Source organism: Diabrotica undecimpunctata, chromosome 6 (assembly GCF_040954645.1).
Source record: "Diabrotica undecimpunctata isolate CICGRU chromosome 6, icDiaUnde3, whole genome shotgun sequence".
NCBI classification, from domain to species: domain Eukaryota; kingdom Metazoa; phylum Arthropoda; class Insecta; order Coleoptera; family Chrysomelidae; genus Diabrotica; species Diabrotica undecimpunctata.
Window position 1 is genome coordinate 145,790,509 of NC_092808.1, and position 64,590 is coordinate 145,855,098.

Below are 64,590 nucleotides of genomic sequence, written 5' to 3' on the forward strand. Positions count from 1 at the left end.
GTTCGGGATACAAAATACTCACAAACATCATTAATCGAAGACTACAACCTCTCACGGAAAAAATCATCGGGGAATATCAAGCAGGGTTTAGGCAAAATAGATCTACCATTGACCAACTATTTACAGTTAAACAAATACTAGCCAAAGCATGGGAATATGACATGGACGTTTACAATCTCTTTGTAGATTTTAAACAAGCCTATGATTCAATAGATAGAACAATTCTACCTAATATACTGAAAGAATTTGGCATACCATCAAAATTAATACGACTAGTGCAAATGACAATGACAGAAACAGAAGCACAGGTATGTATTCAGGGACAGATCACTGATGCGTTTACGATAACGCAAGGACTGAAACAAGGCGACGGACTAGCTCCAACGCTCTTTAATCTTGTTCTGGAATATGTAATTAGACGGTTGACGGTGAGCGGAAATAACATACTTACAAACAAGTCTACCCAATTAGCAGCATACGCAGATGACATAAACATAATGAGCAGAACAATGAATGCAGCGGAAGAAACCTACGTTGAGTTGAAACAGAGTGCAGAAGCAGTAGGGCTAGCAATAAATACAAATAAAACAAAACTACTCATACAAACCAGATCAAATATAGTCTGTGTCAAGTTAAGAATTCATAAAGGAGCCTTATGGGAAGCGGTGATGCCAGAACTACCGATAGACTGAGATAGGCGAGAGTAGTGGAGTTGCAGCGAAAAAGCAGGGCCGAACTGCATGTTATATTGCACATTAGACGTTTTTTCACTTAGGTAACTTTAAATTTTTTTTGTTTTTTTGAAAAATAAAAATTAAAGACATGTCTTTTTCTCACAACAGTTATTTATTAAATTTCGGCTTAGGTCATCATCAGACTCTTAAAAATATTCTTAATTGTTTAATGAACAAATTGAGTGAGTATTGTGGTAGATATTATTAGTGTCAGTAAAAAACATAAAAAAACAATAAAAACTTCTGTATATTTTAAAAAAAATACAACAGAACCATAGAAATGTAACAAATTATTTGGTTTTTTAGTTTGACATTTATATATTTACAATATTACAATTATCAAAAACTATGTACATTCTTCGTCCATATCCAAATCGGAATTGTCACTACTATCATATAAATCTATAACTATGGGAGTTACGTCTTCCATTAGACCGTCCACTTCCCAAAATTTTTTCTCCAGAGTCATTACATGTTGAATATAGTTTTTCCAGTTATCAGACGTAACATTTGAAAACGCTTTTTTTATGAGGTCCTCCATATCCTTCGCTTTGAAGGTGCTGTTATTTACGGCCACATGCCTTTTTACTTGGCTCCATACCATTTCAATTGGATTTAATTCGCAATGGTATGGAGGCAAACGAAGCACTTTGACATTATTTTGTTGTTTACAAAGTTCTTCAATTTTGTAATTATCAAAATTTTGTTTAAATTGCGCGACTACCTCCAAAAGCTCGCACTTCAGATAATTTTCTTCAAAAAATATGTCTTTTTGTCTTAACCAGTCCATAATGTTATTCTTATTCCACGATTGGTTAGGCAACAACTCGGTTTTTACACTATGATATGGAGCATTGTCCATAACAATAACCGTTTTTCGAACTAAGTTGGGCAACAGTTTGTTTTCAAACCAGTTCTCAAAACACGGACCGTCCATTTCGTCGTGATAATCAGCGCTGTTTTTTTTTGCAAGGAAAAACATTTCAGCACCGTTTACAAAACCATTTTCACTTCCGGCATGGACAAGGATGAAACGTGGTCCACGCTGAGTGGGATGCTTTAGTCCAGTACTTAGCCCTTTTATGAACGCATCTCTTGCCGAGGTGACGGTTTTGTCTTTCCATTCTCTGGAAACCGAGTGCCCCACATTGACCCATGACTCATCCAAATACACAATGTCATAGCCCTCAGCCCGATATTGTTTAATGGCCCTTAAATATCCATGCCTCCATGCAATTATATCAGGACGTTCTATTAGCACGGCACTTTTATCACGTTTTGCATAAACAAAGTTCATGTCTTTTAACAACCTGTACATTGTACTGCGGGTAAAATTTGGCAAGTTTTCGTCTTGGTTCACTTTTGGCAGAAGACGATTCAAAGTAGGAGGAATGTTTTCAAAAAAAAAACTATGCACTGTTCGACGAACGCCGATACGAACACCTTCATCGTAAGTATAGTCTCTGGAGTTGTTTCGGCAACGGGTTCTTTTTCTGTTTGTTTTTACCTCAGAAAGCTCACCTTCTTTGTCTTCCTGTACGATTTTTTGAATCGTACGAACTGACACTCCTGTCATCGCGGATACTTTGTCGAATACAATACGTTGACTTTCATCTCGAAGCAAATTAATGTGGTATCTCACTACGTTTAAGATCACTTTTTTAGCACTCAGATGTAAAATTTGACCACTTTTAAACGGCAAAACTGGATCCATTTTAACAATATAATTTTTTACACTTGAGATTTGAGTGCGCGATGGTTATGCCTTAACCCTTGTCCGGGCAGAAGAATTTAAAAACGTAATCGGGCAGTTTGGGCTTATGTATACAGACAAACATATAATCTCCACTTCACCTAATTACACTATTTTGAAAAACATACCGCTCATTTATCTATAACTCATAAATCTGTCTGCTTTCCAAATGTGCTTTCCAAATGACACTATTGTTTGGAATGACTAAGTACATAAAGAGAATTAGAAAACTATTAATAGTCAATTATAAAGTAATCAATATTGTTTACTGTTAGGGCCTGTTAGCCCGGCTTGCCCGATAATGGAAGTTTAAGCACAATATCTTAATTATTATTGCTTTCTATTTATTAACTATTGTGAAAGTAATATTTTATAAATAATTTTGAGAGTTGACACCTAAGCTGTCAGAATTACCTGTGCCATAATAATTAACCAATTGCGTAAAACCTAATATTTTAACCACTAATAAAGACATTTTTCTAATAATCTTTAAAATCACTTCCCTGAAAATGTAACCATATTTATAAGTAATTGTAGTCGTTAAGCTTATTAAATAGATACGTACCTATCTTTTTAAAATAAATTTGATTAACATTGGAAAATATAAATAAAAATTTGAATATAAATAAAGAATGGGTTATTTCGGCCGGCCCTGCATAGTCCCGTGAACTATTGGCAACATACGCCCGTAAGAAATGCACTGGCCTATCTGTTCAGTTGTGAATTCTTAACTTGAAACAGTGTATAGACCGGTGCAACAACACTTTATTGACGATATAGAACATGTAAATAGATTCACATACCTAGGAATGGATCTGGTCGCAAGCAATGAAGAAGAACCGGAAATAAATAGAAGGCTTGTGCTGGCAAATAAAGCCTATTTCGCGATGGGCCACATATTCAAATCGCGAGACGTACACCGGAAAACAAAACTCCGGGTCTATAAAACAATAATCAGGCCCATAGTAAGTTATGGTTGCGAAACATGGGTGGTGACACAGAAATCTGCCAATGCATTAGATGTGTTTGAAAGAAAAATATTACGTAGGATCCTGGGCCCAATAAATGAAAACAACAACTGGCGAATTAGGTACAATAGAGAAATATACGAGCAATATAGCGAACCAACTCTAGCACAACATACTAAACTGCAGAGATTACGATGGGCAGGGCACGTGGTCCGCATGCATGAGAATAGAATCCCCAGAAAATTATTAAATGCAAGAATGCAGGGAAAAAGACCTGTTGGAAGACCTAAAAAGAGATGGGAAGATGAAGTCGATGAGGATGCCAGGAACTGCCTGGGAACGCGTTCATGGAAAAGAACAGCGGTAAATAGAGATGGTTGGAGAAGCCTGTTGAAGGAGGCCAAGGCCCGATTTGGGCTGTAGCGCCATTGGATGGATGGATGGATAATAGATTTATGCATTAAAAATACATATTTGTGTAAATTATTAATCTTATTCGTTTCCTTATGAAATTACCACACTTAGAGGAAAGTCACCTAATATGGGGATATGGCCTAACATGGGATAGGTCGCTTTCGCGCAAGTACTGATTCCGACATCTGTCATATGCATTGTTAACTACCACTACTTTATCAGAAGATAACCATTCACTCTTTTTGCACAAACTTGTTCTCTTATTTGATATTTGCAGTTTTTGTGTTCTAAGAAAAGTTTTTTGGTTGTGCTCCATTTTGGGTGTTTAAGGAGACTTAAGTCAGATTTGTAAAGTCACAAAGACTAAACTGGCTTGGTCACCTAGAAAGAATGCCAGATAATCGAGCTGTAAAAGTAGTCCAGAGATGGAAGCTCCAAGGAAAGAGAACAAGAGGAAGGCCCCATAAAAGATGGATAGACTACGTAGAGAGGGAGCTTAAAACCATGAACATCAGGCAGTGGCGAAGGAAAGTATCTGACAGGGCAGAATGGAAGAACATTGTTAAGCAGGCCAAGACTCACAAAGGGTTGTAGCGCCATTAGAAGAAGAAGAAGGAGACTTAAATATTGTAATATTATTCTATACAAATTTTTGCACAGTTTATGAAAATAGTTTAATTTTTTTAAAACAGAACCATATTTTTTGCAAAAAGTCACCCCTCAAATTTATTGTGTTTGTAATATGGGGTACTTGACAATTCCTAATTTGGGGAACCTCATATTAGGCGGGGCACCGCTAGGACTATTTACTTTTAGGTATTGTTGGGAAAGATTTAATGTAATTTCTTATAGGTTTCGGTCTATCTGTAATCTAGTAAAATAACGAAATGGAGATTTTATCTTAAGGAAATATCTAACTACTTTAATGGAAAAATATTTTTGCCTTCTTTCTAATACGGTCTCGATAAAACAAGACTGAACAAACACTTCCCTATAATTAACTCCAAACATGAAATTTCGGAGCTGTTTCCCTATGAAACTGAGGTATAGAAATATCTGTTAGGTTTGTTGGCTATAAACCAAATGGATATTAATTTAATAATAGAACATATTACATCTACAAAAAAGAATATTCCTGCAACAGTATGTCATATCTATATTTTCTTAATAACTGTTCCTTGGAAAAGAATTATGTTTAAAGCAGAGTTTGTCATACTATTCTAAGGCGGAAAATGTAGGATAAAAATTAATCTTGTTATGTTTTTGTGGTGTTTAAACATCAAGATGTTCTAAAAATCAAATGTTTAACGTTTATTTCCACAGTATCTTTGCTGGAGTAAACAGTTCTAAAATCTAAAAATAGTGAATTAAAGCTAAAGTTAACTTCTCACCTGAGTTTTCAGTTTCTGTTTCACTTTTAAAACTCTCAATTTGAATGTCAGTGGATAGCTGGTCTATATTACTCAGTTGCATATCATATTCTTGTTCTTCCTTAATCTTAACATCTGACATATCCTGTTTTATCTCTATTTGCTCAAAAGAACACACATTTTTACATCTTTGTGTACCTTCCTTCCATAGTTTTGAAAAAAAATGCATATTATGTGGCAACTGGCAAATGACAACTAAATTTTTCTTAAACTAATAACATTTTTCTTGGTGTTCTGTGCTTAAAACCAGATGTCGGAAAGCGAATTTGGTAAGTCTAGTGTTAACTTTTTTGAATGTTCAAAGATATTATATTATTTTTATTATTATATTTTATATTATGTACATGTTAATCATACAATGTTTAATACCTATTATTTGAATTAGACTTCTCTAAAGCACTTATTATAGGTATAATTATTATTTTCTAAAATTTGTTTGTTAAGTCGACTTTACACTACATGATTTTATCATATGAATATCATGAGATTTGTTATGACTCCTCGTTTCTATATTTTAAAAAATCGTGTTTACACTGAATGATAAGTTATGACTGTGGTTATGACTTATGTTATGAGTGACAATGGGGTTTTATTGATTTTTTTTTGTTTATATAGACACAGTATAGGAAACAACTATTAGATTTTTAAACTATTATAATGGAAAATAAATGTATTTTAATAATAAATATAAAAGTGTTGATATTATAGTTATACCAAATTAAAAATAATTAATAAAGAAACTAAACTAAAGTTATGACTAAGATGACTATAAAACACTAAACTAAGAATAAAATAAACTAAATAAATAATAAAAGAAAAATACGACACAATAGCACAGATTAGACAATAGGCTCAATATCAATCATCATCACGTAGCGCTACAACCCTGGGTGGGTCTTGGCTGACTTTTTTCCAATTTGTTCGGTCTTCCATCAACCTAGGGTCAAACGGAATGTTCATTTTCCGGAGATCTGCTTGGATGGTCTTTTGTCTGTGGGAATCTCTTCCCATACCAGTTTTAAAAGTCTATCGTTATGCAGTCTGTGCACGTGGCCTGCCCATCTTAGTCGCTGTGATTTAATTTCTTGGAAAATATCGGCGTCAGTGTAGAGTGTTTTTAATTCGATATTGGTTCTTTTTGCCGTTAGGTCTCCAATTTTTTCCTTCATGGCGTTGACACAACAATAATTGTTTTTTTTAGCTGTGGAGTTGAGCAAAATGTAGGCAACTTTTAGTCATCCTTGACAGTGTTGCCCAAATTTCAATTTTTCTTTAAACTACCGTATCAGTTTATCAAAAAATCAAAATCATTTTAAAATGACCCAAAAAGATTTTCGGAGCAAAAATGGAATTTAATTACTATTTAAATGGGAATAAGCCACAATTAAAGGTTAAAATACGTTTATTGACGTTTCAATTTCCACTTCGGAAATCGTTCTCAAAATACAAACATTAGTAAATTAGTTTAAATTAATTTACTAATGTTTGTATTTTGAGAACGATTTCCGAAGTGGAAATTGAAACGTCAATAAGCGTATTTTAACCTTTAATTGTGGCTTATTCCCATTTAAATAGTAATTAATTTAAAATGCCACAAGAAAATAGCTTCAGAACAATAAAATGGAATTTGTTTATATCTACCCAAACGTTTCGCCCAGCACCCTTCAGAATTGTTTAAAAGAAACATTTCCGAATCCTAACATTTTTTTCCTACGTGAGCAGCCTAACAATTGACTATATTGAATTGAGGTAGCTAGTACTACTGCCAGTACTTGTTGATTATATATGATAGAAGCAATGCCCGAAATTGGATAATTCTAGCATTGTACGGAAAATTTTGTCCACTTAAATTGAAAAAGAATTGCTGTATAATGTTCAATTTCAATAAATAGCGATGCATTCGAAGTTATGATTATAAATATAAGATATGATTATTCCTCATTCGTTTTTAAAAGCAAACAAAAATTATGAAGTTATAAATCCATAATTAATCAGGGTTTCAGACTTCTGGATTAGATTATTGGAAAAATCCACCAATAAGTTTAAAATAACCCAGGAAGAGATTTTTAATTTACACACAGCATTTAATCACATTGTAGATTCGAAAAAGAACAAACCTATATTATATAAATATAATATATTTACCATGTACCAGCGAGTTTTCAGAGGTACAATATTTTCTGTACAAAGCTAAAAATTGTCTAATTTAGGGCATTGCTCGTAATATATAGAAATAAAAGTGACTTACACCCGTACCTCAGTCCCTATTTCTCTTATTGCTTGTCGTTACTCAGTTTTTTCTCTGATTCTCATACCTACGCCGTCAATTTTTTTTATTTTCCATCCGTAATGGTCTTAACTTAGTCTCTCAATTATTTTTTAGCTCATCACTAGTGGAGTATATATATTCAAATCCTCTTTTAATTACATTTTGATTGGTTAAAAAAAATAATTTAAAAAATCTGGTGTTAGAACATTTATTGGATACTACTAACTGTAAGTCACAAATTTAAAAAAAAAATCTTAAAATTAAGTCATAATAAACACATGTTTTACAAAAAGAAGTAACGGATTGACTAAAGTATTTGAGTTAGTAATTTTTCTGTTCACAATGATGTAAACAATGACAGAAGACTGGACTTTCCAAATTTATCGCATACATTTCTTACTAATTTCCAATATGGATTATGTCAAAAAATATACATTTAGGGTAAAATCATTGACCAAATCCGCAACTAATGCCTTAAGGTATAAAACTAGATAATTTATATCTACGGTAAATTAAGCCATTACAATCTAGGAAAAAAATTAATCAAACTAAGTGCATCCAAGAAGATAGAATGTTTAATAGCGGCGAGGAGAATAACTTCTAGATCTAGAGTAACGTCTTCTTCGGCTACTACTATAGTAAGGCGATGGAGAACGCCTGTAGCGAGAACTACGGTAGTAATCATCTCTGTCCCCTCTGTCTCGGCCTCTGCCTCTATCGTAACGATCGGAATATTTGTACGTTGGTTTTCCCATATAAATTCCAGGAGTAGGTGTATGGGCTCTTTCAGTAATGGAATAATCAACACGAATACTCTTTCCATTAAGTTTCATACCGGTGCATTGTTCCTTCGCTACTTTTGCATCTTCAACATTCTCGAAGTAGACAAATGAAAAGCCTCTAGAACGTCCAGTTTTAGCATCGATAACAACTTGAACTCTTTCTACGGGACCATATTTGGACATTAAATGGTATAGTTCATCCTCGGTGGTGTAAACGCTCAATCCAAAGACTCCCAAACACCTGGATTGTTTGGGGTTGTCCCTGGTACCGGTATGACGCTTTCTGCTCGACATTGGACTGTGAGAAGACCCACGTCCGTAATCAGCTGAACGAGATCTGCTGCGAGAGTACCTTGAAGATCTGTGACGTTTTTCAGAATGAGAACGGCTTCTCGATCTTTTATCTTTGTCACCGTTTCTATAAACTTTTCTGTCGCGACTGTGACTTCTGGAGCGGCTTTTGTATTCCCTAGGTGAATCGTCGCGCCTGGGAGAATAATCGGCCATAACCTTCGGAGACAACCTCCAGAATTATCGCTCGAATGACGATGACGCCTGAAATTAGAATTAAAAATTACTGAACATAATAATTGTAATACCATAATTTACTAAATTACAAATGCCACCGAAATATTATATTGCCAGTAAAGTAATCAATTTCACGACTTTTCTAAGACTATTTACAATTTTAGTTACAAAGATATGCTCCCATAATAATAATCTAAGATCCCACTAAGATCACTACGTTCAGAACGTAGTTAATCAAACTCACATTTTTACATACATTTAAGAATAGGAAAATACATGGTTGCCATACTAACAGGTTGCTAGTCAAAAAGTGTGTTAATATTTTTAATGTAATTAATTTTCTAACAAAAATTTTATTTCGCTCATTTATTTTTTAAATAAGAGACGCTGCTCATGAAGTATATGGATGTTTTCTATTATTTATTTCAAATTAAAGCTATATTTTTTTAATATTAGGGTTGTTAGCTGTTAAAAACGCGAGATATCAAAGATAAAGTAAAATATAGTTAGCGCACAACGACGCATGCTTTAAAACACACACACTAGCCATGTGAAACCAGTGGCGTTTACGGGCTATACAGCGTTCCACGTTAAGAAAATAACATTGCGGAGATAGGGCCATGTATTTCTTATGGACGATAGAAGCGCAGCGATGCCACGATGAACACAAGCACGATTCAGGGTTGTATAATTTGTATTTTCGTTTTCAGACATGAATTAAATAATTGTTTTTTAACGTAATTGATCAAAAGTGTCCATTCGAAACAAGAGATGAAAGTAGGGAAAATGATTTTAACCCTCCTTCCCACGGGTGGGGTCTATCAGTACAACTATAAATGAAATTGCTTAATTTTTTAAATTTTTTTTTGTATTTTTTTCCTAGACTTGGTGTACCTTTTAATAGCACTGAATAGTACATTTTAGCATAATTTGGTGAAATTGTGTGAATCCCTTCAATCGCTACCTGCAAAAGTATCCTGACAGACCCCACCCGTGGGTGGGTGTTTCTTGTTTTGTACTATGGCTTGGTTAATATTGCAGCTATAAATGCATTTATTATATACTGAGATCCAATAATACGAATGCAGAATTTCGGTTTTCTCGTCGATTGTTTCTTTAGGAAGTCTTTAGGAATTGCGTTAGTCCAGAAAAATATGAAAATACGAGCCCTAAATATGCGTATATAGAGAACATCACAGTTACTTGCTGCACAATTTTCTGAAATTGAGCAAATGACGAGGGATGACCCAGCCCCACGAAAACGGGGATGTATAAGTATTATATAAAAAGAAAAACTAGGTATTTTTGCCAATTGTACAAAAACTGGTTATGTATGGAACATATAAAAGCATTTTGTGCTGATCATGTAGAAAGAAAATTTACATAATTTAACCCCCTCTATTTTCTGTTTCTAATTTTAATTTTGGATGTAACCTTTTTACTTGTATTACTGTAAGTATATAGAATAATAATGTATTCTTTTATATTTTTCTTTTGTATTTTGCCGTTCATGATTTTTTTAGTAAACTCTTGTAAAAAAATAATGGTGTTAGTTATTTCGCAGTAAACTATAAAAATATATATTGATAGACATATATGTACATTTAGGTAGTACAACATTACACGAGTAAGTTTCCTTAAAAATATTTAAAAAAAATATTTTTTTTAATAAGGAGAATATTGTTTTAAATTTGGTCCTGATAGACCCCACCCGTGTATTTGTGTCACAAGAAAGTCACCCGTGGAATGGAGGGTTAATTAAATAAATAGTATTTACAAAAGATAATTTTATTTTATCTTATTTTAATTATAGTAACGACAGTTTATTTGTTTTTCGGTAAGAATATCATATACCATGAATCATAAAAATCAGTAGAAAATATTGCTTAGTTAAATCATGCACTTTGCCGGCTATTAAAGATTTAAAAGCAAATATACGAATCGCTTGGAATGCGTAATCTAATATGCGACGATTTTTTATCAGACAACCATATATCATATTAAAAAAAAATAGCTTTAATTTGATATAAAAATATGCATATACGTCGTGATCAGCGTATTTTATTTAAAAAATAAATAAACGAAATTTTTGTTCAAAGATTATTTACTATTAATTGAATTAAAACTATTTGCCGCCACTTTTTGACTGGCAACCTATTATCAATGTATTCTATTAAATGTATGTAAGAAGAGTTTCATTAACTATGTTATGAACGTATTGGCATTGCAGTGGGATATCGTACTGTAACAATTGAATACCCCAAAATGATGAACTCAGTAAAAACCAAAAAGGTAATTAAAAAAAAAAACGATTTTAACGAAACCGGTTTTTATTTTACCTACACATTGTTATTTAAATGCTTTGTATTAAAATGCACTTTTTTGTCCAGGTCTCCGTAGCTAGACAGTGTAATTTCCAGGTATTTTATTTCCATTACTTGTTCAATCAATACTGATGCCATCAATAATTGATGATTATTGATAAAATACCTGGAAATTACACTATCTAGCTACGGAGACCTGGACAAAAAAGTGCATTTTAATAACAATGTGTAGGTAAAATTAACTTTTTGATTTTTAGGGAGTTATCATTTTGGGGTATTCAATTATTTTGCATATCAACGACACTAAAATGTAGAAATAATAAGCAATGCAAGTAGTTTAAAAATTAATTAAAACAATTGCAAATTATTTTGTCAAAATAAAAATTTGTTAATGAAAATGAGATTTGATTATAAAAAACATATTTGGTTTTAATGGCAATCATACTTTATTAGTTAGTTAAACTTTTTTAAATGAATCGGAAGATAATAGGATCAAATAAAATAATGTGTTAACACGCTTATTTATGTTTAAATATAAAAAGTTTTATATGAATAAATTTAATATAACTCCATAATTTTAATACTTATAGTATTGTACTAGCTTCATATTTACCAATAATTCTTAAGAATTGGCTTAATTACTTAATTTTACATTTTACTAAAAATAAAAAGGAATCCAATATATAAAATGTATTTCAATTTTTATGTTGCTTAACCCTCAATATTTATAATAAAAATGGGTTGAGTTTACCGAAAGTACAAGCTGATTATAGCCGCAAATGTCAAACATGGAACAAAAAATTTCGGTTTAGCAGTGTTGGCATGTTTTTTATAATGTATATGCTGTATGCTTCAAATATAAACAGATAAAAGTATATTTTGATTATATTATGTATTCTGTAATTTTTGATTTATATAAAACAAGAATGAGTAAATTTGTTTCTTTGGAGATTAATTGCAGTTAATTATTAGAAAAAATTTTTCGCAATTGGCCATTGATAGATCTGGGGATATATTTGGCAATTGTCAAATCAGCAGTTGCCAGACTGCAACATATGTTTGCCATTAATCTCGAAAGAGACAAATATTTACTCGTTATTGTTTCATTTAAATTAAAAATTGCAGAATTCATAAAATAGTATAATCAAAATATACTTTTTAAAAGCTTTCTCTCTTTATATTTGAATCATACAACATATGCATTATATAAAACGTCCCAACACTGCCAAACCGAAATATTTCATTTCATGGTTGACATTTGCAGCAATATTGCTTTTACTTTCGGCAAACTCAACCCAAAAATGAGACTGTATAACGCGTAAAAGATAATACATATATGTTCAAATCAATAAAAAATCTTTCTGCGAACATAAGGAATGTCCCTCTTATGTAATAGGACACTTTAAGCTAATGGCCAGATAGATAACCAGGAAAACATACCAAAATGATGAAAGTTAAAGGGATGACACAAAGCAGAAACAAAAAAATAACTAAGAATATACTAGAAATGTATGTATGTGTACCAAAAGAAACAAAGTAGAGAAACGCAAGATAATGAAGAAAAATTAGACCCATAACATTAATATTTATCCTGTAAGGATAAATAAGGAAATACCCGACGATGGCATTTTATACAAGTGAAAAGAATATTTCCATGAGCTAATAAATCATGAGAATGTAAAAGAGGTAGAAAATGCACCTGTTGTCCTATCATCTGAGAAATTCATAGACCTTTCAAAGATGAAATTATAAGTTCTTATGGAGGACCAGCTTTACGAAAACACATACATGGTTTAATCACCCAAATATGGTATGATAAAACAATCCCCGAAAAATGAAAATGTGGCCTTACCCAATTCAAAAGAAAGAAAATAAGTAAGAATGATCGCAAGATCATCAGTGACTACCAGTGCGGATTTCAGCCAAACTGATCTACTAGTGGTCAACATACTTTTGCTGAGGCACGTGATATAAGGCAAGGTCAACATAAACAGTCTATTTTATGTTTTTCTCTGCTTAACAGCAACTTATAGTATAATGTAAATAAAATATATACTGTTCTACTAACCATAAATCAAACATTGATATAGGTTCATGTTTCCACTGACAAAAAATTGATGAAATCTATATAATATGAGCAGATTTGGCCTAGCATTAACATAATAAAAATATTAACATGATTGCCAAAAGGTTCAGAACGTTCGTAGATAAAAAAAGTATCTACTAAATTTTTTAACTCTATACTGAAATATAAAAGTATATCAATATAACTGAAGAAAAGAAATATCAATATAAATAAAACAATTAAAATTTAATGATTATTATTTATAATAAATAATAAACAAGACATTGCTCAAAAAAATACAGTATTTTTACTTACGTCAGTGAACGTCTTGCATAGCTGATGATTTTCGTATGCTTCATACTTTTTTGAGCTATCTTGTATTTTCTTGTTAATTCATATATTTATGTTTCATCTGAGAGATGTGAATGACAAAAAATTTTCATACAAAAGAGGAAAATAGCAGTGTTCCGGAATATTTCTTTATGCAACATATGAAAGCAATATTTTGAACATTCTTCTAATATAGGATACTTCAAGACATCAGATTATTTTTCTATAATAAACATTTCTATTCAGATTTGATTTTTCGGGATTACATATCGCATTACCAGGTTTCATTTTCTCATATCCTTACAAGCAAACGTAATATTTATATCTTTAGATTTTATGTTAACACAAAAAACAAAATATTGCGCTTCCAAATGTTTCTTAATTGATTTTCAAAGAGTTTTCTTTACGTCGTTAATTTTTCGTAACTTCAAATTATTATTTGTGACATTCCTGATTATTCTGATATAGTAAGATATTTTCGACAGTCATGTGAAGATATCTTCAATATAATTCATTAGACAAGGTAATCATAATTTAACCAACTTGAATTTCATTCTGTCTTCTTGACAGAAGTGGAACAAACATTATTTTTTCTACTCCATAAATAATATTTGCTTTTACATACTTGTTACTGAGAATAAAAGATGTTAATGATAATAAACTTGATAGTTCTTCCTAAAAAATATCAAACTTGTCAATATGTACTGACAGACAACCTCTATGCAAGTATCCATGGGCAGGATTTAGGATAATGGGGGGTACTTTCAACATATATGCAAGAACACATACAAATCAGCTAATCATACACACATACCAGCTGGGGACCTTTAATTGTAACATTTATATTTAGGAAAATCAGAGACTTACCATTAAAGCTTAGTCTCCGTTTTCAAGCTCTTCTAATTTTTTTTTCAAAAATTCTACAACCGTAATAGGTGTTTTCTTCTATTCTTCCCTCTTATGAACCTCTTGCCCAAATCTTGTTTCTAAACTTGATAAAACTGCCCCTATTTTGGCCAAAAGCAGTTTATTAGTTTTTTTTGTATGTTTACATAAATAAAATAAAATAACCCAGCTTTTTCTGTATTACATTTGATAAAAGAAACAAAAAACGAATACAAGCAATGAAAGTTTCAACAAAGTTTTCTAAGAGCCACAGAAAATTTTTAATGACAAAAAAATTTTAGTTTTCAAAACTACTATATATGTATTTGTAAGTATGCCCTAAAATAGAACAACAGTTACTAAGACATAATGAATGAAAATAAGATAATTAGATTAACCAGATGATAAATGATTCAGACTTAATAAATTCCAGGGACTATTAATATGAGAGGCATGTGTGCCGCAATAGCTAAGAACTTATTTCCATAGAAAACTTATGGAGAAGTGATAATGTCATTGCAATACCACTGGATGAAATATGAAAGCATACATTCTCGTTTTCATCAAATCACTAACATACAATTATAAATCCAAATATTTTGAGTATCAGATAGGGTTTGAGAGTTCCTACCAGAAGTTTTAATTTGAAAATCTTCTAGCATATAGTAACTGGTGTTTTATATAAATAAAATTATAGCCAAAAACTACAACTTAAGAAGAAATGGTTTGTAACAAAATGAAAATTGTAGAATTCAGCAGTATTTTTTGAAGATTATTATTTGTTCAATGTATTTCATGGATGTACCATTAAAATTTCACATTTATTCATGTTTCAATTACTAAACTCTTCTTGATTGGTGAGACGTTTCCATTACTACTTGCAAAACAGTGTCATACGAGATCCGTCCCAAAAATATTCAAAGTGTATGCTAAAAAGTTACAAAACACTCCCCAGCGAGATCAGTAACTCAACATACTTGCATACACCATAGTTGGAAAATTATCTAAAAAAAGTAACCAGTTCTTAATCTTTTTTGCGATCGCTGCATTTTGTTATGCTACCAACAATTAGTCAAGCTCTCAAAATGTTGTAAACAAACTTTTCAGTTTGCTTTTAATTCAAAAAAAGTTTTACAGAAACTATTGAAAAGCAAAAGTCTTTTAGAGATGAATGTATGAGAACATCAAATAATGATTTAAATCACTTTAAAAATAGATCTTTCGCCACAACAATACCAGAATGTGAAACTTATGATTGAATATCATTCTTTGTAGTGCGTTGAAAGAAAGTGATTATGGAATTCTGAAAACTTTTGTTTGGAGAATTTTAACTCAGAAATTTGGAAATAACTCTGTGATCTAATTCCAGTTGCTCATCCATAGCAGAAAAGGATTCATTAGATGTCGATATTGACAACTTGTGTTAGCAAATAATGAAAATAAGCTTAAAAAGATCATTAACGGTAACAAAACGTGAGTTTGCAGTTACGATCCAGAAACAAAACAGTCTTCACAATTAAATACCCACAAGATCAGACAAATTAACCAGTAGTTTTGTTCATATTCTAAAACAATTGTGTGAGGCAATGAGAAAACGGCCCATTTTGGGGAACAGAGAGTGAATTCTTCATCACAATATAGCACAAACACTATTATTGTATTGGTGCAACAGTTTTTGGGAAAACATCCAGTGATCTCCTTGAAGTCATGGCAGACTGTAACATCTCGACTTTTTTAATATTAAAATATTGCTTAGGCAACGCTTCATTGACATGACACCATATAAAATAATGTGACAAGGGCACTGAAGGCCATTATAGAAACTGAAGTTTACAACTCCTTCAAACTGAATTGCTAAAGGATTGATGGAAGCTTGTTGGTCAAGTTGAATGTGGATTACTTCAATAGTTGCAAGGGGCTGTATGATGAAGAATAAAACATTATAAAGTTATGAAGAGACAGTATATTTTTGGGATAGACCTCAAATGTTTAACTGATCATCATTACCAAGGTATGCTGAGTGATATATTATGTTACAATATTTTAAATTGAGTAGTAATGGTAAAATTTATTATTTAGTTCACCTATCTGTTATTTTCTATACTCACCACCATTTAGAATCGAAACTAACAAAAAAAATGTACTTATTACTACAAACAAACTTCTTGACTACGTTAAGATGAGTACTTGTCTTGAATTGATTGTCTAGAGTGCTTGTCTTTTTGTACAGTCTTGAGTGGGTATAAAAGGACATGATGAGATCCATTATCCTCGCTCTTCTAAACTTGATACAATTGAGACAAACACTCTGACTTTATTTTTCGTAATTTCTTTAGTGCTGTGGAGATAACTTGCCTAAATTCTTAAAACTTGCTTAAATTCTTAATCTTAATTGGAGGTACTTTTCTTAATGCATGCCTGAAACAACCGAAGCCCAACAATATAAACAATGTTTGATACTTTCAATTGGTTAGTACAAAAAGAGCTATTTTATGAGTTAAGTTCAAAAAAGAATAATGTATTAGAGATTCTTAGAATTTAGCTATCTTGAAACATTTATGTTCTGGTTTTACACAATTGAAGATGAAACAGAACATTTTTGAAATATAGTACAGTATATAAAGGACAACTATTCTGAATCTGACAAGTTGTATTATGTGTAACATTCGATATTATTTATCTTCTGCATCCATATAGAATGTAGGATATTATTATAAAAGACATGAATGATAAATTGTTTGAAAATGTAAAGACATTTTTTGCCTTATACTGAATCTCATCAAATAGTGCTAGATCAAAAACAAGAAACAAACATCAACGAAATTTTCCACTATAAGCATGGTACACAGATGATTTCATCAATCTTGGATGGCAGAAAAAGTCAATATAAAAGAAAACATGGTTATAGGGTGGCCGATTAACAAACTTAGAATAAGTCATTCATGCCTTCTAGTGCCAATATGTCATCCTCTATAATTGTGTTTGGTCAAGACTATTAGTAATACAGGGTGGTGATAAAAGGCAGAAAATAAGTGAATAATGAAATTGCTTGAAGAGATACTGATGGTAATGGCTGGAAACAAGTTGAAATTTAAATAGGATATAATTTACAAATTCTAAGAATTACGAATATAGATCAGGTGTAGAAAGTATATGAAATTTGTCCGTTTTGGTAAAAATATCAGGTATTTGATTCAGTTATCACAATTGTTTAAAAACTTAAGGCACATTTTCAGAGAGGCTAACGAAATTTAAGAATGCTTGATTAAATATGATGGATTCCACACATTTGAGCAACAGACAGGTTTCACGGCACACAAAGGCTATAAAAAAATGCAGATATAAATACAAATCATAAAACACATTGGAACATACTGTTTATAATTTTTTGTAATTACACATACTTTCTAAAAGCCTGGATGTTTAACATTTTTAAATTACTATGAAATAGCTCTTTCTGGTATTCTTATTACAAAAATAACTTTTATAGCATTTAAGCCAGCTTTTTGAACAATATATGCTTGATTGGCAATATCAAATATCTCTCAATAAAACTTAGTATGGTTATCTGTACAAAATTCACATATTAGAGGCAAATTTGTAAGAGGAATTATAAAAGGTTCACTACAAAACATGAATTTTGGACAGAACTCACATCCACCTCAATAGTTCCATGTATGAAAAATTAAATCAATTCCTTGGGTTTGAAGATCCTTACAAAAATAATCTCACCATAGTCGTAACCACTTTTTTAGTTTTGCTAGCTGGCTTTGGTTGAGGACAAAAACAAGCATTTAGTTGTCAAATAGATGTTAGATAAGATTCAACATTCTCAAAAAACTGCAAAAGATTTTGACAAATGTACTATTTAATTGTAAGAATACATTTCTTATATTCCGTACTGTTTTTTGTGAATATCAGCTTGCAGATATTAGTACCAGGATAAATAAAATAGATGTGTTGTGAGATTGTGTGAATAGAAATGGGAGACAAGTTGAATACATTTGTGTAATCCACAAAATAACCCATGAAAACTGCCAAACTAAAATTGAAGTATACTTCCACTTCCATGTCAAGTAATGAGTTACAAATCAAACATCATTTTGTTAAAAATAATCAAGAGCTTAGTGGGTACCACTTCTAACTGTCTCAGGAAAATGTAATTAGATAGACCAATACAGAAGAAACCAAGGCAAAGTTATGATAGTTATGAAGTTACTCTTTTTAACAACTTGAATATTTACAAACTTACACAAAACATTTTAAAATATTAAAATTATTAAATTTTTGTTTCAGCTGGCATATTCTATTATTTATGGTAGTTTTGGAATATATTAATCAAGATGATAATATTCCACCCAATTAAAACATAAAATTGTATTCCAAATATCACATTCAATATTTTTGTTTAAGCGATAAAGTACATATCTCCATTGAGATAAGGATACCAACAAACAAGCTGTTGGTAATTTAATTTTATTATTTAAAAATAGAAAACGAATAGTTCGAGAAGATCAATAGATTGCTGGGTTCAATGCCATGGAGATAACAAACAAAGAAATGAATCTGGATTTATTAAAATAAAAACTATGCCTAATATATTATTTCCATGTAAAAACTTTTCTGTGGAAGCTATTTCCGTACACGTTTTTCAAAACCGGCACCGAAGCGAAGCAATTGAACTGGGCAAGGTCATTAAAGTTATGAAATTTCTTTTACACTTACATCTTAAAAAATATTTCATATTTGGCAAAACTTTTGAACTTAAGTTTAAAAATACAAATGAAAATTCGACTGATTCACAATGGCAGCCAAACGCTTTTAGTAGTTTGGTAAGAGCACGCCACCTTCATTTGCCGGCCATTGGAATTATCACTTACTTTTATTCATCTTATAATGCAACTAAATTAACAGAAATACACTACTAATATGTATAATATAATACTACTTACTTGAAATAAGCTTCTATAGCGTTGAATGATAAATTAAACACAAACCCCGCACATCGAGGTTCAGGAAGGAACGCTTGGTTGTGGTATGGCGGGACGAAATGACGTTTGATCGTTACAGGAAATGGACAACGGACATAGCGGAAATACTAATGTCACGTGATTAGAGATGGAAACTATAATATAAATCCACGATTATAATAATACATATAAATCAAAATTGATAGTTAACTTCCAAGCTTACGAACACAATTAAATTCTCCTTGTGCAACTTTCTTTAGATTAACAATTATATTATATTATGACTTTATCTTTTATTTACCTTAACTTGAAAATATAGGTTCTCAAACTGTCTTCTTGTGAAATGTCGATTATGTAAGTAATTAAACTTCATTGTAATTAAATTGATTATAATTAAATTTTTAACTGCAGAAAAGTAAATTCAATACCACGGTTCCTAGACTTACAGTTTTTCTGCCCAATGCTTTCAATACAGCCGACTGGCCTTTGGCTCATCGAGCAAAAAGACAAAAAAGACAAATGTCTTTTTGCTCAATGCTTTGGCAAATTTATAAACCTCAAATTATAAAAGACTATTGCCATCTCTATACGTAAAAAGTCTGTGGTTTATCTGTACATAGTTGTCAATTTGCCAAAAATGATGTTTACGCAACTTTAGGAAGATTTATTTTAAATATATTTGATCAAACTGTTAATTTGGTCATACTATAACGATACTATACAATTATTGGTAGAATTCTATATTTATTTAATCATACTGTCATGAGAAAATCATTGTATATATTATAATCATCGAGTTTATAATGTACCCTTAATATAATTACAATACATGTGTAATATTTTTTTATAGCCATTGATATATTATTATTGTTTAATTTTTAAAGAATGATATTATTTTGTTTATAGTAATGTTTAGGTACAAAATTTTAGTGTTTGGTCACAGAATAAATAAAATTTTGTTTATTATTCTGTGGCTTGGTACACATGACGTGGCTACACCGCTGTCACCGCTTTATAGTTCCAAGTCTTACCGCATGAAAAAAAATGGTTCTGTTTTTTTGACAAACACATTTTTTAGAGTATATACCACAAATTTTCACATTTTTCAAACTAATTTTTACTTAAAGGAAAGTGTTTAGGAATTTTTATTTATAATTCATAAAATACAATACGAATCCATAATGTGCGGTGAACGAAACATGGAATAATAACATTCTAGTCAAGAAATCATCCTATACCAGCAAAACTTTTTGATAAGCCTTTGCTTATACTGAACGACATAAAGTTGTCTAAAATTGTTAAAATAAATTCAATTCGTCACTGCTTGACCTCGTTCCTATTATAAAATATGTAATATGCTAGGGTACGAAGTTAGTTTAAAATGGACGATATCTTGTTGTTAACATCAATTATATCTTATTTTACAGTCTAGTAGTATTAAGTGTAGTATCTAGTACCTAAATATTTTATTACAAGTTTTCTATGGAATTTGAAGCATACGGCGATAGAACCGGCGATACGGCATATTAGCAATAATAACTTTGTTTACGGCAACTCGTAACAGATTATCTGATGTCTCTTGATACCACTCTCGGAGATTTCGGAGCAAGGATGTTCTTCTCCGGCCTGGGCCTCTTCTTCTGGCGGTCTTGCTCGGTATTATGCGGTGTAGAAGGTAGAAGGTGCTATTCGATCAACGCAACTTATCCGCAATATTCGTCGGTATAATATATCCACATCTCAAAGGCATCCAGTTTTTTATTAGTGTTGCTGTAAGAGTCCAGCTCCTTCATGCCATATAGCAACGTGTAGAATATGTAGCAGCGTATTAATCTGATTTTAAGCTTTAATGTAATATCTCTGTTAATGGAATTTTCTTTAGTTTATAGAAGGCGGCTCTGGGCTTTTCAATGCGTATTCTTAAATTGTTGCTTATATCCCAGTTATCGTTAACATTGGCGCCCAAATAGGTGATATTGTGGACTCTTTCTAACTCTATTCCATACACTCTGATGTTCATTGGTTGTACTCTGTTTTGCTGACAACCATAAGTTTTGTCTTAGAATTATTAAACTTTCACCTATATTTAACATATGTTTCGGTCATGCTGTTTATAATGCGGACTTTACATTTACGAGTACTCGTATCCGAGTAGCTCGGATTTGAGTTACGAGTCGAACTGCGATCGATTACATTAAATCCGAGCGATCAGAGTTATTTCAAAGAGAATTTAAAAATGGCGCCATCAAGAAAGAAACAAGCTGCTATTGCATTAGTGTTATTAAACATTTTAAAGGAGAAAAATAAATGTGGTAAGTGGTAATGGTCATGATATCCGCAATAGTCTCGTACGCCTTATTTCTTTTGATAATGTCCCGATACTCCTTCAGTTTCACATTCCATAAACATTCAAAAGAACGGTAAAGATTGATAAATTGATCCATTTGATCTGCAGAAAATCTTAGTTCTGCCATTTTTAATTTGGAATTTCCACCACTTTGACGCTCACTCGTACAGGAACTGACAGGAACTCGTACTGCTACTCGGTTTGCGTTCAACTTCAATCCGAGCTCGGATCCGAGTGACAAGTGGCTCCGTGTAGACGTTTATACTTCCGAGTTGCACTCCGAGTAGAGTAACTCGGATCCGAGTACTCGTAAATGTAAAGCGGACTTTACTTGGATCCGAGTACTCGTAAATGTAGAGGACTTAAGTCGTTGCAACTCTTTTTCAGTGGATGCAATCAGTACTGTGTCGTCTGCGTATCTGAGATTGTTAACATTAATTTCGTTGATTTTAATGTCTGCATGTTCATATTAGCAGACTTCTTTGAAAATAAATTTTGAGTAGAAATTAAAAAGTACCTAGTGGCGATAAAATACACCCCTGCCTCACTCCACGTCGTATTTCCACTCATCATCACCATGCAACCTTTTCTGTCCACTGCTGGACATAGGTCTATCCCATTTTTCGCCACTCTTCACGGTTCTGTGCGTCTTGTTGCCTGTATTCGTTTAATGTCACCCATCCAGCGTGTTGGTGGTCGTCATCTGCTGCGTTTGTTTTCTCTTGGGCGCCAGTCAATTAGTTTTCTGGTCCATCTTCAGTAGTTCCAATACTTGCGTCGTATTCTGAACAGTTCGTATGTTTGCACATTGATGCCAATACAAATTTTTAATAATACGGAGGTCTTGGTTATCAATTCCCACCTGTTTCAAAGCACCTACGAATTTGTTGTGGGTAACCTGGTCAAAGGCCTTTTCGAAGTCGATAAAACACATATATACTGGTTGTTATGTATCCCTACATCTTTGAACCAGGACCTGGTTACCTTACCTTACTATTGTTAATATGCTTAAAATGGGATAGTTTGTAGATTTGGGATTTTAAATGGGATTTAAATTGTAGATATCATACTTAAAAGTATTAAATTAAACGGCATAATGCCGATGTAAATGGATAACTAACCACTTCGCCATGGCTCAACTGAATCCATAGTCCTTCATTTTATATACCAGCCCTATATGCCACACTCTATCGAAGGATTTTCTTACATCCAGGAAAGCTGATCTTATGTATTGCTTGTCGTTAAAGCCAACTGCTATATACTATGTTAAGTTGAGTAACTGAAATTCGCTGGAATCTTGTGCTCTGAAGCCGAATTGAGCTTATAGGAGTATTACCAATATTTTCCTTTTCCTCTGGACTTTTGTTTGTATCAATCTTTCAGAAATTTTTCTGATTGCTAGAAGTAAGTTTCTTCTTCTTGATGTGCCTATCCGTGACGAATGTTGGCGATCATCATAGAAATCTTTATCTTGTTTGCAGCAGCGAGGAAAAGCTCACAAATGTTGTGTTGAGCCAGATTCTGAGGTTCCTGAACCAGGATGATCTTCTTCTTCTTGAACCTCGCTTTCCACATACTATTCCTTGCAGAATGGCTTGTAGGAGGGCATATCTGGAATTATTTCGCATAATGTGTCCGAAGTATAGCTTTCGGGATTTGATGGTGGTCAGTACCTCTCGGTTCTTCTTCATTCTTGGAGCTCCTCATCGGCCAGTACACGGGATCTTAAGTATTCTCCGATATAGCCACATCTCAAATGCTTCCAATTTTCTGCACATATCTTCGTTCAAGGTCCACGATTCAACACCCTAAAAAAGTACAGAGAATACGCAGCATCACAGCATTCTTACTTTTATTTATTATTTAATTATTATGAGCTTTGTCTTTTTTAAGTTTCTATTGCATAAGAACTTGCAGGTCTTCTAGGTTGACCTCAAATACTATTGTGTCATCTGTATATCTGATGTTGTTTAACTACAGTTTAACAACAAATGATTGTTGAGTAGAATGCCTTTTATATGCCCTCTACGGTTTAGTAGAATGTCTTTTTAGGAGCCGTGCAAAGCTTAGAGATGACAAAATACAGCCTTGTCACACTCCACGTAAGATTTTCATGTATTCGGTATGTTAAACTTCAATATTGAGGTTTGCGGTCTGATTTCAGTAAAGGTTTCTAATTATTTTCAGATCTCGGTTACTAATTCCTGCATCTTTTAGTAATTGCATCATCTTGGCTTGCTGTACTGGATCAAACGCTTTTTCGTAATCAATGAGAGATTTGTATGCGCCGCAGTTGGCGTATCTGCAATATGACTTTTACTGAGAACAAAGCCTCTCTCGTACCAACAGCATTTATGAACCCGAACTGATTAAGGAAAATTTGATGTTCACACAGCTTGTCAATTCTCTTATGGATTGTCTTAAGGAGATAACTCATGAGGCTTATCGTAGAATATTCTTCGCTCCTGGTTTTTTTGAAAGCGCAATAAACTCAGAATTGGTTAGTACTTCTCCAGTTGGTATTTCTCCAGAGTTGTATACGTTATTCAGTATCTTTGTGATTATTACTATTGATTCGTGGTTCATTAGTTTCAGTAGTTCTGCTTATATATTATCGGAGCTTGCTGCTTTACCATCTTTTAGCTGTTTTATTGCAGAATAAACTTCCTGCTGTAATATTCTTGATCCATCATTTACCTCTTCTTCTAGCACAAAGGTGATATATCTTTGGTCTTGAAACAGTGTCTCTAGGTATTCTTTCCACGTTCTTATTTTACTCTATTTGTCCAATATGCTGTTTCCCGTCAGAATCAGTTATAAGCAAACAAAAAATGAAATTAGTCATCCAAAGTCACGTGTCGTAACTGGTCAAAAGTAATCGGAATCACGTGTCCATCATGAATTATCGGAAATTTTGAATTCGATCATTGGCAGCGCGTAAGGAAAATGTTTCCTTGCGAGTCATTTTACATTGTAACAATAGAATATTATATTTCTGCTTATAATAAAAATAATACATTATAATAACAATATTTAACAAAAGCAATATATCGTTAAACACAAAGACACCTGTATACTTCTAACACACAATGTACTTATAACTCTGAGAAATCTAAATATATACTGATCAGATACAGATCCTTTCTCCTTTACTGAAACGCTCCTTGGTAAAAGTCATAGCAAGAGTCAAACGATACGATAAACGTAAGTAATCACGCTCATGACTCATTTCATTTTTTATTTGTGGAACTATAGATTTCCTTTCCGTCTCCGTGAGTTCTTTAACTTTCTCAAGTACCTACATTGTGACTACCGTACTTCAACTATCTCAAGTTCTTCGCAGCTTTCCATTGCTTCTGATTTTTTTTATTTGTCTGTTTTTATCTGTCATCCATGATTTTTTCTTGATTAATTTATCTACCTTTACCTTACATTTTGAACTATTTCCGTAACCTTTTCTTCGTTCGATTTGTTTCCAATCGCCGTCACTAGGTTGCTTAACGTGGCTGGGACCCCAATTTTCGTATTAAGGTCTTTCAAAACATGTATGATCGTGATTTCCTTTTTTGCAATCTTTTGAGTTTGAGTTGACAGATGTGAAGCTGTTTAGGAATCCAAAAAATAAGCTTATCAGCCTGTAATTTTGCGGAAAAGTGCTGCTTTTGCCTGGATTGTGTCGTAATAAAGTGCTCTTGTTTCATTGAGTTGCATGCCGTTTATTACGTTGGTAAATAAACAACTGCTTTTCACTGGAAAATATTTCAGAGCCCTGTTTGATAGTTCTTGGTAAGCTCATTGACCTCCTTTGGGAAGGTGGATATTAGTAATACCTATTTCTTCTTGATTTTTGGGCATTTTGTCATAGGCCTCTTTGACTTCTTCAATAAAGTCAAGTCAAGTTGGTAATTATTTTAGGGTGCCTTCTCTCTAAAGAAAGTGGTAATGAGGAGAACTCTCTACTTGAGAGTTCTCCTCATTACCTTTGCTTTATCTTCAGTGGAATAGATATTTCAAAGTGAATTGTTCTCTTGTTGCTCTGTATTATCCTTTGAAGCTTCCATATTTCTTTCAATGTTTTTGATACCAACATGAAATAGCATAGCTAAGATGGTGAGGGTATGTTCAATGTTAAAATGATATGAATAATCACTGTGTTTTTAAGTTCCTGGATCATACATACAAAAGGAAGATAAAATATATAAATAAAAAAACACTCAGAGTATAATTTCAACAAATAAATGCAGACTTTTAATGATTTTGTTTTCATTTTATATTTGATTAAAAAAATTTTTAAAAATCAATGACTAATGAAAATAAATAAAATAACACCAAAATAGTTTAAAGAATTTATTGCAAAAAGGTAACATCCTACACAATAAATAAATTCATAAAATTACAAAGCCTTTTAGGTTTATCATAAAATAATAACTTTCAATGTCTTAACTCCCTAAAATAGCTTTCTATTAAAAAGACTAGGTGCCCATTTGGAAGCTTTTGAAGCCCCTTGTTCTCTTTTTGCAGCAGCTTGAGCCTCCATTTCTTCTAAAAGCTGTTTTTGTTTTTCCCTGAAAGTGGCAATGGGATCATCAAAATGACTGTAGTGTTGTAAAACTTCTCTTACATCTTCTACATCATTATCAGCAATGGTTTTCAAAAACGAAGCTAAGTCAACTAGCGAGGAATCATCATCATTTCCAGACCACCTTTTAACATTTAATAAATTCTCTGGATTGAATTTTACATTTTTTGCATTCCAATCTATACAAATAACTTTAGACAAATCTCTATTAAGATTGTTTAAACTCTTTACATGATGACCCCCTGAAAAATGAGTGGCATCTCTTACCAGTCTATAAGCAATTATATTCTTAGGATCTATGGCATCTATTAATGGAAATACAGTCATCCCTTGTTCAGCAGTATATATTATTATTTCATAGGATCCATGCAATGATTCTAAAAAATAGTCTAACATTGGACGTTTCTTAAACCTCCATCCAGTGCTGTAAGTCCAGTCAGGATGCACAAGTACATCTGTTAATTCTAATACTAATGTATATTTTGGTTGTAAATAAGGATACTCTAATGGATCTGGTAGTAATTTTTCTCTTGATGGTTCTTTAATCAGTTTTCTATAGTAATCTAACTCTCTGTAGGTTCTAATAATGTACTGTAGAACAACAGGCTTATCAGCAAGATCATCTTTTATGGGATTACCATGAGAATCCTTTTCAGGACTTCCTAGAGTAAATATAACATAAGTTCCTATACATGTGAAAGAGATTCCAAGAAATGCAAGGGTAAGTTTCATTGTTCTCCATGAATTTTCCCTCTGTTTCTTTCGCTCTTCTTCTTCAGCTGCTTCTTGTGCCTTATCATTATTTTCTTTCAATAAACTTCCCAAAGGAGATGTGGGTTTTGTATCTTCTATTTTAGATGTGGACTTAGTACTTTGACAGTAGAACACACATTGATTACAGCTGTATATGTTAATCTTAACTAAAGCACAACCGGATTTATTGTGATTAGCTAGTAAATCAGAATGATTTCTAGCAATATTGCTGAATAATTGGATTGATTTTCTTGTAAACCTCATCATTTTGTAGCAATGTCTTTTTGCTCAGATAATTTTACTGAAATACAGCTTAGATTTTCATTTTCCACAATATCACAAACACAAAATTAGTCTTATAATTGGTTTAGTCTATAAATTAGGGCAATATGTTACTAATGCAAATTCAGTCTACGCGTACGTAACAGGTCTCTAAAGTAAAAATTCACCTTATTTACATTTTTGAACAATGTTTAGTACTAGGAACTTGAAATTATATCACTAAAACTGCGAAACTGCCCCTGCCGAATAAAATATGAATATGAAGTATGCCGTAATGAAGGTTATGTATACTTTCCTCTTCTGCGCTTTTAACCTAAATCCACCACATCATGGTTAACGACACTGTGATTATGTAGCTACTTTTCAAAATCATTTTTAATTTTATTCCCAAATATAAAAAAATGATAAATTTTTGAATGAAGGAATTGAATTCAGCAACGAGGATCGCGGATGCATTGCTGAATTTAATAGTGTAAATGGAGATAATTCATTATAACCTCAATGTTTGCATATTTATCTTTTAGCAGAAATCATTTTTATTTGTATTGTACATAGTTTTAGTAATGTTTAAATCGCCATCCTGTCATAAACTTCTGACAGTAACTAAATATTTTCAAAAATTAAGGAAAATGTCTTCATTAAATAAATGTAAAGTTGCTGTTTGTCAATTTACGGCTTGCAATGATAAATCTAAAAATTTAGTTACAGTGAAGCGCTTAATTGACGAGGCAGTAACAAAGAATGCTAAAGTTATATTCTTACCTGAGGCATGTGATTTTATTGCACACAATAAGGACGAATCTAGGAATCTAGCAGAAAGTTTGGACGGCGAATTGGTAGATGAATATAAGAAAATTGCAAACAAAAACAAAATTTGGCTCTCAATTGGAGGTTTTCATGAAAAAATTAATAACAATACTATGTACAACACTCACATATTAATAGATGATACTGGAAACATATTGTCTTTGTACAGAAAAACACATTTGTTTGATGTGAGTATTCCAGAAAAAAATATATTATTACAAGAATCGGATTATTGCACAGCTGGTTCAGCAATTATACCACCTGTTGAGACACCTGCAGGACTTATAGCATTGTCAATATGTTATGATTTACGATTTCCAGAAATTAGTACTCTCCAAACAAAATTCGGAGCCAATATTTTGACTTATCCTTCAGCATTTACAGCAACAACAGGTTAGTAATATAGGTAAGTAATACTTATACCAACTATATTCTTTACTTATACTCCTGTAAATGTAGTTCCTACTATATTTATATACAATGTTTGTTTAATATGTCCCTTATGGCATTTTACCTTTTAACTGTCTATATGTAAGACTATAATTTAACTCATAATTCTCCCTGTATCTTTGTTCAAGCATAGAAAAGTTTCTTTAATGATATAAAATTTTCTATTGGACATTTTTTTTTCATTTCTTCTTTAATGCCAGAGTTTTGCATGAATTTTTCAGAGCTCTTTTATTATTATTCCATGTATTTATGTTATGACTACTATTTTACTTACCCATCCTTACTAGTTTTTAGAAATTTGCATCATGTTTGCAGGTCCTGCTCATTGGGAAATTCTGTTAAGAGCTAGAGCAGTTGAAAATCAATGCTATGTTATTGCTGCAGCTCAATATGGACAACATAATTCAAAAAGAACCTCTTATGGACATTCAATGATAGTGGATCCTTGGGGCGTTGTTGTAGCAGAATGCCCAAAATATAATGAGAATAATCCAACAAATGAGAGTATCGCTGTAGCGGAGGTAAATACAGAGTATGTTAAGAAAATCAGACAAGAAATGCCTGTACAGAAACATCGTAGAACTGATATTTATAATCTTAATTTGCTGCCAAATAATAACAAAAATGACGAAACAAGCTCATATACTTTTGCAGATAAAATTATACCTGCTTCTACAGTCTTCTACAAATCCAATTATTGTTATGCATTTACAAATATTAGATGTGTTGTACCAGGTCATGTGCTTGTGGCAACTTTAAGGTGTGCTCCAAGGTTGCTAGATTTAACTCAAGAAGAAATTGCAGATTTATTCCAAACAGTAATTAAAGTGCAGCGGGCAATGGAAGTGGAACATGATGCAGGATCCACAACAATTTGCGTTCAAGATGGCAAATTTGCAGGGCAAACTGTTCCACATGTTCATGTACATATTTTACCAAGAAAGCTGAACGATTTTAAACAGAATGACGATATCTATTGGGAGTTGGCAAAACATGATTCAGAAGAAAATGTTCAATCAATCAGGTCAATCGAGGAAATGTCTGAAGAAGCGAGGAAGTTAAGGACACATTTTGGTATGTAAATGTTTTGGAAACCATTTTTTTTGTTGACTTATATCAACTGAAAAATGTGACAATATGAAATATATATTTGTTATTAATTGTGTTTTTTATTCTGTAACACACTTATCTTGCCTTTCATAATCAGGGGCAGTATAAATCAAGTGATTAATTTTTTTAAATAAAAATTTATAAAAAGTATCATTTTGCGTTTTAGTATTTCAAATGTTTGTAATGTTTATTTACGGACTTGCCATTTTTTTACAAATCAACTAAACTATTAAAGTGATTACATAAGAAGGTATTTTCGATCTTATTCTTAATTAATAGTAGGTACTTAGCGATAAATGAAAAAAATCATTACTATTAAATTTGTTTGCATTTCTACACATTCTTTGTAAGGGTTTATTTACAGAATAAATTCGATTATGAAATTCTAAATAAAATAAGTCTTGGGATCTGGTGTCCCTAGAGGGAGTATGGAAGTAAACCTTTTCCAAAACATCAATGACTCCTCGTATTAATTTATATATAAATGCTATATCTAGCAAAATTCGCCTTCCTTCAAGATTAGGCAATTTAAGTAAACTCTCTCCGGCTTCGGCACACAATGTAGCTTTTCTTTAATAATTTTAAAGTGTTTGTTTGTCCTTTTGTAGTGTAGTGTAATGTACAATTATATGTTTGACATTTTGTTCTTGTCAGATAGGCCGCAATTGACGAAATGCCCCTGAAGATGATCTAGGGATCGAAAGTACTTGGGCAAGATTAAATTAAACTGTGCTTGATATATGCCTTTTATTTGATCAAAGTTAATTTAAGTAAAGACTGCAAAACAATGTATTCAATTTCATTTACAGGTATTCTCAATTTAAAAGCAATAAATCTTAAGAACTTTTTCTGTACTCTTTCTAATAGATCTTTGTAGCATTTATAATGAGGAGACCAAATATTGCTACCATATTCCAAAACCGATCTAATAAGGGGAAGTAGATATTTTTGAGACAATAAATATCAAAATCAGAGAGGCTACGTTTTATGAAACCAAAAAATTGACACATTTTACCCGATACTGTAACTTCATGTTTCATATCATAACAATTCATTGTCAGTCGCTATGCAAAAATACAATATTTCGTGCAGATTCATTTTCTGTAAGGCACGTGACAGCAATGTAATTTTTAAGGAATTATTATGAGGATTGTTGAAGGATTAGGGATTTGAGCTGGCTTAGCACAAATTTATTGTTTTAGGTGTAGGGTAGATATGTTTAGTCTGGTTTTATTTAATTAGTTTTTTCTCAGTAGTATAGATTTTAATTACCATTTTTAAATGAATAATTATCATTATCAGATGACATGTACTGACTCGATGTTTCGAAACAATAAACGTTTAATGTATCGAAACATTGAAACAGTTCTGTGACTCAACTCATTGCTTCGAAACATCAACTCACTAGCCAACACTAAAATAAAGACTTCAAATTAAAAGCGATTGAAAACTTTACCAATATATCTGGTACTAATGGATAAATTTTGATGTTTTTTTTAATATGGGGTACCACTTAAATTACACAGCTCCTTTTGCAATAAACAATCATGAATTTTTTGTAAACAATTTTTTTTTATTGAAAAATTTGTTATGTTATGTTAAAATCTACATTATTTGGAGATTATTTTTTAAGACTAATTGACCAACAATATTTTGACTCAACCTAACAATAACATATTTAGTGACAAATGTAAAGACATACAGAATATTCCAATAAACTGTTTTTCATTTATTATTGATTAAAATTCTTTGCAACTTTTCAATATCACAGTCTCTACATTAATTTACCAGGTTATTAAGAAAACTATGTAACATAAAATTATGTATTTATTAGAAAAAAAGTTATAAACCTATCATTGAAATGGAAATTCTCACAGTATTACATAATTTATAGACATAACACACGAATATTGTAAGAACAGCCACCATCAGTGAAATATTAAAAACTAAATGTAGTTATTACATATCTTCTGTATCTGATTCTGAATCTGCTTCCATTGCTTGCTTAGCAGCCTTTTCTGCATCAGCAAACACTGACTCAGGCACTTTGGTATGTAAACCATTTGTATCCTTGCATACCCATGAAAGTTCCAGTTCAAAATTCTTATCCTTCAATTCATCATGGACCAAATAAATTCTAGAATATACAACACATTCATTCATTATTTTACTATAAATGATAAACTGTGTTTTTTATAATTCAAAAGATACCTACATAATCAGCAGTATGATCACCAGTGGAATAAATAGATAAAGGATAAAATGGCATGGAAAAAAATTGCAAATATTGGATGAAGAATGACTGGATACCATAAAATTAAAGATGAAGTGGGAGATCAAATAATATACAATCAGGTTCAGATAAAAGAAAGATTTGTTAACCTAACATAAGCACAGGATATTATCTATATTTCTGTGATCCTAACTTTTCAGAGATCAGATTTGCAGAAAGATTTTTATATTTAGATCTCTGAAAATGATATGTTGCATATTTTAATATTGACGGATACCCCTTATAAAAGATACCTGATAAAAATATTGAAATGTCTACTCACATTTTGGCTGCTTCTTTAACAAGTTCTTTGCATGTTAAATTCCCCATCTTCAATTTTTCTATTTCAGTCTTTGCAGACTGTTTAGCTTTTCCTGTAGCACATCCAAAGTATCCCTAGAATTTAAAATGAAAACTTCAAAATATCAAGCAAAAGACATACCATACATAGCTAACTCCAGATGGATCAATCAAAAACATAGATGGGTCATTATCTTCATAACTGGACAATATGACACTGCAACCAAATGGTCTGACAGCACTGTATAAAGTGTATGCATGCATGTACATGCTTACTCTATCATTTAGGTATTTAAGAGGAATATTTGATCCATATTGGTGCCTATAATTTGATGCTTCTTTTCTAGCAATCTCAACTATTTGCCTTGCATCAGCTATTAAACCTGAAAATGCCTAAAATAAAAAAAAACTTGTGAATATATAAAAGTAGGTATTCGTTAAATCTGGTCTTAGTTTCAGCACTTTATGGAATAATTTTGAGTAATACATTCACAAACAAAAACCCACCATTCCTATATGTTTATCAATGTTGAAAATTCGTTTGTTTGTACTGGGTTCATGCAATTTTGACATAATAAGCTTTTCAGCAGCTAATACAATTCCATCTGTACCTCGGAGACCTATTACAGTGCCACTATTTTCAACTGCTTTCATTGCATATTCAACTTGAAAAACCCTTCCATCAGGAGAGAATTGGGAAGCTGACAAATCGTACTAAAAAAACATCATTAAAACAAGTCTTACAACTAAAATTTAATACGAACCCCAGTTCCAATAGAACTCATTTTGATTTTCTAATACAAAATTAACACTACTACAAAATCCGGCAAGTCGTAGTGATTTGCTTTTTCATGAAATTGATGTTGACGACGTTGACGTTTGACAAGTTCCCATTTCTTTGTCTTTTCCAAATTATGTATCTATCCACCAAATATTTGTAAAAAATTTATTAATTCCAGTTCTAGTCTTCGAAACTATTCAATGTATATTATAAACCATTAATCAGCCCAGCATCAATAGTACCTATTAAAAAATTAATAACCTGAACAATATAAACAAATAAATATTTTGTAATATTCCTCTTCTGTATCACTTGTCATTGTTTTGACATTCTATAACTTATTTAGAAATAGTTGTCAAGTTTGTTGATAAAAATAAAAATACCGAATACAAAGGAAAAATGTGTACGGTTAATAATGTTAAAGGAGAAATAGAGATTTATAGATTACCAGTAAATGCCGAAGAATATGTTATTAATGACTGGACAATTAAATACACAAAATCTCACATTCTTCATTCAATTTGTGCAAATACTGAAACATGTAGCTCTAAACCTGAAGAACGATGTCTCTTATGCTTGTAAGTTTTTGTTTTCGTATTTGATGTCTCCATTATTAAAGTTTACACCTTAAAAAATCGTATTTATTTCGATAAATTCAAAATCAGGTTTACAGCAGTTTTGTAACTCACTATCATACTAACATTGTCATCTTTGTATTCCACTTTTAGCACCATGTTCCAGATAAAAATTATATTTATTATCCACTAAAAGTTATTTCTTTTTTTTTTCACTCAACATTCACTAATATGCTACTTTTTTTTATTGTGTGATCACTAAAATAGACAATAAGAAACATAAAAAGGACAATTAACTTTTATTTTTGTCCTTATAATTGATCAAAAATAAAAAGAAAATTTGGGCGTGCCTATTTCACTATTATTTGAAAGAATAATTAGAAATTTATACAATATATATATATACATACCATTTGGCACAATTACCATCAGGGATATTAAATATCAGGCTGATTTTAAGTATTTTAGTAGTTAGATTGTGATTGAAAAAATTATATTATTTAGTGAAACCTGATTAGCTCAGACAATTTGAGGAGAATATTCTTAATTCAGGCTCATAGATGAGCATAGTAGTCATTGTGAGAGCTGTGCACCCAACTTCATGCAGCAAATAGAACCAATACATTTTTATGTGTGGTATTAGATGAGTGTTAAGTTGTAAATCATTCGCTTGTCTATTACCATTACCCCACATTGTATTGCATAGTTCCAATTACTGTGTGGGTTCTGGTGTGTACATAACGAATCCTACACCCTTCTATTGGTCCTCTTAGAAGTAATGTAGAGAACAGTGTATGCATATTCTTAATACTAAGTAAGGTACTTAAGTAGTTATTATTACTTTGTACATGTGTATTGATATATCTGCATAAATGAATAAAATCTAAGCATAATTACAAAATGTTAATTTTTATCTTTCTTGTGTTTATAATTTAGGTACAACAATGAACTTGAGCTACCTCATTTACCTGAAATGGTATTTCCTAATAATAAGTTAAATCTTAACCATAAGTCAGGATTTTCAGTAGAATTCAATGCCTTGGATGCTTTAAAGAGTGTCAGTAATGGAAAACAGTCAATAAAAGTTGCCCATTCTGACGCATGGAAAGATTCAAGGTAAGTAATTAATATGGGTGTATTTTGGAGATAGTAGGTTGTAGATAAAGGTGTTGTTTGACCTTGTAGATCTTCCACACTGCTACTTGAAAAATTCTTTGTGATTATATCAAATTTTGTGATTTTTGGATATAATTTAGCATTTGCCATGGTTTCTTTTTTAGATCAAGTACTTGCCTTAACAGATACTTAAATCTTTTACTCGCTGCACTGCTTATCCCTTTCATCAGTGATCAGTTCATCACATACATCTTTTTCTGTCTTAGTTTGGCTCATCCTCCTCTTCATCTTCGAAGGTGATTACAATTCCGATTATAGCATTGATAACACTCAGCTGTCTAGGCAGGACTGTGTTAAGGATTTAGGTGTTTATTTTGATTGTAAATTAACATTTCTAATTAATCTTCCTAATTAGTTCATCTTCTTTTCTTCTTTGTGTGACCAAAAAATCTGTTTTTGTGCTTTATTATAAATTGTACTATATCTTCCCATTTGGTTATATTTATTATTTCATGGTTCATCAGTCTTTTTTATTCTCTTTGTTCTGTCTTTATTGGTGCTCAATCTTTTTCTTTCAACTTAAGTTAGTTTTTTCATCTTCATCTTTTTTGTGTAAGACACATTGCTTCTGCTCCATGTGCTACAATCACTGGTCTAATTGTTGCTCTATATATTTGTATCCCTGTTCTTTGCTCAGGTTTTTGTCTCTTAGTAGTCAATGATATTTCCAATATACCTCATTCCCTGTTTTAATTTTTTGCTTATTTCTGCACTCCTTTCATTTTTGCCACCCACTATCACCTCCCAAGTATTTAAAGCAATTGAACCTTTGTGTTCATTGTATATGTATATTGTGTCTATTACTGATTTCCCTTTTCTAAATTCCTCTTAATACTATCCCATGTTTCCATATCCAAGAGATATCTAATAACCCAATCATTTTTTCATATTGATGAGGTTTTCAGCCTGTATTGGGAAAGTAACTGATGTAAGGTGTTTTTGTACATTGTCATTATTACTGTAATTTAAACTATTGTAAATTAACATGTCTAAGCATACTGCTTTGATAATTGTTATTGATATAAAATTAAGACCAGTGAAGATCCATCTATTGGTCTACAAATTGTTCAATTGATGTGTCATCTAGCTGAATCCCAACAAGTCGAATCCCAACAAGTCAACACATTGTGATCGATTTATCATTTAATCTTCATTATATTCTCTAGATTATTGACTGTGTAACGACATAACTTGAGGACTTCTTATACGCTCAACATTAATATTAACACTTTTGTTTTTAAATAACAATTTTTAGGGCGCCAGAAAATTTAGAAGAAAAAATCAAACCTTTTGACTGGACATTTAGCTCCGATTACAGAGGGTATGTGTCTGGGGAATCATCATTAGAAGAAACAGAAGAACGAATTAATATCGAAAAATTAAAAGAAAAAGAGAAAATTTTGTTTTATCAAGAATTAATGTTGTATGAAGATGAATTACATGACAATGGAATTTCTTCATGTACAATTAAAATCGTTAGTATACAAGTTTAATATTTTTTATTTAATTTTGGGGGAGGGAGACAAGAGAACTAAATGTTACATTTATGATTTATTTATATTAATTTTTAATTTTCAGAGGGTGATGCCTAGCTCGTTTTTTGTTCTATTACGATTTTTCTTGAGGGTTGATAATGTTATGGTAAGGATCAACGATACTCGAGTGTTTCATGACTTCTCAACCGATTATATACTTAGAGAGTATACGAATAAGGAATGTGGAGTAAAGGATTTGAATTTACCATTAACAGTGTTTGGGGATCCAAACGCGCTATCGCCGCATATGCCGTTACGAACATCCATTTTTGAAAAAATAACAATCCCTACTGTACAATCATAAACTAATGTAGAATATTTTAGTGGCAACTTATCTGTATTTTTACTAAATAAATACTTTTACTGTAATATTTCTGTATAATTTTTTTTACATTTACGGGAAATACCATTTTACATTTTCAATATTTAATAATAAATGCATAAATATTTTTTAGTTCTGGTCACCTGATGTTTGTCTGTACTTATTAAGTCGAAAAAAAATAATTGATAGCATTGTGTATTGTATTCCGGCTTTGCTATTCAATTCAAAACTGAAAACTCTCTTGTGGAGACTTGGAAGTCATGTATTTCTCAATCTATTATATAAAAACGAATCCCTATTTTCTTATATCACGCCAAAACTTAAGATAGACTACTGGTTTTATTAATCTCTTTTTTTAGATTTTTAATACTGTGTAGAATGTTTTTACCGCCTGTATTGTTGTATACATATATTTCGCAGACCTCTATTATTTTTTCTCTTTTTTCTCCGACTAAAGATTAAACAGGAATGGACAGCGCCCAACCCTGTCTGATCTTTCGTTTAAATTTAATATATTAGTAAAATACTTTTTATTACTTTACTTTTTACTTATTAGTAAAATTAGTAAAATAATTTAGTTAAACAAACTTTGTTAGCCTTATCTCAGATAAACAAAGATTGTTTGTTATTGAGAAATTTTGAGTTTATCTTTCTTGAACATTAGGATACAAAGCTTGATCAATTAAAAGTATTTTTATGAGTGTTTTCTAATACAGGTTTATCAATTAGTTCCCATATTATTTTATCGGTCTATCTTTTTGTATGTTTAGTGTTTAATTAATTATCTAAGTACCTACTCTAACAATAACTTAATGCATACAAAGGAAAATGATCAATAATCATAACGTAATTATATTTATCATATTGAGCACTTACAATAATTAAAATAAATTAAATAAACAATCGGAAATTTCATTATTTAACAGAATATTTTATTCATATATTGACTTAACACTTTTGCACAATCAGTAATTTCAAGATATATGAAGAAAAGTATTATAATTTGAATGTAATCATGGTTACAGTAAACGTCTCAACAGTGTTAAAACCGCTTCTAAAGATATCAGCCATTTTTGGACTTTACAATGTCAAATTTTGTAATAATAAAAGAACATTTTTTTGCTCTGGTACCAAATTCACGATGTGCTATTGTATAATAATTTGGTCAATTTATTTGGGTAAGAAAGTTTTTCTTATTTCTTTATTTATACCTGCTGTAGAAAGCTACAATGTTTAATTGTTTCAATTTAAAATAAATACTGAAAAAATCTGTACAAATATTTAAAAAAAAAATAGCATAAACCATATACTAATAATAATCACAATGTATTCATATCTCATCATCATCATCAGTTGGCGCTACAGCCCTTCGTGAGCCTTGGCCTGCTTCAAAACATTCTTCCATCCTTCCCTATCGAGTGTCTGTCTTCTCCAGCCCCTCACTCCAATCTTCCTCAGATCTTCCTGTACATCGTCCAGATATCTGAGTTTAGGTCGCCCCCTTCTTCTTCTTCCGACCGGCCTGTTTGGCATAGTTATTTTAGTGGGATCACTCTCATCCATCCGCATAACGTGGCCCACCCACCTTAGACGGTTTATTTTGATGGTTTTCACAATATCTGCATCACCAAAAAGTCTATAGAGTTCAAAGTTATATCGCCTTCTCCACAGACCCTGTTCGTTTACTCCGCCATATATGGTCCTCAATACTTTTCTTTCAAAGACTCACAGCAACTCTTCATCTCGGGTCGTCATTACCCATGTTTCCGATCCGTATGTGAGCACTGGGCGTATTATTGTTTTATAAAGTTTGCACTTTGTTGCTATTGACATACTTCTCGCTCTTAGTTGAGGGCCCAGGCCAAAATAACAGCGGTTAGCCACGCATATTCTTTTTTTTATCTCGTTGGATGTGTTATTTTTGTAGTCTACCAGTGATCCTAAGTAGCAGAATTCTTCTACCATTTCTATCGTTTCGTGTTGCACCTCTAAGTTATTTTGTTGAATTCTTGATATGGCTGGCATATATTTAGTTTTCTGGATGTTAATCAGAAGTCCGATGTTTTCTGCGGCATTTTTGATACGTGTGAAAGCCTCCACTGCTTCATTTTGGGTTCTTCCAATTATGACGATATCATCAGCGTATGCCATTATTTGTATACTACGGGTATATATCGTACCTTTTAAGTTTATTCCCGAATCTCTCATAACTTTTTCTAACGCTAGGTTGAACAGCGTGCATGATAGCGCATCTCCCTGGCGTAGTCCTCTGTTGGTTTTAAATGGTTTTGAATGGTTATTCATATCTGGTATATTATATTAATATCGATATTTTGGTATTTTGAATTCTGTCAAAGTATTTAATATTTTTTGTATAGCAAAAACCATAGATATTTCGCCCGTTGCAACTCTATTTCGTTTTAACATTAGCACATTTAATTTAAATCCAAAATGATTTTCAGATATTTCGGTCCCTTCGCGTATCAGTCTAGTCCAGGCGATATCTGTTGTTGGATGTGAAGCATATAAACGTAGTTTTTGCATAAATCGCTCCAAAATGTCACTACAAATGATTATTTCAATACACGAAACAAAGTATGAAAAAAATCCGATATTTTCCCTCAATTTTTCGCATATATCTCAAAAACTATTAGTTTTAGAACAATTTTGTATGGTATAAAAGTTTTGTAACTGTATTTTACGTAAGATAATGTTAGTTTCAAATGCCAAAAATTATTATTATTAAAAAAATAATAAAAGAAAAAAAAACTAAGGACCTTCATATTCCGAGAAATAAAACTTTTTTTTTTAATTATGACATAATGGAATATCTGATTCTTATAATGAATATCTCTGAATATTTGAATATACCTGAAGCGGTGGTGTAGCTATACTTAAATAAGTTTAGTGTCTATTTGCAATGTTTATCTTTCTTGTGACATACAAGTAAATTCTGATAGCCTTTGCAGGTTATAAGAGTAATTGCCACGTCCTCGTATAATTTTAGGCGACTTTAATGCTCACAACATAATATGGGGGTCAGATCATACATCTGCTAGAGGCACAAGTATTGCCGATATCTTAGATCAACTTAACATACATTTTCTTAATGATGGTAGCCCCACAAGATTCAATATTTCAACAGGGTATTCCTTATGTATTCTCAGTTGGGATGCTCTACCCTATACATATGGTAGTGACCATTTCTCAATCCTTATTAGAAACCATAATTCTCATCAGATCCCATATTAATATCTAAGTGGAGAATAAAAAATGCAAATTGGCAAAAATTCTCCGAATATATCGATAATAATATTTCCACTTTGGGAATAACAGACGATATTAACTCAACTATGGAGCAGTTTAATCAAATTATCTTAAACGCTGCCCAGAAATTTATTGGTAAATCTAAGTCTGTTAACGGTCGATGTACTGTACCGTGGTGGAATGAACGTTGTGCTACAGCAATCCGTGAAAGTAAATCAGCCCTAAACCTATACTAAAAGCATAAAACACCCGAAAATAAAGTAAAGTTTAAAATGCTAAAAGCAAGGGCCCAGCTAAAACTTCTAAAACATTTTCATGGAATAAGTACGTATCGGAAATTAATAGCAATACCCCTCTCTCTGATGGCTGGAACAAAGTTAGAAAATTATCTGGTTTACACGACACTTCACACAATTTCAAGAGTTTAAAAGAAAATAATAATTTCATAACATCGAGCAGTGATATTGCAAAAATTTCTGAAACAATCTATCAAAGCCACTCATCGAATCAACAGTATACAGTCAATTTTCTTAAAGTCAAAGAATTCGCCTAACAAAATCCCGTACATCCATTCTTCTTCTGCTAGTGCTTATCCTCTATGGATGTTGGCTACCACAATGACCCATCGTATTTTATTAGCAGCTGTTCGAAATAGGTCCGTGGTGGTCATACCAGTCCACTGTCTCAAATTCTTAATCCAAGATATTCGGCGGCGTCCTGGTCCTCTATTTCCTTCTATTTTCCCTTCTAATATCAATAGTAGTCTAATTCACTATATGTCCGAAGTATGCTAACTTTCTTTCTTTAATGGATTTCAAGACTTCAGGTTCTTTTTGTAAACGTTGCATTACTGCGTCGTTAGTTACATGATGTACATATGATATTCTGAGCATGCGACGATAGCACCACATCTCGAAAGAGTGTAACCGCCTGCAAGACGCATTAGTGAGTGTCCATGCCTCTGCTCCATACATAAGAACAGAAAACACATAACAATTAAGGATTTTGAGTCGGAGATGTAAGTTCAAGGTTAAATTGCAAATAACTTTCTTCATCTGTTTCAAGGCACTCCTTGCTTTTTCCATCCTACATTTAATCCATTTACATCCATTAGAAGTTCAAAATAATTCCTTAAACCATCCTATCTCTTTTCAAGAGATAAACTCATTTCTTAACCTGAAGGATTCTAGTCCTGGACCTGATGACATTCCTTCAGCATTTCTGAAACATCTTCCTGTTTCAGCCATAACGTATCTCTCTTTTTGGCTATTTGTAAAATTTGGCTCCACCACCAATGGCCAGCTATTTGGTCAAAGCCAAAAGTCATTCCTCTCCTAAAAACTGACAAACCTAAATATGACCCAGAATCATACCGACCCATATCGACAGCGTGCAAATTACTAGAAAATATTGTTACCTCCAGACTCTTATGGGTTTTGGAAAATTCCAATCTCTTAATCTCCGAGCAAAATGGCTTTAGAAAAGATCGGTCAACCACAGACAACATTTTAGACTTGGAAAGTAAGATACATAAAGCTCTTGCTACAAACCAAAAATGCGTTTTTTTATTTGTTGATTTAGAACGTGCATTTAATAAAGCTTGGAAGTACATTTTGAGACAACTTCATAGCTGGAATGTTCAAGGTCACTGCCTCGTCTTCATCCAAAACTTTTTAAACAACAGATCTTTTCAAATGAAAATAAATAATATTTTTTCAAATATTTATCGTTTGGAAAATGGTACACCCAAGGATCCGTGCCCAGTCCAACATTATTTCTAGTGACCATAAAAGATATAAAAAAAATATTCAAACACCCTTACAAGCCCGTTCATACGCTGACGACCTAGTGGTATCTATTAATGGCAAAAATATCTCCTTAATGACATCAATTCTTCTTTTTAGACACTCGAAAATTGGTCCCACCTTACAGGTTTTGAATTTTCAATATAAAAATCCGAGTTGAAACCTGTGAATCCATGAGAAACAGCTGGAGGTTATGAGATCATCAAAAATTCTTGGGTTTAATCTTTGATTCAAAGCTTACTTGGAAAGATCACATCTCACAACGCATTCTTTCCTGCAATATAAGATTAAATGTGTTAAGATCTCTTTGTAACAAAAAATGGGGCTCAGACCAATCCACTCTACTTCTTCTGTATAAATCTTTAATACGTTCTAAGCTAGATTATGGAGCAATTGCCTATTTCACTGCTGATCAATCTCTTCTTAAACCATTAGATATTAGATGTTATTCATAATAAAAGTCTTAGATTAATTACAGGGGCTTTTCCAACTTCCCCGGTACCCAGCATTTATGCTCTTTTAGGAAACCACCGCTACATCATCGCCGCATGTTCCTCGGCCTATCACATGCAGCCTCAGTCGCTTGTATCATTTAAAAATTTAAAACATATTTTTCCGAAACACCCTTTTGAAAAGTTACTAAAATACCAGCTGTCCCAAGCTCATCAACATTGAAAAAGAGTTCAATTTTTGTGGGTACCCTCACACGTTGGAATAACGGCAAACGAAGAAGCTGATAGGACTGCACGACAGGCAATTTTAAGCGATTATTCGGAGCCTACAGACAAGTGTGTTTCCAGTGACTTAAAAGCTTATTTTAAAACTAAAGTGTTGTGTTTGTGGCGAAATGAGTGGTGCCAAACTAATTTTAAGCTGAATAAGGTCAAGAGTAATGTTTCCCAGTGGATTCCATCGTCGCTTAACAGGCGTCAACAAATTGTGCTTGCGCGTTTATGTCTATGACGTACAAAGTTAACACACTCTTACCTTTTCACAAAAATTAATCCACCCATATGAGATCAGTGTAATGTTCGATTAACAGTTGAACACTTTTTAATAAATTGTGATAAATATGATCAATTTTGTTATTTATATTTTGTTCCGTTGCTAATAACCTTTTGGTGGATGCGACTTTTTTTCTAATAAAATATTTTTTCAAAATTATGCAGATTAAAAACTAAAACTAAACTAAAATATTAAAAAAAAAAGAAAAATTAAAATCCGTCCATTAGGAGAGCCCCGTGAATTAAAAAAAATGGTTAAATTTTAGGCTTATAAACAATTAGAATAACTTCATAATTGTTGATCGATATTAACTTTCAAAACAGATGTTAAAAGGGATTAGAAAGACTCTTCAAAAGAAAAAAAAAGATCGGTTCATTAGTTCCGAGTTATGATCGGTCAAAGTTGACTGTAATTTACAATAAAAGTATAAGGTTGTAAGGTCAATTTTTTAAATAAAAACCTTTACATCACTACACTTTGGTTAAAATGTCAAAGGTAGTCCGTACGTCAAACCACTTTGATTTGTTCATCCGTGTCTATTTTCTTGTTATTTTCACTATCTGTGTCTTCTCTTTGCAAAGTTGCAGACCAGCAACTGGGCATAAATTACTTCCACAGCACAGAGTGGCTAGATTACAATTTTCCAGGGAACATTTTTACATTGGAATTTAGGACAATGGAGTAATGTTCTTTTTAAGAATGAGTCGAGATACTCATCAGATGGGAGAGAGAGAACGATTATGGCGTAGAACTGGAGAAAGATTTGCGGAGTGCGCTTTCAGTCCCCGCGTTAGCCATGGGGGGGGGGGCAGGGGGGGGGGTTCTGTGATGGTATGGGCAGGAATTGGTATTTATTTAGAGTTCGTTGACTGCATACCGGTATATTGAGGAAATTTTAGCGAATCACGTAGTACCCTTTTCTCAATATATCGGCGATGATTTTCTATTAATGCAAGATAATGAGCGACTCCACTCTGCAATGTGTGTCACGCAATATTTAGAGGAAGTTGGTATTAATAAAATGAACTGGCCAGCGTGTTCGCCCAATCTGAACCCAATAGAGCACGTTTGGGACGTTTGGCAGAAATATTAGAGGTCGCGAAGTTGCACCAGCCTCAATTAACAAACTTCGCTTGGCTCTAGAAGAGGAATGGCAAAACATCCAACAAGATGATCGTCGCAACCTCATAGACAGCATGAGCCGACGTGTACAATCAGTTATAGAGGCTAGGGGAGGCAATACAAATAATTGTTATTTTTTAGTAGTTTTCCTTTGTTATTGGCGTACTTAGGTTAAGTTACATTTAAGTTGTTTTTTTGTTTTGTTATTTTTATCATTGTTTATTAAAACCAAGATCATTTCTTTCCTTTTAATCATTTTTTAAATATAGTGCTTCTGGGATGTCGATATGATATTCCTTCGATAACAGTCACCAGACCCCTCATGGTCGTATTACAAATTAATACGAGATATTAGAGAATTAAAAGATAATGGTAATAATTCGCTCCGTGCGTGAATGACGCGACACCTACCGCCTTCATCTGACAGTTTTGGACCTACCAATTTTCAGGTTAAACATATGACATATGTTTGACATTGTTAAATTCATGCGAAATTGACAATTATTAATAATTAACTTTTTAATTATATTTTTTCAGTTAATGTACAAAATAAATGTAGTATTAAAAACTGGGTTTCTCAAAATTCATCATAATATATCTTTTCAACCACAAACGGAAAAGAAAGGGAAAAATCTAGTACTGGCAAATCAAGTTTTTCTCGTGAAGGAGCATATATTTAAAAACAGTAATAGTAAAAGTTACGATATAAAAGCTAAAGTCATCAGACACTCTGCAGCCTTGAAGCCTTATAAAATATCATTTAAGGTAAATTATTTAAATTTTTCCTATTTCAATTGCATAAAAATGAAGTTATGTGATATTTACTTTTTCATATTAATAACACGGATCCATCTTTTTCTTTTCTCTAATTTATATGTAATCTTTGGGAACCTATTAAAACTACACTTACTGTTTTTGCTATTATTAGCACAATTAAATACGCAATATGTATTTGCACACATTTTTGATAAAATTTATGCGTAAAAAGGTAGGTCCAATTGTGTCATATTTCGCCGCTACGCACGCTGGCATCGTTTCAAAGTACCCCTACCATGGTCACGCACGGAGCGAATAGGAAAACTCGTTAATTGTGGGTGGCAAAGTCATTTTGCTCCTAAAACTGAACCAATTCATATTTTCACATGAAACAAAAACATAATACTTAGAACACATGGTTGTAACCGAAAAACCGAATTATTCCACAGGATGTTTCAAAGTTAGGATAAAAAATCACCTTTCGATTAACCCCGTATAATAAGTCAAATACAAAATTTAATTAATAAACTGACTATACCAAATCAAAATAGGGCTAAAAATAAAAAAAAAACTGAACTATTTAGAATTTGATTTATCCAAATGAGGCTACTTTAGAACAGATACCGCCTGGACTGATAATTGTAAATAAAAACTAGCATGTAGGTATATTAATCTATTATTTTACTTTTATATCATATCTTGGTACATTTTCACCTGCTTGTTCTACTGTAGGGTATTATTGATAAATGGAACATAAAAATACAATCGATTCGGAATGCTATTTCCAAGTACGGCTAGGAATAGGTGCACTTTTTAAGTTTCACGAAGATATTATGAAAAGTCAATTGTCTGAAAAACCTCCATTATTTTACATCGAAAAGAAATTAACTGATTTGCAGGTACAGTATTCAGAAGCGGCAGTAGGGACATTAAGAACGCTTTGTTCCCCATGAAATCTTCATCTCCTTCGTGGTGTTGGAACATCATACTCTGTGAGGAATCACCCTTTACTTCGCTCATTTCATAGTCATCGGTGGAATATTTATGTTTAGATGATTTCTCGTAGGGAAAGGGTTCTTCTTCTATCTTAATAAGTTGTGGCATAAAATCAACACTTTCTGTATCTTCAGCTTCGGAAACGGGATATTCAGTCTGTTGTTCCGATGTTTCAATACTTCTAAGTGTACCTCTAGATCTCATATGTGGTTTTAAGAAATGCAGGAGATCGTAGTATAAATATCTTCTTTTAAACTTAGCAGCCTGGCCACATTTTGCTATTCCATTTTCTATGTCAACCTGCCTCTTAAAGTGATCCCGAATTGACTTCCATTTCGTCTGAAGTTCCCGTTCTAAAACAAAAGAATATATTAATATGATCATTCTCATTAACTATCTTAAGAGATAGCTTTGGTTCTCATTTGACACTTTAAAATGAGTTTGATAGTTTGACCATAGAATACACCACCCAACAAGAAGCGAAACGAAGGGCTTATTCGTAATCCAAATTTCTGTGAGAATCCGTCATGTTCTCAATAGTTTATCTGTCAACCTATAAAAACTGAAGTTTGTTTACGTATTGAGAAGTGTTGTTTCGCGTGTGTTGGTTAATAGTAAAAAAAAAAAATAATACTATTATACATATTTTTGTACATACCTACATATTTTAATACAGAAGACTTCCTCTATAACGAGAACTGAAATGGCAGACTAATTACCTCGTTATACGCCGATCTCGTTATATAAAACAACAATAATACTGTGTATACATATGAATATATAGTTTTTTAAAACATTAACTTCCTATAGTGAAGCCATTCGGAGCAATATAAGATGCTAAATATTGTTTGAATGGCGTTTTTGAAAAAAACTTGTTTACTTTTATTGCCAATGAAATACATTAAAACAAAAAAAGAGTTGTTTACTTTTATTGTCAATGATATACGTTAAAACAAAAAATCTGTATTCTGTAAATCTTTATAAAGCGTATTTTCAAGGATAACATAAACTATTTCTTCTGCAATTGGAAGAAGTCTGTCTTGACTGCTTTAAATTGTCCAGTATTCTATCTATCATATTTTCTAAAGATGTGAAACAGTTGTATGCTTCTTCATTTGCGTTTTGTCTTTGGATAAATTTTCTTACAACGTTTAAAGCACTTTCCACATCTTGTCTATTAGGACCTTCTTATTATTAGGTGCGAATGGTCAACCCCTTACAATGACACTTGTGAATCATAAATTGTAAAATCCGTAAACTAATTTTCGAAACCAAATTCAGATTTTTGCTTTAATCTGGGCCTTCTAAGAACTGCAAGGCAAAACAGACGTTGATAAAGATGTTATTAGAGACATGGGGAATCTAAAAATTGCATTCCACAACATATCTCCTCAACTAAGCAAAAATCCTTAGCGAATTGGTTTCTAGTACTCGTACAGAGTAGGTATATCGGAATAAAAGGAAAAAGACAGTTAAGATAAAAAGAAAGTCCAAGAAGTTAGGTTAGGTTCAATATGAGTAATCAGTTAACCACCCTTCAACTAGATTTAAGAAGTCTATTATGGCTCATCCGACAAGATAATATATAGTTCACATTGGAATACCTACTGTCTGGTCCTGATAATATCTATAATGAAATGATAAAACTACTGAACGAATAAAACATGCTAACACTTACGCCAGTAATTAATGAAATATATAAAACATAACAACGATATTATATACTGCCATTACATCTTCGTAGACTTTAAGGCAGCGTACGATACTATTGACAGGTCCCAATTATATTTGGCGATGATCGAATTAGGAATACCAAAAGGATTGGTAGAATTAATTAAAATGACAATGATGAAAGTCGAATGTAAAGTGCGCGTACAAGGGGATGTTTCAAAACCATTTAAAACCAACAGAGGACTGCGCCAGGGAGATGCGCTATCAGCACGCTGTTCAACCTAGCGTTAGAAAAAGTTATGAGAGATTCGGGAATAAACTTAAAAGGTACGATATATACCCGTAGTATACAAATAATGGCATACGCTGATGATATCGTCATAATTGGAAGAACCCAAAATGAACCAGTGGAGGCTTTCACACGTATCAAAAATGCCGCAGAAAACATCGGACTTCTGATTAACATCCAGAAAACTAAATATATGCCGGCCATATCAAGAATTCAACAAAATAACTTAGAGGTGCAACACGAAACGATAGAAATGGTAGAAGAATTCTGCTACTTAGGATCACTGGTAGACTACAAAAATATCACATCCAACGAGATAAAAAAAAAGAATATGCGTGGCTAACCGCTGTTATTTTGGCCTGGGCCCTCAACTAAGAGCGAGAAGTATGTCAATAGCAGCAAAGTACAAACTTTATAAAACAATAATACGCCCAGTGCTCACATACGGATCGGAAACATGGGCAATGACCACCCGAGATGAAGAGTTACGCGAGTCTTTGAAAGAAAAGTATTGATGACCATATATGGCGGAGTAAACGAACAGGGTCTGTGGAGAAGGCGATATAACTTTGAACGCTATAGACTTTTTGGTGATGCAAATATTGTGAAGACCATCAAAATAAACCGCCTAAGGTGGGTGGGCCACGTTATGCGGATGGATGAGAGTGATCCCACTAAAATAACTATGCTAAACAGGCCGGTCGGAAGAAGAAGAAGGGGGCGACCTAAACTCAGATATCTGGACGATGTACAGGAAGATCTGAGGGAGATTGGAGTGAGGGGCTGGAGAAGACAGACACTCGATAGGGAAGGATGGAAGAATGTTTTGAAGCAGGCCAAGGCTCACGAAGGGCTGTAGCGCCAACTGATGATGATGAAAACATAACAAATAGTTTTCAGGTAGTTGAACTACAACATAGTTAAAGGAGTCTAATAAGACTTGTTACACTGATGCTCAAAATCATATACTATCGAATAAGAACACGGTGCAAACAATGGGATTGTATATTTTCTAATATTTAGATTTTTGTCAATCCCTGCTCCACATAAAAACAAAATGAAGTTTTACGTAATAAACAGAAGTGTCATTAAACATTACCACGTAGTTATATTTAATAATATTTATCATTGCCTACATTTTTTCTAAATTTTTCTAAATTAACCTTTTTTTTGTATATTCTGTACCATTTATTTCCAACGGGCTGCTACCCAATAAGATTAACAATGTTTACAATGGTTATATTGAATAAATAAATGAATTCGGCCTTCAGTGTAAAAAAATCTAGATCTGGGTGAATATTTGGCCATCTTAGTACTCGAGATAAAAAATTATTGAGGTATGAATTTTTCAAATACTACCCTGATACTTACAACTAAAATTTTGCAAGAACGAATAAATCATCTCATAAACTTAGCAGATGAACAACAAGATTTCCGTACATGAAATTAGTGTACAGATGCAATATTCCCCATAAATTGATTACAGAGAAAGCGTTATAATACAATAGATCCACATTCCTAAGGCATTTGACAAAGTAAGACTTCAAGATGTAATACATCTCTTGTATAATAAAGAGATCCCGCTGGGTATTATAAAAACAATTGAAAACGTCTATTAAACGAACAAGAAGCCACAATAGATGGACACTAACTATGGATACAGGCAATGTAAAAATAGAGTAAAATACTAATATGTACATATCTTCTTCTTCTCGTGCCACTCCTAGCGGAGATTGGAAATCATCATGGCCACTGCGACTTTGTTAGCAGCGCGCCTAAAAAGTTCAATCGAACTACACCCGAACCATTCACGTAGATTACGAAACCACGATATTTTTCTTCTTCCCACACTTCTTTTGCCCTTAATTTTGCCCTGCATGATATTTCTTAAAAGTTCGTACTTTTCACCTCTCACAATGTGCCCCAAGTATTCCATCTTTCTAGTTTTTATCTCATTTAGAATTTCGCATCTTTTGTCTATGTACATATACAGAACAGTAAACACATTAAAAACATGGTTAATAAAATTTTAAAATTATTTCAGTTTGGCTATTATTATCTATCCATAACATTTCTTAATATCCCTTACACTGCAGTTAAATAGGTCTATATGACAAATATCTTTATTAACACATTACACTTATATTGCATATAATTAGTAGAACAAGCATTATATGGACTACAAGAAAACAGGTCATTACTGTTCAGTCTTAGATTAACCTTTGGCACATGAAACCTAATAAAGTTGATCAAACCACATTTTATATACTAAAACGCTAAGCCCTTTTCTTGTCTACCACTTTACTCAAAAACCATATTAGATAATTAAAATATTTTTTCGGAATATTATTAGTATTATGTATGAGATTGTCAAGATACTTTTGGTACAAAAATTCACTTCCGGTTTTGAGATGACCGGAAGTTAAAATTTACTTTAAGTTTTAGACCCCACAATGTATATATGGATCGAAAGGTCTCGTCGAGACGAATCTAAATATGTACTTCCAGTTGCAATCCGACACCGGAAGTGACCCGAAACGCGCATAAAACGTCAAGATAGAGCAAATCTGACACCGGATTCGTGATCAGCATGCAAAATTAACTGCTAAATGATAATATTGTAACAAAAAACATTGTTTTCGACGAAATATTTCGTGATATTTAATACACTTTTTACTTGCATTATTATTGATGAATGTTATGTATATTCTTGCTTATATTGTTTGTATTGATCTCTTAATTTTTCTCGCAAAATAAAAATTTGTTTTTAAAGTAAACACAACACAATGCATATCCTAGTATTTTGTAGGCCTTATTACAAATATTTATATAGTGTTCATTAAATTACATGTTAGCCTGTAGGTATATTCCAGATCTTTACATTTGGTTTTCCTAAATACTATACAATTGTTAATTCTATAATAATTATTTTTAATGCAGTCAATTTTGCGGGTAAGAGATATAACTCCACACTTTTTAATACTCAGGACAATATTGTTGTACCTGAACCATTCTACAACTGAGGTGAGGTCCTCTAGTAGTAACTGACAATCATTTGGAGTATGTATAGTCTTAAAAAGCTTAAAATGATCTGCATAGATCAAACTAGAAAAAAATTCAAGAGATTTTGGTAGTGAGTTGACAAAAATTAAGAAAAATAACGGCCCTAAGTTGCTCCCTTGCGGGACGCTACATGTAGCCTGAAATTGATCTGAAAAACACCCACCAATTTTGACTCGCTGAAACCTTGATTCCGCATACGATTTTATAAATGTACAAGCATGATGTGAAAAGCCAAACTCATTCAATCTCAATAAAAGAATGCCATGGTCAACCATATCAAATGCCTTTGAGCAGTCAATCATTATTAAGTCTAATTGGAGTTTATTATTTATTGCCTCACTAGCAAAATTAGAGAGAATGTAAAGGTTACTGCTTGTAGATAACCCAGGCTGTTCTGGAGCAAATTTATTTGCAATTTTTTTTATTATATTCTTATACAGAAAGACGGAAGAAAGAATTTTCTTTTTGAAAATAAGGAAGTAAAAAATCATGAGGGTGATACTACAATTATTACTGGAAAATTGATTGGTAATTTGTATTTTATACAATTGCAATTGTATTAGGATGTGGTTAACATTGTTCGTGATACACCTGAGTTGTGGCACAAGCGGATGGGACACTCTTGTAAATTTCCTGAGTCCAGTAGGCGAGATATGCTTGAAAGATAAACAGACATGTTCTCCATTTTTAAAATGCATCACAAGTGATAGAAAAGCTCGACTATGTGTCCACAGATGTATGTGGAAAAATTAGACCTCCTACTCACGATGGTAAAAATTATTATGCTTCATTCATTGATCATTATAGTCATTTTGGAGCATTATTATACCATATTAAAGAAAAGAAAGAAGTGGAAACATACTTTAGGAATTTTGTAGCATTAAATGAATCAAAATTCAACATGGAAATTTAAGTATTTAAGATGCGATAATGCTGGGGAGAATAGTCCTAAAGGCTTTAAAGATTTTTGTACTAGTAAAGAAATAACTATACAATATTCTGTACCCAGGAATCAAGAGCAGAACGGATTAGCAGAAAGATATAATTGTACTGTTTTAGATAAATCTAGATGTTTAATTTTGGACAGTGGTCTTGACAAGTAATCTTGGGGAGAAGCTGTATTGGCTGCTGTGTACTTAACCAATCGAACTCCTACAAGTACACTGCCTAATCACTGTACACCAGCTGAATTTTGATGTGGTTACAAATCTGATATGAGCAAAATTAAATTATTTGGATGTAATGCTTATGCACATATTCCTAAAGAAGATCGATCTGGTAAGTTTGCTGAGAGATCAACAAAATATATTTTTATTGGCTATTGTGACAATGGATACCGCCTCGGGGACCCTCTAAAACGAGTATTTGATGAAATTTGTGAAAGTGAATCTCCAGTTCATGTGATGAGATATAGAGGTCTGCATGAGCAAACTATTACTGAACCTGAAGTAATACAACCTGGTAGTAATCAAGAAAACGAGATACATAGAAGTTCAAGATATAAACGTATGGTTTTACTCTTGATGACTATGAAGTGAGTATGATTAAACACTTTAAGACGCTTAAAAGCTCTCTTCGAAATATGGATTTATAGAAGTCTCTTGAAAAAATCCTGGACGGATCATGTAGGCAACGAGGAAGTTCTGCAAAGAATCAATAAAGAAACAGTTGAGTACCAACATAAAAAAGAGAAAAATCTCATACCTTGGCCATGTTATAAGATGCAAAAGAGCAAAGATTTTGATGGTAATTATCAAAGGAAAAAATAGAAGACAGGAGAAGACTGAGAAGACGCAAATATTCGTTTGAGAAATATAAGAGAGTGGACTGGTTTGGACTCACATATACTGTTTGAACTGTACAAAATAGATATTACTTCACTGAGATTATTGCTAACCTTCAATAGAAGATGATACCGTAACAAAAAGAATATGAGAATTTCATGACCGAAATGATAAAGGATGGTAATTCAATATTCCAGAGGTAGAAATCCCAGCAATACAAATTCAAGGATCAAAGGAACTTCCAGATAAAACCGAAGAACAACAAAACATCTGGAAAAGATGACATTGTAAACTAGAAGGCGAATGCGTTATAAAAGCCTTAAACCTCTTTATAACGCCTGCTTCTTTGAACGAATTACAGCAGAAAAATGGAATAGTTATGATAATATTGCATAAAAAAAAAGAAAAGTTACAGAAATTGGAAACTACACATTTATCTTTATGAGGATAATTACTAACAGACTGGACAGTTCAGCATAGCTTCCTGTTAAAGAGTTCTTACAAAATGCAATAATGATATCTTCCTTGGAGAAGGCTATTAGGTAAGGAGACACCATCTCTCTTAAGGTATTCACCGCTTTATTACAGAAGTGCTATGAGACAAAACAATTGGGAAAATATTAGAGTCAATATAAATGGGAGTTTCGGAACAACTTAAGGTTTGCACTCATCATAGACTTTACCCTTCCCACCTACCAGACCTGGTAGATCATGCCAGCCAACTTCTTAAAGAACTTCAGAGCTGATGTACACGAGTTGGTCTTAAAATGAACTTTTCCAAAAATACACTACATGACCAATATTGTACTGGCCAAAAACATTTCTACTAATGGCACGCAGTAAAACAACAAAAAGAGTTAAACAGAAGAATAATATTTACATGGGCAGCTTACGGTAAACTGAGGGGAGTCTTTAGATCAGATATTCCCATATGCTTGAAAAGTAATGTCTTTGATCAGTAATCAATAAAATAGAAGTGGCACAGAGAGCAATGTTCAATATATACCCCAGAGAGAGAGTTTCAAATCAAACATGGAAAAAACTGGCGTTACGGACACAGTTAGAGATGCAAGATGGACCAAAAACATTTTAGAATGGGGACCTAGACACGATGCTTATCGTAATCGATGGCGTCCTCCAACAAGATAGTCGGACGACATCAAGTGCATCCAACACAAGGTGCTCAAGATCGGATGCAATGGAATTGTTTACGGGACGACTATGTTGCGCAGTGGACTCTGCTAAAACCGCTAATGATGATGGTATTGAATATAATATATCTCATTCCCTCAAGGAGAGAGCCTACCTGAAGATCGTTCTAACGTAAAAATAACAGGATAAGGGCAAAACAAACATGGTAACAAATAAAATTAATACCTGAGGTGCTCACCCGATAGGACAATAAACGAGACACACAGACTTTCAGAATGATCATTCCATAAGTTTATTTTGTCAGTTCTTTACTAGGCTACAATAATAACAAAATTATAACCAAACTCGACAATTACTACACTGTCCAGGGTGATGCAATAAAAAATAATTTAGTACATATTTATGACCACTTGTTGTTAACGCTATGTTCAATACTGGATGGAAAGAGAATATTGAAAAAAATTGCAACACCCTGTATATAAAAATAAGTTAAATAAATATTAGGTAGGTATATTATGAAATACGACTACAAAATAAATTTTAGTAGGTATACCATACATACGTAATCTGTTCTTTTGTTCGCCGTTTGCAGAGTCCCATTTGTCGTACATTTCGGCACATATTTCTTCCCATAGTCGAAGCTTTAATTCTCTATTAAGGTACTCTTTTTTAAACTGATTATAAAGGGCAGGTCGCTTCTCTACTTCTCTTATAAATTTAGCAGTGTCAAACATCATACTACAAAATATGTCCACGCTTTAACATAATAATTTTTGATTATTACTATATTATAAACGCTTGCTTGCGATCTATTTTACGTCAAAAATTGTCACCGTCACCAACGTTTTTGTACTGATGTGAAGCGTTGAACACGCAAACGTTGACTTCGGTTGTCGACGTTTTACTGCCCCTGTCCCCGCCTCACGCTCGGAGACTACCGATGCGTGTTCACTCACCCTTCACGAAGGCGTGTAGCACGCGCCGTTCATCGTTCACCGTCGTTGACTCGTTGGGCTGTTGTATAGCGGTAGAGGTTGGAGTAGATAATAATAAAATTTAACAGCAATATATTGAAATCTTTGATTTTGCTTTAACAAATCTCGATTAAATGAAACTAAATATATATTATAATAAAATATTCTAATTTTCTTAGGATACGTTCGTTTGCAAGAGTAAAAACTTCATTTACAGTAGTTATACATGAATAGGTGGTTGCCTGAATCTAGGCGCGAAACTTAGAGAAGCGTTTTTTAATAAGTGTTTATTTTTCTTTTTAAATAAAATACAGTATTACTACTTATTACTCAATATTATAACTATATTAAGTTAAAAAAATATATATTAATTTATTTGCATGTGCTTATTGCTATAGATAACAGATAAAAATATTTTTTAAAACAATTTATAATCTAATTATCATTTTAATGGGAATAAGCCACATAATAGTTTATAATCTATCCATTCGGAGTTCAGTTTTGCGTTCTGGTATAGTCTCCCATTTGCCACTGTGTACATGGTATTTCCTAAGTAATTTGAAATGTTGCTTGCAATTGCTCATTAAATTTTAAGATAAAAAAGTTCTAATAAACGTATCTGATACATTTTATCGCTATAGAGATACATAACGTTGATTCAAGATCTTTCAAGATTTTAAGATCAAGTAGAACACACGAAAATATTAGATATAAAGGTCCAGAAACTTAGAACTTACCATGATATCGGTTACTGATTATTTCTTCATGTGTGTCAGGGGCTTTGTATAGTTCGCTGTAGAATTTAGTCACGAGTTGTAATATTTCATTTCTGTCTGTAATTCTGGTGTTCTCGTTTGTTAGAGCAACGATTTGCTTCTTCGATTTGTTTTCTTATAGTTTTTCCTGTTTTCAATTGCATTTTCTACCAGTCTCTCATTGTATTTTCTTATGTCTTCCTTAATACTTTTCCTTATTGTCTTACAAATTTCTGTGTATGGTATTCTCTGTATGTTGCTACTTAGTTTCATTTTCCTCCTTTGTTTTAGCATTATTTTAGTTTTATCAGACAGTTTACTGTCTTATAAAAGACCCACTACCAGAAGTGTCCGACAAAGAGACGCAATTTCACCAAATCTCTTCACTGCAGCTCTAGAAAATATATTCAGCAAAATGAACTGGCAGAACAAAGGAATATCCATTGATGGAGAATACCTCAGTCATCTAAGATTTGCAGACGACGTCGTTCTGAGTGTTAATAATCCTGCAGAACTACAAGAACTTATAAGCGACCTAAATGCAACTAGTAATGAAGTTGGCCTAAAAATGAACTTGACAAAAACAAAAACCATGTACAACGAGCTAGTGGATGTCAAAGATGTAATAATAAACAACACTGCACTTAAGACAGTTGACGAGTTTGTATATCTGGGACAATTAATACATAAATCTGGCTCCTTACTTCCAGAAATCAACAGAAGAATGAAACTGGCTTGGACATCTTTTGAAAGAAATGCAGTTATACTCAAATCAAAGATGCATATCCACCTAAACAAAAAAGCATTTGATCACTGCATACTACCAATCATGATATACGGCTGCGAAACTTGGACACTAAAGAAAGAGATAATATCGAAACTCAAAGTCACTCAAACGTCAATGGAGCGATTCATGCTATGTATAACAGCGAGAGATCGAAAAAGAATAGAATGGGTCAGACAGAAAACCAAGGTTATTGATGTAATCCGTAGAATTAAAATCTTTAAAATGGCAGTGGGGGCGACATTTAGCGAGAAAAACTCACAATATGGGACTATGACATAAGGAAACACGCCGGTACAACATCGCACAGAAAAGAGAATTTTATACAATCGTGGGCAGAAATGAAGAATGAATATGTAAGGGACGCTGCACCATAATTGGTGGAATGTGCTAGATGATGATGCTATTATCGGTGACAGCGTTTAACCCATCGGTGCTCCTTCAAGTTGTTTATATATTTGTTCTTTATATATGGGTCATTTAAGCAGTGTGCTAGATTTAGAGCATCTTGTGGTATTGGATATTTTTGCCTAATCTTTTATCTACAGGAACATTCGTGATAAGTGAAACCACATATAAGCTGACCAAAAAGTCCCAGCTCAAGAGTTACATATTTTTTACGCTCGTTCTTGACGTAAGAATCTGCTTCTTCTGCGATTGGTTGTAGCGTTCAGCCAGAAATTTTGCCAGTGGTTGTAGAGGAGGTCTGATAGAGCTAACTATTGGCCGCAATGGTAATTCTGTTTTATGTACCTTGGGTAGGCCGTAAAGTTTTGGACATCTTGACGTTTTCGTTCTAGGTATCAGATGGAACTGTTGTTCTTTCTTGATGTCTCAGGGTTTAATCTTGGCTTTTGTTATTTTCTCTTTCTCTAGATATGTTGTAAGGCCTGACGAGATTCTTTGATATTGTTGTATTTTTATTAATCTAATTTATTGTTTTTATTTATTATCAAAGGTTCTACACTTATAACACTTACAAGTTTATTTAAAGTCTTTATTTGTACAATATAACTAATTTATTTCACACTAATAATTATATAATTTATCTACATTTATTACAATACGTGCGTTACATTTTAAAAACTTGACGCGATGTTCAAAACTAACTATCCCTCTAAATAAAATGTCCTATATATATAAATAACCGTTAGTTCCGGAATTACGGCGAAGAATCGATGACCTTCCTTCGAAGGAATTCCATCAAAAGCAGGTTTTTTATATCGGAGGGGGACCCATGGATCTATAAACTTCTGCCGGCAGGTATATTTATGATCTAGAAAAGACGAATGGGTTAGAAATAATATGTAAAAAGATATTTGTAACAGATTTATTTTGTTATAATGTTGAATATTTTTAGATTTATAACTAAATATATATGTTTATAGGATACCACGGCTATTATCTTGTTAAAAAATCTTTAACTGCTTCTACGTTTAAGTTCATTCAAAGATACTTGTTTTTTACTGTAGTAAAAGCTCTAATAGCGTCATGCCCCGTGATAAATTTCCTGCGAAAAAAATTGATGCTTCTATCATTAAATGAATTAATATTGATTGACAAAAAACTAATAGAAATGGGAGGTGATCTGAATTACAAAAAATCGACATATATCATTACCGGTAAGTTTTTTTTATTTAAATTGTTTTTTACGTAAAATAATGAAATCAGTAATGAAATGGATACAGTAAAATAAAGGATATGCCATATTTTGAATACCTACTCATTAAAATGTGCGCGTTATTTCATACAAAGGTCGTAGTAAAAGTTACATCAATCAGTGGTGACAAGGACAATTCAAAGAACAGCATTAGTGTTTGCACAATATCCGAGACTGGCGTAGAATTTACAAAGTAGTCGACGTGGTTTTGCAGAACTTAAGTTCCGTTTTCGTTCCGCAGGTTGGAAATCATGATAGCTGTAAGTAATTTCAAAACTGCTAAACAAACCGCTATTATTAGGGTGTTTTTGTAAGTGCCTAATGTAACATATCTCCCTATACGTAAAGAACTAACGTATCGAAGAAGATGAACGTTAAATTAAGAGTTAAAGTTCTGCACATAATGTAACGATGGTGTTGCCCTCATCGAATTAGTGATAAACTAATAAGTTGTCAGTGCCAGTCTTGTCCTTGTCATTTAAACCTATTTTTGATATTCAAAATAAATAACAAATAATTTTGAACAATTTTTAATTTTGGAGATTATTAGCTGGGCAAATTATCCCCTGGGATATTACCCAATAACGGAAGAAGAAGAAGAATTTTGGAGATGGACGCAATGATAAATGTAGGTGCTTTTATTGATGATGAAGAAGACGAGGACATAGAAAATGCGCTTCTTCTCCTTCTCCACATCTTGCACGACTATACACGACGGCCACTTTAATTTAGATACCATGTCTGATATACAATGTAAAAATCTTTTTCGCTTTTGGATGAAATTTCATCTTTCTGGATGATCGTAAGGGTTCTGGCCTACGACTTCCTTCAACAAAAACAAATCATCTTCATTGCTGAAGTTGAATGTTGATATTTTGGTAATCGGGTAAGATCCCCTTGTGCATTCGGTTACTTTCGGCTCGATAGGGATGCGTATGAACGTAACGTATCAGCCCGTTAGGTAATACGTATCTATAATATTTTTTATATAAAAATGCGTGCACGTCATTCAAGATTTACGACGTCAGAACTCCACAGCGTTGTCAAAACATCAGAATAGTTAGTAAGTGAGGAATTTTTAAAATGTTAACTATTTGTCAAACTACTATATTAACAGTAAATACATTTAGTTTTAAGATTACTGTAACACACTAAAATACATAAGAAATCATTTTAATACAAAATTATATATTCTAAATTTTAAACTTACCTCTTTTAGAGCGTTAATAGTAAAAACGTCCAGCCATTATTTCTTGTTCAAAATAATCTATCTTATATGAAAGCTTATCAGCTTTCTACAGACTATTTAGTTGTTTTGGCATAGCACAATCACAATACACAACAATAATTAGTTTTTAAAGCTATTAATCTAAATTTAATATGTATTTATAAATACAATTTATTAATATATAATATATTATTATTATGATCAAATTGTGTAAGAAATCAAAACATAAACAAAATTCTTACTCTAAAAAAGCGGCAACACTTTAAACGATTTTGCCACACGCTGAACTGTCAAAAAATTTGAAGTATTTCCTTAATCAGTTGCGTACAATTGTCTAATATATTTAATTAAAATTATTATTTTGTGGAATATTAAAATTAAAGAGTTATTTCATAAAATTTATATTATCAATAATAACAAATGTTTTTGGTTATTTAATCAATATAATTCTAAAATTCCCAATATAATGATGATTACATTTTTCTGATTATTATACCATGTTGACGCCTATGAAAGATCGAGCAGTTCCGTATGGGTTTCGCATTATTAGCTGTGTTAGGAAAATTTGAGCTCTAAGGTTGACGTTCTGGAAATTTTAAATATAAGTGACGTCACTTTATATAAATTGTGACGTGCACGCATTTTTATATAAAAAATACTATAGATACGTTAGTTCAACCATTAATACACATGATTATATGTTAAAAAGATACGTTACGTATACGTAACGTATTTGCTTGCAAAAAAACTCTTTGTGATGTTGAACCAATAGCGCCGGAACTCGCGCGCACTTCTGCCGCGTAAGATGGTCGGATTGGGATTAAGTGATGAACAGTGGGTCTCAAACAGTTGTTACGTAAAAATTTCATTCCGCATCACTTGAAAAGTAAATTATTTAATTTCCTACATTTTATGTTCAGTAAGAATGCTGGATTTTGTTCTATTAAAAGCAAATGACATGAATGTAATATTTATATGTATATAATTTATTACACACAATAAAATTTATTTTATTAATGACATTATAAATATAGTAATCATTCAGTTTACTATAATTAAGAATACTGAATAAACTAAATTATAAATAAACTAAACACTAAATAAACTTAAACATAATTTAATCAAATTAAATAATGGAAAAGAAAAGTATTTTTGAAGTGTGTAAAAATTTATTTTCTAGCTGAGCGCTTTAGGCTTAGAAAGCCATCCTCAGAGCTATGGACAAGTTTAAAAAGCACAACTACTTGTGGAGGGAGATATCTGTAATTTTCTTTCATTCATTTGTCTTACATTATTTTATTTTATTAAAAATGACTCATACAGTTAACATCAGAGTGAAGCTGGTCTATGGAATCTTAATATCTAATATAAATTTAAAGCACACATACATATTTCTATTCTATTTTATTTTATCTACTTGTCATGATTGACTGACTGTTGATTAAGTCCTCTGTACTTCCCAAATAATAATTGTTTGTTTATTTTGTCATATACACAAATGTTTATATACACCATGTATTTTCGCCTCAGTTTCTTGAGGGCTTGATGATGCTGTAAAAGTTTATAAACAGCGAAACAAATTATTTTTTCAGATTTACGAGCCTGAACTTTTAAAGATAAATAGTAATCCGATCAGGCTGTTCAATATGGACGAAACTGGAATTGCAATTGTGCAGCATAAGTCTGCAGCAGTTTTGTCGGTGAAGGGTAAAAAGTTGCTAATTTAACATCTTCCCAAAGAGCGCATCTCATTACTGTAGTCGTCTGCATGAATACTGCGGGATCTTATGTACCGCCTTTAATTGTATGGCCAAGAAAAAATTCCAAGGATGAGTTCATGAACGGAACACCCGCTGGTTCAATTCTTGCTTATTATCCATCAGGATGGGTTCAGACCGACATATTCACCATGTGTTTGCCCACAAAGCCCTCAAAAGATAACTCCCTCCTTGTCCTCGACGAACCGACAGCCATACGAGAAACGTGGACCTTATAAACCGGGCACGAAATAACAATGTGAGCATCGTCTGCCTGCCCTCTTACTCCACAAAATGCAGCCCTTGGACGTTGAATTTTTGTTTCCATTAAAAATATTTTACGCAAACGCTATTGTTGATTAGCTTCATTCAAATCCTGACAAGGTTGTGATAAACTTAAAGGTCGAAGAGTTGTTTTGAATCGCCCACAACAGAGCTGCCCTATTAAACAACTCTGTCAACAGTTTTAAAAAGACAGGTTTATACCCACTGAACAAACATATTTTTAATGATCAGGACTTCCCTATTCACATCGTGGACTCTGCAAATCTACTTCCAGAAGGAGGCCCATCCCAAGCAGAACCACAATCATCTTGTAGCGGATCTGGACAAGGTATCGTCAGCCCAGAAGTCGTCAGTCCCGCTCCACGAGACTACCCCCCCCCCAAGGACCTCTCTATATCAGACAAAACTAGCAAAGTGGATTTAAACACATCTACACCCTACAAAGCAAAATTATAATGAGAGTATTGTTAAAAAATTAACATCTGTAGCCAAGAAACAGATGTTCACAACAGTGCAATCTAATGTAAGTGGAAATGGAAAACATTATGTTAGTGAAACGAGTGATGAAGAAGATGAAAAGATTTCTCTCCACGACAGCAGCGATGACATGGACGATATTGATGCAGAATGCCTTTTTTGTAAATATTTGTATTCTTCTGATAAAAGGGGGAGAGCAACGGAAACGATGCAGAAGATGTTGCCGATGGGCTCATGTGGACTGTGGGGCAGGTGACAACTTTATGTGCAAGCAGTGCTAACAATTTCTGTTAAAAACCAAAAAAAGTAATTTTTTTCTAAAAATCGCTAAAATGTAATAGTAATGTTTTATTGTGTTATTAATTTTTTGCTGTGCTCATGCATTAATACAGGTTATTGCCAGAACAATGCATTAAAATAATTTGTATCACCTTTATAGCCTGTATAACGTGGTATCTCATATTAGGATACCACATGGTCTCATATTAAGACACCTTTTTTTAAGATAGGAATTTTGACATTTAAAAAAAATTAATTAATTATAGTATATTTTTATGTATGAGAGAGTAATAAAACAATAAATTATGTATGCAAATCCCTAAACTGTTGATACGGGTGACTCAATGAAAAACAGATATTTGTCAACAAGTTTACAGAAGTATATAGGAAAACAATTTTAAATTGAGTATGACCACCAGGTATAAAGGTTGGAGCAGAATAGAATACAATAGTTGTGAGGGTTACTAATCCCTAAATAAGGTTGCCAGTGTCGGAGTGATGGAGGTTAACAGGTACTAATGAATTTGCAAGAAATGTAAGATGTTTATTTTATTGGTTATATATAACCAATAAAAGTTTAATAAGTACCTACCTATTTGCAAAATAAAGTTTAATTCTTTAGATAAAATAAAACGTTTTATTTTATCTATTTGCAAAATAAAGTTTAATTCTTTGCCTATTTGCAAAATAAAGTTTAATTCTTTAGATAAAATAAAACGTTTTATTTTATCTGAAATGAGTGCATTCCACGAAGTAAGGGTTTCAACAATCAAACATTTAATTCTTTAATTCCAGGAATCTACGACAGTAATTGACTAGATAATTACCTTCTAAACTTATTCCACAGAAAATGTGATAGTGGGTTTTTCCATTTTGTATATAGGAAGGTCCAAGTGGCGTATTCAAAATTCTTAACAGTTCACTAAAAGTAGGTACTTCAGTTGCAAGGTGCAGTTTATTGTGTATACTAGTGTTATGGAAAATTTGGAAGTGCCGTGTAAACGCTGAAAAATTGGTCCTCTAACAGTTAATGAAAAAACATTAATATTTAATTGTTTTAAATCATTTACAGACAAACGTTTATGTGAAAGTGTTGATGAGACCGTTGAGTTAGTTAGCAGTACACTTGGTGTTGGGAAATCTACGATTTACAGAGTTATTAAAGAAGAGAAATGTGGTAGTTTTCAAATGCCACGTAATGCTCCAGGGAAACCAAAATTTCAAATAGAATATCATTTTAAATGAAGGACTTCGACGGAAAGTGCATGAATTCTTCTTTAGACAAGAATTTCCAACATTGGATAAAGTTCTTGTCTCAGTTCGAGATGATAAGGATTACCCAGAAATGAGTCGAAGTACGTTATGGAAACTTTTAAAAGAAATAGGCTTCCGCTGGAAAAAGAATCCCAGAAAGTCTATTTTATTAGAAAGAAGCGATATTGTCATATGGAGAAGACATTTTCTAAGAACCATAAAGGAAATGAGAAACCAAAAAAGAAAAATATTTTATCTTGATGAAACATGGATCAACGAGGGTCATACACCAAATAAATTTTGGCAGGATGAAACTGTTACAAGTCAAAGGCACGCTTTTGTAAATAACTTATCTACTGGTTTAAACCCACCATCAGGAAAGGGACGCAGGCTAATAATAGTACACATTGGCAGTTCAGACGGTTTTGTTGAAGGTGGTTTATTAACTTTTGAATCAACTCGTACCGGTGACTACCATGAAGACATGAACGCTGATGTCTTTCAAGAATGGTTCGAACAAATGATAGATCTTCTTCCTAAGAACTGTGTAATAGTAATGGATAATGCAAGTTATCACTCCAGACTTATAGAAGGACTGCCCACAACCAAGTGGTTAAAAAAAGACTTGCAGAATTGGCTGAGTTCAAAAAATATTACGTACCATCCCGGATCTATAAGAAAGGAACTTTATTCGTTGTGTGCCCTTCATAAAGAAAAAGTTAAAAAATACGAAATTGATGAAATTGCCAAAAATCGTGGAATGACAGTACTTAGATCCCCACCATATCATTGTGAATTAAACCCGATTGAACTGGTATGGGCACAGATAAAGAGTGAAGTTTCAAGAAAAAATACCACTTTTAAAATTCATGATGTTAAACAGTTGTTTTTGGAGGCCGTAAATAATGTAAAACCTGAAAACTGGGAAAAGGCAGTAAATCACACTATTAAAGAAGAGGAAAAAATGTGGAAGCTGGACAATATTACTGATAAAATAATCGAGCCAGTTATTATAAATCTTGGTTCTGAAAGTTCATCTTCTGAATCTGATTTGGATTTGTAACAAGTAGCTGTAAGTTTTATATTAATATTTTTATTCATCTATTTAACATACCTTAGACGGTTTTAAAAACTCTTTTTCTCTTTTGTAATTTTTAAAAATTAAAAAAAATGTGAATTTTTTAAAACCCTTTTTAATGTAGGCCAGTCAGTTCTAATATAGTGTGTGATAAAAGAGGTCACTTTTGTTTACATACACATAACACTTTATAACACTGAAATAATTCATTTATTTTTTACAATTATTCAAAGTAATTTTTCAATTAATCTTGAGCACGCCCATGGAGTGGTCGGAGCTACCAGTTAAAATTATGCTAATTACTCTCTCGTTCATAAAAATAAACTATAATTAATAGCATTAATTATCAGCCATTTATCTAATTTAAGACTTTTTGAATTCATAAACTTTACGATTACCAAGAGGTTT

At 32.5% G+C, this 64,590-nt stretch overlaps 6 protein-coding genes across 11 annotated transcripts; 2 read left to right on the forward strand and 4 right to left on the reverse strand.

The window, feature by feature from the left end:
- Nucleotides 1-7,760: 7,760 nt before the first annotated feature.
- LOC140444047 (transformer-2 protein homolog beta-like) lies at nucleotides 7,761-19,591 on the reverse strand. Of its 6 annotated transcripts, XM_072535654.1 has the most exons (5): nucleotides 19,435-19,587; nucleotides 16,838-16,900; nucleotides 14,465-14,604; nucleotides 13,583-14,272; nucleotides 7,761-8,905 (listed from the first exon to the last, which is right to left on the reverse strand). In XM_072535654.1, exon 5 carries the CDS (start codon nucleotides 8,855-8,857, stop codon nucleotides 8,144-8,146), a length of 714 nt encoding a protein of 237 aa, XP_072391755.1. In that variant the 5' UTR covers nucleotides 8,858-8,905; nucleotides 13,583-14,272; nucleotides 14,465-14,604; nucleotides 16,838-16,900; nucleotides 19,435-19,587; the 3' UTR covers nucleotides 7,761-8,143. The 6 variants fall into 6 exon arrangements, with proteins under 6 accessions (XP_072391755.1, XP_072391753.1, XP_072391757.1 ...); XM_072535652.1 differs by lacking the exon at nucleotides 13,583-14,272 and having other exon boundaries at nucleotides 19,435-19,586; XM_072535656.1 differs by lacking the exons at nucleotides 13,583-14,272; nucleotides 14,465-14,604.
- Nucleotides 19,592-26,132: 6,541 nt separating this feature from the next.
- LOC140444050 (mitochondrial import inner membrane translocase subunit TIM50-C-like) lies at nucleotides 26,133-27,680 on the reverse strand. Its single transcript, XM_072535659.1, has one exon. The coding sequence runs from the start codon at nucleotides 27,396-27,398 to the stop codon at nucleotides 26,247-26,249; it is 1,152 nt and encodes a 383-aa protein (XP_072391760.1). The 5' UTR covers nucleotides 27,399-27,680; the 3' UTR covers nucleotides 26,133-26,246.
- Nucleotides 27,681-27,779: 99 nt separating this feature from the next.
- Nucleotides 27,780-29,830, forward strand: NitFhit (ntrilase and fragile histidine triad fusion protein NitFhit). The gene is made up of 2 exons (XM_072535658.1): nucleotides 27,780-28,613; nucleotides 28,986-29,830. The coding sequence occupies exons 1-2, from the start codon at nucleotides 27,977-27,979 to the stop codon at nucleotides 29,750-29,752; spliced, it is 1,404 nt and encodes a 467-aa protein (XP_072391759.1). The 5' UTR covers nucleotides 27,780-27,976; the 3' UTR covers nucleotides 29,753-29,830.
- Nucleotides 29,831-31,589: 1,759 nt separating this feature from the next.
- Nucleotides 31,590-33,258, reverse strand: Prosalpha7 (proteasome alpha7 subunit). The gene is made up of 5 exons (XM_072535662.1): nucleotides 33,117-33,258; nucleotides 32,860-33,066; nucleotides 32,500-32,745; nucleotides 32,336-32,448; nucleotides 31,590-31,917 (listed from the first exon to the last, which is right to left on the reverse strand). The coding sequence occupies exons 1-5, from the start codon at nucleotides 33,135-33,137 to the stop codon at nucleotides 31,740-31,742; spliced, it is 765 nt and encodes a 254-aa protein (XP_072391763.1). The 5' UTR covers nucleotides 33,138-33,258; the 3' UTR covers nucleotides 31,590-31,739.
- Nucleotides 33,259-33,447: 189 nt separating this feature from the next.
- Nucleotides 33,448-36,788, forward strand: LOC140444052 (TIP41-like protein). The gene is made up of 4 exons (XM_072535661.1): nucleotides 33,448-33,711; nucleotides 34,645-34,824; nucleotides 36,140-36,359; nucleotides 36,463-36,788. Exons 1-4 carry the CDS (start codon nucleotides 33,533-33,535, stop codon nucleotides 36,721-36,723), a joined length of 840 nt encoding a protein of 279 aa, XP_072391762.1. The 5' UTR covers nucleotides 33,448-33,532; the 3' UTR covers nucleotides 36,724-36,788.
- An 8,387-nt stretch (nucleotides 36,789-45,175) lies between these two features.
- LOC140444054 (uncharacterized) lies at nucleotides 45,176-54,633 on the reverse strand. Its single transcript, XM_072535663.1, has 2 exons — nucleotides 54,214-54,633; nucleotides 45,176-46,045 (listed from the first exon to the last, which is right to left on the reverse strand). Exons 1-2 carry the CDS (start codon nucleotides 54,386-54,388, stop codon nucleotides 45,528-45,530), a joined length of 693 nt encoding a protein of 230 aa, XP_072391764.1. The 5' UTR covers nucleotides 54,389-54,633; the 3' UTR covers nucleotides 45,176-45,527.
- Between the last annotated feature and the right edge of the window lie 9,957 nt (nucleotides 54,634-64,590).

What these genes read in the sequence shown, in the direction of transcription:
- Prosalpha7 (XM_072535662.1), bottom strand. Translation starts at nt 33,137, where the DNA reads ATGAGTTCTATTGGAACTGGG. An exon ending in TGAGTTCTATTGGAACTGGG is followed by an intron (nt 33,067 to 33,116) that starts GTTCGTATTAAA and finishes ATGTTTTTTTAG; the next exon opens with TACGATTTGTCAGCTTCCCA. An exon ending in GTTAAAGAAGCAGCCAAAAT is followed by an intron (nt 31,918 to 32,335) that starts GTGAGTAGACAT and finishes TGTATATTCTAG; the next exon opens with AATTTATTTGGTCCATGATG.
- LOC140444054 (XM_072535663.1), bottom strand. Translation starts at nt 54,388, where the DNA reads ATGATGTTTGACACTGCTAAATTTATAAGAGAAGTAGAGAAGCGACCT. An exon ending in CGAACAAAAGAACAGATTAC is followed by an intron (nt 46,046 to 54,213) that starts GTATGTATGGTA and finishes CTTTTGTTTTAG; the next exon opens with AACGGGAACTTCAGACGAAA.
- LOC140444047 (XM_072535651.1), bottom strand. Translation starts at nt 8,857, where the DNA reads ATGGCCGATTATTCTCCCAGGCGCGACGATTCACCTAGGGAATACAAA.
- NitFhit (XM_072535658.1), top strand. Translation starts at nt 27,977, where the DNA reads ATGTTTAAATCGCCATCCTGTCATAAACTTCTGACAGTAACTAAATAT. An exon ending in AGCATTTACAGCAACAACAG is followed by an intron (nt 28,614 to 28,985) that starts GTTAGTAATATA and finishes TCATGTTTGCAG; the next exon opens with GTCCTGCTCATTGGGAAATT.
- LOC140444050 (XM_072535659.1), bottom strand. Translation starts at nt 27,398, where the DNA reads ATGATGAGGTTTACAAGAAAATCAATCCAATTATTCAGCAATATTGCT.
- LOC140444052 (XM_072535661.1), top strand. Translation starts at nt 33,533, where the DNA reads ATGTGTACGGTTAATAATGTTAAAGGAGAAATAGAGATTTATAGATTA. An exon ending in GAACGATGTCTCTTATGCTT is followed by an intron (nt 33,712 to 34,644) that starts GTAAGTTTTTGT and finishes TTTATAATTTAG; the next exon opens with GTACAACAATGAACTTGAGC. An exon ending in GACGCATGGAAAGATTCAAG is followed by an intron (nt 34,825 to 36,139) that starts GTAAGTAATTAA and finishes AACAATTTTTAG; the next exon opens with GGCGCCAGAAAATTTAGAAG.